The sequence below is a fragment of the Dipodomys merriami genome, unplaced genomic scaffold (assembly GCF_024711535.1).
Source record: "Dipodomys merriami isolate MVZ:Mamm:240054 unplaced genomic scaffold, mDipMer1.0.p SCAF_8, whole genome shotgun sequence".
In the NCBI taxonomy this organism is placed as follows: Eukaryota; Metazoa; Chordata; class Mammalia; order Rodentia; family Heteromyidae; genus Dipodomys; species Dipodomys merriami.
This window is the reverse complement of record NW_027206401.1, coordinates 41,872,126-41,944,214: the sequence shown is the minus strand read 5'-3', so window position 1 is coordinate 41,944,214 and position 72,089 is coordinate 41,872,126. Positions and strand designations below refer to the sequence as shown.

Sequence of the window (72,089 nt, the reverse complement as noted above, 5' to 3'; positions counted from 1 at the left end):
TTTAAAAATTAGCATATGGCCTAATTCACTTATTATTTTATTATCACAAAATGTTGTCACATAATCTCCAATAATCTCTACTGGTAAGGTAGCTTCTTAAATACACGTTTTAAAATAAGGAAATAATAAGTTTTTTGAAGTCTATCTTGTACACAAATTACATGAGAATTTCAACTTCCTGTTTGCATTTTCTGTTGTCTTCTTTTCTAATGAATCCTTCAACTCAGAACGATTGTGGAATTAGGAATTGTAGTTCCTGCTAAAACCCAAAAAGCTGGGGGTCCTCTTGGATCAAATATGTGTAACTTCATAGATTTACTATGTGTAATTAAAGATATCTCATGGTATTATTTCAAACAATACCTTCATTCCTGGGGAAACAGTTTTGCCATGCCATTTTTTGGAATAACTTTTAAATGGTAGCTTTTTTCATCATGGTATTTGTTCATTTAGAAAACAAGACAGGAGGTAAAGATGTAAATTACTGGGGCAGAAAGAGATTGTTGGCTAATTTACTCCCATCCAAGTTAGTACATATTTGTGGTCCAGGAAGCTCATCAGTAAGCCAGAAATGTGATAAGCAACTTTATGACCCATGGCCTGCTGCAGATAGCCAGAGATGACGCTATGAATCAGACTCATCTGATACTGTCGACTTGAGCCGTACTTCACTGAATGACTTGAGAAGTGAACAGAAAAGAAGGCTGACCTCCAGCCAAAAAAACATGCATGCATTTGGAGCTTTACATTTTTACTGCTCTTAAAAGCCTTCAGCAGAAAATTGTCATCGGAAGACACTTATAACGTAACACCTTTCTAGAATTTAGCACAGAATTGTATCTTTATCTTGCCTGCTTTTCTGTCTCCAGTGCTTGCTTCGTTTCTCCACTCTTACAGGCACTTGATTAATGTCTGCCAAACTGAATTAGCTACCAGGTCAGAAACTAAACTTCAAAGCTTGAGACAAATATTCTGCAGAGCCTGAAGCTGAAAGATGTTTCTCCTTTACTGTCAAAAAATCACATACTGTTCTTTCTCCCCTCTCAATACCCAAGCCTTTTCCATGTGAGGACTATGCCTTATAGCATTGTATAGAAGAGCAAAAGCTCAAGAGCAAGAATGCCTAAACTCAAATCTTATTCCTCCATTTGCTAGTTGTGTTCCCTTGGATAGTGTTACTGTATTCCAGGATTTCATCTTCAAGATAGAAAACATCCATGCCAACCTATTTGGATTGTTGTGATGAATAAATTTGTAAGTTTATTTAAAATACGAATACTGGATCTAGTATGCAATAAGCAGTCAACTAGTGTCAATTATAATGATAGACAATCAATCTGGTATTGTGTTGGCAAACAGCCCAGGCCCATGTCCATTTGCTAGGCTGTTTAGGAAGCCAAACAGATTGATGCAGTAGAGAACTCTCCATGCTCATACACTGTGAGAAAGATGCAAATCTTCATTGCATCAGAGCTTAGACAGTGTGATATACAGACAACCATCCTTAGGATCTTTGCAAAGCCTTTCTGTAAAACAAAACCCTGTCACTGCTGGGTACTGGTGGCTCACATCTATAATCCTAGGTATTCAGGAGTCTGAAATCTGAGGATTGAAATTCAAAGCCAGCCCAAGCAGGAAAGTGTGAGATTCTTATCTCCAATTAATCACAAAAAGCTGGGAGTGGGGGTGTGGCTCAAGTTGTAGAGTACCAGTCTTGAGTGAAAAGCTCAGGGACAGCTTCCCAGCTCCTAAGTTCAAGCCCCACTAATGGCACAAAACAAATGACCAACAACTAACAACACTGGCATTTATATTTGTCAGAAGAGTTAGTTTCCTTTCAATTTGGTTTCTGTTAGTGATAAATATGACCTTGATTTTTATTTCAGTAAATTAGGCAGCTTTACCAGCCTTCCCTGACTCATCACTGGCCATATTCAAGAGCACTTCATTTCATGTATTTTAAAGCATGTATTTTAATGGCTTGAAATGCTGCTATTTAGTGATTATAATTTCATAAAGGCAACCTTGGATATAATCCTGAAAGACAAATAAAATAGAAAATTTGGATATGCGTTCTAAATGCCACTCAAAATTCTACATTAGAAGTAGGACATGGTGTTGAACACTTGTAGTCCTAGCTACTTAGGAGGCAGAGAGAAGAGGTTTGTGTTCTGAGGCCACCCCAAAAAGCAAGAATTTATCTGAAAACTAAGCTAAAACAAAAGGACTAAGGTGTAGGCCAAATGTTAGAGCATTTGCCTAGCAAGTGTAAGATCCTGAGTTGAAATGCTTATGATAAAAAAAATTTCTACACTATTCTTTTTTTTATTGTGAAAATACTGTACAGAGGAGTTACAATTACATGGGCAAGATAATGAGTACATTTCTTATCAAGCATTGTAGCCTCCTCCTTTGTTTCCTCTTCCCATCCCTTCCCATCCTCCCTCCCACCCAATCCTCCCCGCCTCCCCCCTTAACACAGGCAACATCCTACCTTTGTTTCTGTTTAGAATAATCTCTTGCTCATAACAGAATGGGATTTTATGGGATTTGGGGACATCTTGCCTTTTGGCTCATCATCTATGCCTACATGGTGTCTTGAAGTCCCTCCTCCTGAGGCCTGATAAACCCCATACTGCTTCACAACAGACCATCTTGAGGATGTATTCACCAGGGTTATGAAAGCCTAATGTACAGGTTCTCTGCTTTTCCATAAATTTCTGCTCGTGAACATGTCTTTACAAAGATGTGTAAGAAGATAAGGGGAAAAAACACAATGAATGAATCATTATGTGAGGCTGTTCTTTGGTCATAATTCAAAATTTCATGTGGATTTGAAGTCAAAAATGTGAAGGAAAGATTTTACCTTACTCCACAAGAAGGAAAGACATCTTGATAACACTTCCTCTTATTAAAAAAGAAATACTAAATATAAATACATTGAGTGTTTCCATGGTTTTCATTACCACAAGACAAATGCATTTTTGTATTCCTTTCTTTAACTCTCTCTTGCTGACATGTGTCTTCCAAAAATTATACCACTATTAGTTCTGAGTTGTGAAGATTTTCCTCCCTTAGCTCTTCTCTTTACTTCAGTACAACTTCTGTTTATCTCCTGGCTTCATGTGAAAAATTATTATCCAATCAATGACCATTGCCTAATCTTTCTTCAGTGAGAAAGCAGTGAAACAGTTCTCAACATATTAGAAATATTTTCAGTAATTTCATAGAAAACATCACATTTTTGGAAAATTTAAAAACAAAATCTACTCATAAGTATTATTCTAGCAACAATTCAACATATACTTAGAAACCCACAAAGACCTAAGAAATAAAAGCCAGTATGTATTTCAATACACACTGGGCCAAATAAATTTCCCAGATTTATTTTTTAGCTTATATCAAGAATTGAGGAATTAGGTAACAAGTTCAACAAGAAAAGTACTCATTATATTACTTATGTAACTGTCACACCTCTGTACATCACCTTCACCTCTGTACACCATCCTCACAATAAAATTTAAAAAAAATTGACTGGACCCTTTTATAGCACATAGCTCTGTAGAGATAAGATATTAACAAGGATCTCAATGTTCATATCAAAGCAGGATTTAATTAAATATTTAAGTGGAAAATATAATCATAGATTTGAATTAGAAAAAGACAACAAGATAAGATAATATTATATTAATTCTGGAAGGTTGGTCAGAGATAAGAAAAGTACAAATGATGAAAAAATTCCCCATTATTTCATAATTTTCTCTGCTACAGTCAAAGTTGAGAATATTTCATTGCTTTAAAGACAATACAAATCATGCTCTAGTTCCTCACAAAGTCATATGGAATTAAATATTTAAAGCTAGTTTACAATATCCATTATGAATAATGTTTCTGAATGCCCCTCATTAATATTCTACTTCAAATAAAACATGACATGACAAAGAGAACTGGCAAAAGGCAACACAACAAAGTTTCTGAGGTTAAAAAGCAAAAATCAATCTCTCCCCCCCCTCTCAAAACAATGTAGGATTAAAAATAAGGAGGGGCTGGGATGGTGGCTCAGTGGTAGAACGCTTGCCTTGCATGCCTGAGGCCCTGGGTTCAATTCCTCAGCACCACATAAACAAAAAGAAAAAAGCCGGTAGTGGCGCAGTGGCTCAAGTGGTGGAGCGCTAGCCTTGAGCTGAAGAGCTGAGGGACAGTGCCCAGGCCCAGAGTTCAGGCCCCACAAAAAAAATAAATAAATAAATAAATAAAATATAAAAATAAGGAGAAATCCAGTTCCAGTCTTGTGCCCCAATAACATGTTTCTGAACCACTGAAAGATACAGGAAAATGTCAATGTGCAAATAACTTTATCCCTCATATATACATATATATTATAAAAAGATTCCATTTCATGGATACTATAAACTTGATTCATGAGAAGTGCTGAATAAGGAAAAAGACAGAATATAATCTGCTCCTTCTCTGAATGCCCACCAGCTCTGAATTCCTTACAGGTGAGCCTAGAATAGTTACCATATAATTATCTTATAACTTACTAATTCATGGGAAGAGCTTATCCTGGCAAGGATTGGTCCATATTCTAATAATAGTTTGGACTTTTTTTATTTTAAAAGGTAACTTTTCCCTAATGTTTTAATAGATTTTCTAAGCCACATTCCATATGTAAGCAGGTAAATACTCCTAAACTATGCTTTTGAAAATGGTTAAACCACAGGGTGCCAGTCACTCACACCTGTATCTAGCTACTTGGAACTAGCTACTTGGAAAGCTAAGCTTGGAAGATCATGACTGGAGGTCAATCCAGACATCCACAAGACTCCTTATCATTGAATAGCTGGGTCTGGTGGTTCATGCCTGTCCTTCCAGTACGAGGAGGATCAAAGTTTCAGGACAGCCTAGACAAAAAGTCCTAGACACTCCATCTCAACAGAAGCATGACATGGTGGCACATGCTTGTAACATCACGAGAATGAGAGAAAATGTAAAACGGGCAGATCTCCATCCGGGCATGGATCTGGGCAAACGTGCAACCCTATCTCCAGAAACAAAAAACGGCTAGAAGCAGGTTCCAACAGAAAGTACTAGCAACCCAGCAAGTCTGAGGCCCTGAATTTAAACTCCAGAAACAAATATATATTTAAGGTGTAACATTTTTTTCTGTATATGCAAATACCCACAGAATTCAACAATTTCATTCATTTAACATTTGCAGTAATTCCAACTGTCATTCATCTGGTGAATTCAAATGGGATTGACTTTTTAGAATTCTAGACAATAAAAAAATGATCTCCTTATTCACCAAAATCCTAATAGTAATTGTGGGTAAGTAAAGGAAGGGAAAATTGCAAGAGTGGGGGAAGGGGGTGGCATTGTCAAAAAAGAAACATACTCATTACCTGACCTATGTAACTGTAACCCCTCTGCATATCACCTTTATAATAACAAGTTTTTTAAATCCTAATAGCTGTAAGTAACTATAAACCCATCTGACTCAAAACAGTTTTATGAATCCTAAAAGTGAAAGGAATCAGAATTTTCCTCCAAAGTATTACAAAAAAAATTCCCAGCATAAATGTTACTAAATTTGTGCTAGAACGATTTAAAGAAACAAAGCAAGATTGTGGAGTCACTTTGACCCCAGATCACATGCTATTTTATGCTAGTTCCTGGGTCTCCTTTGATGACTATAGCTTCCTTGATCTGGCAGTATGACTTAGGCAAGGTAAAGAGTACATTTTATAAGAAATTCCACTGACTGTAATGCCCACTTGCATCATGGGACTATATTATCTAGCATCATCCACACACATATACCTACCTACCTACACACACACACACACACACACACACACACACACACACAGCTGAAAAGAATAAAGTTTCTTCCAAAATACCTTTCCACATTAAAATATATTTTCTAATTCTCTTCCAATTCAGTCTCCACTTCAATTTAGCATTACATATTTTTTTTAAAGTTGTTATCAAGAAATGTGAAAGAAAACCAGACACTAGTGGCTTACACCTGTAATAGTAGCTACTCAAGAGCATGAGATCTGGAAACTGCAGTTTGAAATTAGCCAGGGTAGAGAGGTCTGTGAGATTCTTTTCTCCATTTAATCAGACAAAAGCCTGAAGTGGAGGTATGACTGAGTGGCAAAGCACCACAAACCTTGAGCAAAAAAGCCAAGTGAGACTTCAAAGCTGAGTTCAAGCCCTGTCCTGCTTTAATATTTACATAACTCTCTCTCTCTCTCTCTCTCTCTCTCTCTCTCTCTCTCTCTCTCTCTCTCTCTCTCTCTCTCTCTCTGTTTCTCTCTCTCTCTCTCTCTCTCTCTCACACACACACACACACACACAAGCAAAAGAATACTTTCTATTTCTTACAACTTTCATCTATTGTGCTTACCTTGTGGTGTGTCCTATTTCCAACCAGCGCTTTAAATTTCCAGATTCCTGCAGATACTGTAGGGAAGTATTTTGGTACCTGAGTTACATAAATCTTTCACAGCAAATAAGTAAAGATAAAGATGTTCATCAAAAAGAAGAATGAGGGGCTGGGAAGGTGGCTCAGTGGTAGAGCGCTTGCCTTGCATGCATGAGGCCCTGGGTTCCATTCCCCAGCACCACATAAGCAAAAAGAAAAAAAGCCGGAAGTGGCGCTGTGGCTAAAGTGGTAGAGCGCTAGCTTTGAGCTGAAAAGCTGAGGGACAGCGCCCAGGCCCAGAGTTCAGGCCCCATGACCGGACCCCCCCCCCCAAAAAAAAAGAAGAAGAAGAAGAATGAAATAAGCCTGAAGCCAAATGAAGAATGAGACACTCTATGGACACATTATTAATTTTTATTAATAAAGGACTTTAGGCTTTTATAAAGAGCTTCTATCCCTCAGAACAAAGGAAAGCTAATGAAGTCAAGCCGATGACAGACTTTTAAATCTTGTGGGCCTCTCCTGAGGACCTAGTGCAATTTATGCAAATTCAGTACTTAGCTATTAGAAGACTGAACTATACAATTACTAAAAGATCATAACTAAGGTCATATATGTTTTCCTGAATGAAAATTCTCAAATCCTTGACAACATGCAATTTGCTCATCAAAATAACTCCATCACTAGTAATGTTAGCATTGCCTTACCAGCTTTCTAAAAATAGACTTTAAGAAATATTCTTATGCTTTTACTTACTTAACTGTGTTTTACTTAAATTCTTCTCTGGCTATACTAAAAAGAATCTTCTTCCAATTTATTTCAGCATATTGTCTTTGTTGTTTTGGCTTTTTAGTAATAGTCAAAAACACCTAACCTGTGTCTAATAAGCTTTATCCATCCTGCCTTTCACTTCTTAAGGTCCTGGCTTAAGCCTACTCAAGTCCTTTGTGCTAGTTGGATTTGTCTGTCCTTTGTTTTAAAACACAATGTGTGGACTGGGAAGGTGGCTCAGTGGTAGAGCGCTTGCCTTGCATGCCTAAGGCCCTGGGTTCGATTCCTCAGCACCACATAAGCAAAAAGAAAAAAAAAAAGCCAGAAGTGGCACTGTGGCTCAAGTGGTAGAGCGCTAGCCTTGAGCTGAAGAGCTGAGGGACAGTGCCCAGGCCCAGAGTTCAGGCCCCACGACAGGACCAACACACACACACACACACACACACACACACACAATATGTAGATTCACTATCTCATAGCATCAGTCACAAGTTGTCTTCATTTGAAATGTTTTCTCATGCTGTACTTGAGTAGTGCAAATCCTAGCCAGAATTCCAAATTGATCAAAAGTCTGATATTCTTTCTGAAACTTCCCCTCATCAATCCATCTTACAAGTATCTAGACTTTCTAGGAATTTATTTATTGCTGTTGCTAGCTAATTTGTATATATCCAATTCCCTGTACTGTTAGCTGCTTCAATATTTACATAACTCCCCCATCCATACAAAAAGGTAATAAGGATAGATATAATATTTTTAAGTATTGTTCTGTTTTTAATGACCTATCTCCCCCTGCCCAGTGGACTGCACACAGCAGGTGTTCAACAAGCTCCAACTTTATTTATATAAATTCCAAGGGCAATATAAGGGATTCATTCTAAGCACAAACACTCCTTTTCACTGCTTTGAGTGGCCAAGAAGATTCTGATCCCCTGGGTTTCATTAAAAATAGATATATGTTATTTTGTGCTGGATTGAATAAAAGAAAATAATAACACAGAAAAGAAATAACCATGACTATATCTCTCTGGCATTCCTATTCCATTATTCTTTAAATGCTTCCTTGCCTTCCAGACTGTAAACATCCAAAAGAAAGATAATTCAGAATTGCAAGGATATGTTAGTTTCTAATGAATTAAATAAATCATTAACAATATTGAGTTCTAGATTGGGTTCTAAATTATGCTTGCAACTATAAACATTCTGACATATACAAAATGGCAATACTACATTGTATCAATTTTCCCAATATCGACTGCATATTGAACAACAGACAATTTTACCAAAGGGATCTTTTTTAAAATTTAATTTTATTGTAAACATGCTGTATAGAGGGGTTACATGAGTAAGGTAATGAACACATTTCTTGTCAAGCATTGTGTGTGTGTGTGTGTGTGTGTGTGTGTGTGTGTGTGTGTGTGTGTGTGTGTGTGTGTGTGTTTCTATCTTGGGGCTTGAACTCTGTGACTGAGCACTGTCCCTAAGCTCTTCTGCTAATGGCTACCACTCTACCACTTTGAGACACAAGACCACTTCCAGTTTTTTGGTGATTAATTGGAGATGAGAGTCTCAGGGACTTTCCTGCTGGAGCTGGCTTCCAACCACAATCCTCAGATTTTGGCCTCCTGAGTAACAAGCATTACAGGTATAAACCACCAGCCCTCCTAGCTTCCAAAAGGGATTTTATTAATAGGATTTTACTAAGTCCTTTCAATTTTCTCTCTAATGTTATCCACTCTACCCTTTAATTGGTCTAGTAGATGACATAAATTTATTGTAATTCTTGATATGGTTGATGTAATTATACTTTCAAAATGTTTAAATTCTAGTGGATATTGGCCTATAACTTAATTTTGTATCTAATGTTCATTATATTACATTTTCTCAGCTAAAATTTCCTAAGAGTAGATGGATGTTTTGATCAAAATTTTCTTGGTTGACACTTTGGAAAAGCAGTATGGAGGTTCCTCAAAAGACTATACCTAGAGCTCCCCTATGACCCAGCAATCCCACTTTTGGGCATTTTACCCAAATGATCACAAACAAGGCCATACTAAAGCTACCAACACAACTATGTTTATCACAGCATTGTTTACCATAGCTAAGATATGCAAACAATCCAGATGCCCCTCAGTAGATGAATGGATCAAAAATATGTGAGATATATATATATATATATATATACGAATTCTATGCCTCCATCAGAAAGAGTGACACCTCCTCATTTGTTACAAAGTGGAAAGACTTGGAAAAAATTATATTAAATGAAGTAAGCCAGGGCCAAAGAAAGAGGTCTCATAGTTTCCTTTATCTGCAATCACTAGCATTTGTCTAGGACAAGCAGAAAAGGTCAAAAGCTATGTACATGCCACTATATAAGATGGTGCTATGTGAAATGAACCCCAAGATAGGGATACAAGTGGTTTTATCTTTCTTGCTGTTGTTTTTAATGTACTTGTAATATGCTATGTGATTTTTTTTGTTCTTTCATATCTTCTTCCCCCATGGTATAATCCCTGTTTTCACAGTATTTGATTCTGGTGCCCTGCATCTTGTATATACATTTTTCTAATTTGGGGAAGGGAAGAGAAATAACAAAATGCTGAAATAAGGATACAGGTTGATCTATTGTGACAATGAGAGGTACAAGACACTATGTTGAAAACAAACTTTACCAATTTTGGGGAGGTGGGGAGTTGTTGGGGTGGGGAGGGAAGGGATGGTAGGGGAAAAAGAAAGGAGGAGGTAACAATGCTTGATAGGAAATGTACTCATTACCTTACTCATGTAACTGTTACCTCTCTGTACAGTACCTTTACAATAAAAATATATATTAAAATTTTTAAACATAAAACTATTTTTTGGTTGACACTGAGTATATGGCACAATCCTGTAACCCCTGTATTCACAGACTGAAGCAAGAGGATCAAGAATTCAAGGTCAACCTAGGCTACACAGTGAAACTATTTTTTGTTTTTTGTTTTTTAAAAAGGGTGTTTTTGGTTGAGACAATGTGTAGGTTAGGTATATCAAAACTCAGAGTTCAGTATGATGAGGATTTGGTTTTATTTTTATTTTATTTTATTTTGTGCTCATACTGAGCTATTTAACTCAAAGATGGTATCCTACAACTTGAGCCACACCTCTACTTCTGCCTTTTTTCTGGTTAATTGGATATAAAAGTCTCACCAAATGTCCTGTCCTGGCTGGTTTCAATCCAAGAACCTCCGCTCTCTCAGCCTCCTGATTGGCTAGAATTACAGGTCTGAGTTACAAGTACCTGGCTTGAGGGTTTTGCTTTAAAGTTATAAGACACTTTAAAAATAATCCTGGCTTAATAGGCTTATAAAAGATTATTCTCTTAATTGAAGGTCACTATTTTGAATATGAATGAGTTTGTTCTTTTTAGGTGTCTGTTTTTAGTGCTAGAGATTAGACTTAAATTCTGGAGCATGTTAATAAACAATGCTTCATCACTGAGCTCTATCCCCTCCCTCCCAGACCTGAGTTTGTGTTTGATCTAAGTAGTTGCCAATATTCACAGTTATAAATTTTACACCTTAAGTCACTTAAGAGAGAGCTGTCAGATCCTCAGAATAAACCAAAGTACTTTATACTTCAATTATCTCTAAAAGGAATGTTTTTAGTGAGGGACTAAGCTAACTCCATTCTAAAAGCAAGCCATCATCTCCTGTAAAACTGACCTCAGGTTAAACTTAAGGGACAAAACAGTTATTGGAAAAACCAGTTTTTGGAAAAGTTCTCAGAAATCCCACAATCGAAACTGCAATTATACCACTAGCAACTGCCAGTTAGACAAAGGGTTGAGAAATAGGACCGCAGTTACTGGAAAATGGACAGGTTGGTCAAGTTCCGGGAAAAAAAAAAGCTGTAGGGTCATAAACAGTTAAAAAATATATTGTTGCCTGCATTCCTATGGTTAGTCTTATGTATCCCAAGCAATGATCTGCTTGCTATGTATGATTTAACCAATCCTGTAACTACTAAGTTGGAAAACCCTTACCCTTACTGGAAATGATTATGCCCCTAACCAATGTGCTTACCCCGAAATATGCCCGCGAAATGCTGACCAATTGCTGACCAATTATGTAGAAGCCTGCAAACTTTCAGCCTCCTCCTATTTGCTGGAAACACTATAAGAACCGTACTGAACCTGTGGTCGGGGCTCACAACTCTGACCTGCTGCATCGGTGACGATTGTGAGGCCAGGCTCGAGCTTGAAAATAAACGACTCTTTTGCTGTTTACATTGGTCGTGGTCTCTGAGGGTCGTTCGGGGGTCTCGAGTTCGAGTCTAAGAGATATCTTAGAGATAGATTTTATATCTGGTTCATCGACTGTATTTAGATATCTTGATCACAGCCAATTAATTTCCATTCATTCATCTATTTAGCAAATATTCTTTTTGCTGTTATTAGTGTATAGTAGGCATATAATAGGCACTAGAAATCCAAAACTGATTAAGACACATATGATCTCGCCCTAAAAATTTAACAAAGAAAGATACACATACCTATTCCATACTCCAGGGCTGTGGAAACAAAGTATTAAAAAAAATGAACATCTGAATCAGGACTTGCAGAGCTTTCCTATAACAGTGCAAAATTTATGATGTAAGATGTATGCACTTAGATACTAATGTTTCCTTTCTCTTTAGATTCTCTGCTTTTATTTATGTCCCTATCATGGTATAAGAAACAGTAGCCCTTGTCTTATTCATAAATAAAAAGCTATATTCTACAAGCATATTTCCAGTGAGCATGTTTCTGTTGATGACTTTCAGTTATCCTGTATTGGTGTTTCCTTACTCTAAGACACGAAGAGAAACAAGGAATAGATATAGACCAAAGCAGCCTGCTATCAAGGGATTAACTTGGAAGTAATCTCTTTCTTATACTTCAGAATCTGAGCCAAGCTAGGAGATTTCTACTGAGGGAGAGAGAGAGAGACAGAGACAGAGATAGACAGAGAAAAAGATAGAGAGAGACAGAGACAGAGGAGAATATATGTTTGTATATATGTATATATGTATATAGCATATATACATATATATAAAACATGATTTTTCCAGATCTTTCCATTTCTTTACAAATGATACAATATAATTCTAATAGATGAGTAAAATGCCACTGTGTATATATTCATATATATATATATATGAATGGTCATATATATGATCATATATATGGTCATATGGTCATATATGGTCATATATATGGTCATATATATATATATGACCAAATTTCTTGGCCTTGGTAATATTTGAGTCAGCTCTAAAATATATCTCATTCTAATTCTCATTGCCCTTCAAATCAAACACCACCATGATAAAATAACAAAAGGAAAGTATTGTCAACATGCAAAAATCTTGTTCTAAAAATGAAAGACAGCAGCTACATTAAATAAGGCTGAATATTGCCCAATGTTCTTTGTAAGCTCCCCCTGAGGGATACCGAACAGCAGCCCCCAAAAGAGCGGCTGCTTGCCAGAGAGCTCTTAGAGTTGCAAAGGTCTGGAATCAAATCAGCTACTATTTCCTTTGGACTCTTGACACTGCAGGTCTAATTCCCTTGTTTGTTTTTGTTTGTTCACTTGTTTTTTTTTTTTTTAAATTTTACTGTCAAGGTGACATACAGAGAGATTACAGTTACATACGTAAAGTAGTGAGTACATTACTGGTGGAACATTTTACCCTCCTCCCTCATTTTTCTCCCACTTTCCCTCCTTTGTTTTTAAAGATTCTGTTTTGTAGTCTTTGAATTTTAAAATTTTTAAGACTTTTCCTTTCCTTCTTTACTTTTTTTTTCAACTTGTTTCCGTTTTATTGTTCCAGATCTCTCATTTCTCCTTATTCTCTCTTGTATTTCAGGATTGCCTGAACTCAAGGTGCTTTTTTTTTCCTTTTCTTTTTTCTTTTCTTGTAGAAACTGCTGGGAGTGAAATAAACAAAGATCACTCATCCATACTTAATTTTCCTCACAGCAGGTGCTGTGGTACAGCAGTGGTTTTGGACAGAAACATGATAGGGCTTTTGTTGCAGCTGCCAAGCTACTTACCAGATCAATAAATGATTAGGACACCTAATGCAGTGAATAGTTCCAGTGCCATTGAAAAGATCATACAGGAGGCCTCTTAAAATTCCTACCTTCACTTGCTCTGTGGCTGACATGATTTCCATTTAACATGCGTAGTGCCTAACTAGTTTCAGAATATGCTCTTTGAATTTAAGTCTTCTCTTTTGTGTTATTTCTTTCTTTCACCTTTCTTTCTTTTGTTTCTTGACTTCTTATTTTGCTATATACATTTCATGAAATAAAAGAAGCTTTCTTTTCACAATCAGTTTAATCAGTAAAAGTAAAGAAATTCTGTAACAGTATGTTTTCTCAGTGTTGGCCTGATATGAAATCTTTAAACTATGTAATCATTCCAGCTCATTAAAGCTTTCAAAATTCTTATATGCAATCCCATTCTTAAACTTGGAACATTAAATAGAATGTTATCTTTTCCTTGATGCAAGAGTCCAGTTACTTCTTTTCTTTTGTCTACATGTGTCTTCAATTGAAATATGGATATTACAGACTCTCCATCATTCTCTGACTGAAAGAAAATCACACAGCCTCACAAAAGAAAACGTTATTTGACCTTGAATGGCTACAGAGGAGCTGTGAACACTGATCAGTTATCCCTCTACATTTTCTCCTTTGTCTTTCCTAGACTCTACACTCAGATTCTTAACTTTTAACCATGACTTAAACTTCCAGTTCAACTTCCTGTATCTTATCTACTTTACATTTCCTAGTTTATTTTAAAAAATAGAAACACAAGTCTTTTAAGTTCTTTTCTGTTCCTAACTTAGCGTTTCAGCAATAGCCTTCTTTCTTCAGGATCCAAATGGTACTTTTTCTGTAGCTTTTGCTTTTAATGGTTTCTCTTCTACTCTATTCTAGGATTGCCTTCAGTTATTCTCTGACGCTTCCATTTAAAATATTGTTTTGTAGGCTTGTTTGTGTGTTTGTGTGTGTGTGTGTGTGTGTGTGTGTGTGTGTATGTGTGTGTGTTGTTTTATTTTTTGGTTTTTGGGGGAGACAAATCCTATCTATGTAACCCAGTTTGGCCTTGAAGGTGACTACCTTCAATTTCTACTGTCAAGAGCTGGGAATGAGACTTAGCTATAATTTCTTTTTTTTTTTCATTTATGAGTGATTTCTATTATTTCATCATTATTATCTTTAAGTACTTACACAAAGGAATTTCCATTTAATAAAGCAGTTTATAAATGCAATGCATCTTGATCACTGTTACCCCTTTCAACATGCTCACCCATCCTTCCCCTATTCATACCTTCCCTCATGCTTCTTAATTGTAGGACATACATTGAATTCTTGATTACATCCTTTCCCTTTTCTCCTCTTCATTCTTCTACCCTTTACCACTTGACCCTTCTCCACCTCTTTCAAGTACCTGCTTCCTGGTGTTTATTTCATTGGATGACTTTTTCTTTCCAAGGAATTATACTATTTGAATTCTCCCTTGAATCTACCATATTTCAGTTAACTCATTCATACACACTTGCATATCACCCAATGTAGTTACTTATAACCTTATAAGATAATTCTAGCATCCATATATGAGAATATATCATCCTTTGTCCCTCTAGGCCTGACTTTGATTAGCATAATTTTTTCCAGGTCTTTCCATTTCTTTACAAATGATACAATATAATTCTAATAGGTAAATAAAATGCCATTGGGTATATATTCAGATTTTCATGGGGTATATATTCACATTTTCATGATCCATTCATCCATTGGGGGGCATCTGGGCTGATTCCATACCATAGTGAATAGTGCTACAATTAATGAACATGGTTGTTCTGGTGGCTTTACTGTATCTTGGTTTAAGAAATGCATTATTCTTGCCCAACCTACCAAAGACTCACAGTAATCTTCTCATGGCTTTGCTAGGAAAAGACCTTGATTTTTCCTAATCTGTCTTTCTACTGAGAAACTATCTCCTTGAAGCAATTGATTGTAGAGACTATATTATGCTAGCATAGGTATTACTAAATCATTTAAACCCAAGTCGTTAAGTATTTAGCAAACACTTTTATTCACAAGTAAGGTATTGGGTTATCAAACAGATTCCCATTTTTTCTGTATTTCTAAGCAATGTGAATCCCCTTATGAAATTTAAGAGGTAGTTTTATTGTAAGCAGAACATTTCAAAATCTGTGATTCAACCTCTACATTGCTGTAAGCAAAATCCTTAAGTTTTCCTCTCATAGAGATTGGAGTCCTGCCTGTCAAAGTGGCATCAGAATGACTCATTGTGTTTACAATAGTTCAGAAATACCAAGTTCTGCATAACTATGAAACAAGACATTTATATTTTAGCTAGTTTTCTATTAGAAGAGAAAAGAACACAAGTTTCCTTGCCATTTATATGAAGAATTGACTTTGAAATTATACTGCACAGTTAACCATGGAAGTGATGAAGTGGTAAAACATAATTTCCTTTTTTTTTTTTTCAGTCATGGAGCTTGAACTCTGGGTACTATCCCTCAGCTTTTCAATTCAAGGTGAGCACTCTACCACTTGAGCCACAGTGCCATTTCCACTTTTCTGAATGGTTGATTGGAGATAAGAGTCTCACGACTTTCCTGACTTTCTTTTCCAGGCTGGCTTTGAACTGTGATTCTCAGATCTCAGCCTCCTTAGTAGCTAGAATTACAGGTATGAGCCACTGATGCCTGGCCATAATTTCCATTTTTAAAAGATGGGAAACATTAAGTTCCAAAATGTAAGCAACTTGTGTAAAGTGAGTTGATAATTAAGTGTAAGTGTTGTATGTAACTAAGCTGAGAGCTTATTTTTTTTCAAAACTAACAATAAGCATCATGATTATAGATGCCAACGAGTTTTACTGATATAATTATTGTGAGATAACTTTGAGATAATTATTGTGAGATAACTATCTTTAAAATTTATGTAGATGACATTTGAAAGGAATCCAAAGACATATTAAAAGAAAGTGACAGCCGGGTGCTATGGCTCAAAGCCAGCCTGGGCAAGAAAGTCCATGAGACTTTTATCTCCAATTAACGACCAGAAAACTGGTAGTGATGCTGTGGCTCTAGTGGTAGAGCACTCAACTTTAACTGAAGAGCTTAGGGACAGTTCCCAGGCCCAAAGTTCAAGATCCATGACTGACAAAAAAAAAAAAAAGTGACTTCATAGAAAGGACAAATTTTTGAAATAACAAAATAGAAACTACAGCACAGAAAATATGGGATTGAATTGCTGGTAATGTCCATTCCCAGACCTTATCAAGAAAGTAATCAGATCAAACGTCACACTGAGAACAACTACTAAAGCTGAAAAGACATGTATTCTTTAAAACTACTTGATGCTATTTGGGGATTAGAAAGGCAAACTTGAATCTAAAAACCAGCGTCTGTGGGAGGGAATGAAAAATACAAAGGTGCTTGGCATTTGGAGATGCTTTTCCATACAGTGCCATGCTTCAGCCATTCCAAGGCCCTTAAGAAAATCAGAAGCTTAGTGTAACTTTTTATTCCCTTATAAAAATTACTGTGTATTAATTTTACTAATTAATAGGTTTCATTATGACATCGTTATACATGTGTAATATACTTTGAGCAGACTCCCTCCCTCCCCATGTTTATTCCTGTATGTCTCCACACGTCCCTGCCACTGGCTCCATTTCCAATTCAAAAGAGTCCTGCTTCAAATTTCTTGTCTTTTTTATTTTAATTTAGATTTCACATATGAGAAAAAACTTCATTATATATCTATGTCTAGCTTATTTGATCTAATTGAACTATATTTCTTATCTATCCATTTTGAACCAATTCTTGGTACCAAGGGAACAGATACCTACCCAGGAAACACTTCAAGGTAAATGAGTTTTCATTGGAGACCACAAAAATACCCTTAGAAATGAGGGTTAGTCATAAAAAGGACGTGTTTGGAGGAACTAAATAAAGCTTTGATTGAAATAAGGTAATATGGAATTTCATTTCCATCTAAAAAAATATGAATTCTCTGATGGAAGACATTATCTTTATAAATCTAAGTTTTCTCTACTACTGTATTTGAAATATGCATTATATATGAAAGAAATAGCAAGATAGCAACTAGTTGTTATCAACAACATAGCACAACTGTACAAACAAGAGCAAAAAAGATTTTAAAACAACCAGAAATGAAAGTGATTAGAAAAAAACTAATATTCTCAAAATAAATAAAAGAATTAAGGGGCTGGGAAGGTGGCTCAGTGGTAGAGCGCTTGCCTTGCATGCTTGAGGCCCTGGGTTCAATTCCTCAGCACCACATAAGCAAAAAGAAAAAAAAAAGCCATAAGTGGCACTGTGGCTCAAGTGGTAGAGTGCTAGCCTTGAGCTGAAGAGCTGAGGGACAGTGCCCAGGCTCATAGTTCAGGCCCCACGACCGGACCCCCCCCCCCAAAAAAAAACCAAATAGAAGAATTAAAAATACTGGGTGACAATCAGGTATGGTGCCACATATGTTTAATTCCATCACTCTGAAGGCTAATCAATAGGATCACAATACAGCCTAGAATATATAAGCATAGCAAGTTTTAGGCCAATGTGAACTACATAATGAGACCATATATCAAAAAAAAATTGACAGACATCTGAAACTTATAAGAAAGAATCAAAGAGAACTGTTAAGATGAAGTGCAATATCTTGAAATAAATAAGTCAATATATGTATTTACAGAAAATTAGTCACAGATGAGAAAAGTACCAGTTACCTATAATGTGGATCAGAAGAATATATCCAGAATGAAGGATAGACACACAAAAGGAAGGATAATAGAGAAAAATCACAAGATACTACATAAAGAATGCAGTGAAAATTCCAACAACTGGGTAATGAGTCCAAGAAAAGAACAAAATCAGCCCAGAAAGATAGTTGGAGAGATAATGGTTGTAGTTTTAACAAAAGGGAGTAAGGCATAGATTTTGGTAACACTAGGAATCCCAAAAAGGATAGATTTTTTTTTTGGTGGGGGAGGGGGGGGTCAGGGTTAAATGGTTAAGTACCCGTACTGGGGCTTAAACTCAGGGTTTTGTATTCAGGTTTTACTCAAGATTAGTGGAAGTGCCTCACTTTCACTCTCATTTTTGTCTTGTTTTATTATTTACAAAAATGATACACATCGGCACTAAATAGTGAAATCAATGAATGATCATGAAAAAAACTAAAATAATCAAATTGTTTGTAAGGAAGGAATGAGGACAAACTCTCCTATTATAAAAGTGTAACAAAACTCATTAACTTTCCATTGAAGCATTTAAATTCAAAGATGTTGAAATGTATTTTCTGAATATCAAAACAAGTACTGACCTTCAATGAAAATGATTATAGCATTTTTTATTACTGTACATTAGTTTACAAGAGAGGGCTTTACCTATTGTAACATTTCTATACATACATACAATATACTCATGATCAAAGTCACCCTACCATTTTCACTTCCCTCTCCCACTTCTAAAATAATTGTAAGTTTTTCATATGTTAAACTAGCTTAACCATATTCATCCTCATCGATCCTCTCCATTCTCCTTCCTTCCTCCTACTAGTACCCAATAACCCCCAACAAAGCCTATTTCACTTTCTTGTCATTCGTTTTTGTAGTGTGTATTAACTGTACCAAGATGTTTCACCATGATAATTCAGGTAATCATGAATATTCTGATATATTTTAATCAGAAAATGCTGTCCATTTATTGCTTTGTCTTTTATTTTCTGGCCCCAAACCCTTGTTGATCAAGAGCGCTCACAGATTCAATGCAAATGAATTTTGAGGAATGAAATTCAATCTGGATGTTTGTAAACAAAGAAGATGTATTGCAGTAGATCTATTGGCAGGCTAACAGATTTTGCTAATGGAAATATTAAAAGAATTATGGTTACCTTTTGGTAAAAAGTAAGTCAAAGTGATTAGGAGAGGAGATAAGGAGCTTCTGGATGTTGAAACATTCAATTTCTTGTGCCAGGTGGTATGGCTTTGTAATAAATTATTAAGATTTACACTTGTGTCAAGTACTGGTGACTTATGCTTTGCAATGCTAGCTATTCAGAGGGCTAAGATTCAGACAGTCAAAATTCAAAACTAGCCCAGACAGGAATGTCTGTGAGAATCTATCTCCAAAATAACCACTGAAAAGCAGGGCTGGAAGTGTAGCTCTGGTATGAAAGTACTAGCCAAGTAAGCAAGTCAAGTAAGCTTTGAGGCCCCAATTGCAGGCCCTGGTACCAAATAAATAAATAAATAAACCTAATAATAATAAAATACTCTAGTTTAAAAACTATCCATCCATAAATTAGCAGAGGAAATAGAAACTATTAAAAACCATTAAAAAAACCATTAAAAACTACCAAAGGAAAGAAGTGTTCAGAGATAATGGCTGAGAAAAAAGATTGATAAGCCATAAACCTGGAAACTGCTGGAAAAAAATAATTGTCCACCTAAACTTCTGTGCCGTGCCAACTTACCCATCAAAATAAGAGTGAAATGTGGACATTTGTGTTCATTCATTCACACATTTTTATTGTTGTTTTGGCAGTTCAACAATCACTGAGTATTTTCACTGTCTAAAATAGTGCTCTTGAAAGCAAATAAAGCCCTTATTCTCACAGTTTTGGAGGTCAGAGTCTGCAATAAAGCTCACGGTGCAAAAATAAGAGTGTCAGTAGAGCTGGTTTCTTCTCATGTTAAGGGAAAATATGTTCTTTGACCTCAGCTTTTAGAGACTGTTGCCATTCATTGCTGTGGGCTATCACTCCATTCTGCTTGTTTCAGTCACTGAAATCCTTTCTCTCAGACGCTGACTCTTTCCACATCCCTATTACAAGGACTCCTGTGACTACCCTGAAACCAATAATCACCAATAATTCCCCTATCTCAAATATCCTTAAGCATACCTACAAAATCTCTTTTGTGATATCAGATAATATTCATATGCTCTAAAGATTTCAGTGTGGACACATTTGGAAGACTATTAATCAGCCTATTAGAATATATATATATATATATATATATATGCATTTCTGTTGTACTTTGCTTTGGAATGAAATTGAGTAATATGATAATTATGTCCATAATGGTTGGTAATGACCGACAGTGTTTTTAAATTATTTAAACTACTTATACTCCTACCAATACTTTGAACTGCCATTCTTAGTCCTAGTTGTTCTGGGGGATTTGATTGTATACAAGAAGGAGTATAAACATTGTATTAATACTGGTCTTTGCAGAAAGATCTACTCTCAAGTCCATTTATTTTGTTTAAATTTTATTTCATTGTTAAGATGTTGTATGGAAGGTTTACAGCTACATGAGTAAGGCAGTGAGAACATTATTTGTGGATCATTGTTGCCACTTCCTTTCCCTTGTGTTGTCCCACTGTCCTTTCCCTCCCCCAGCTCCCACACTCCTATCCCCCCCTTCACCTGACTCACCACCCAATGTTGTAAACTCCGTTTCCAATATACTGTCCAGTGGGTATCCTTGTTGCAATGGGTCATCCTGTGTCCTTGTTTCAGTCTTTTGTTATTCCCCTTCTTCTCCCCAGATTGAACATATGTCTATACACGATACAGGGTACCATAATCAAGTAAAGTAACAACAGGGGATATGCCATAGAGGAAAGAACATACAAAAACTAATAAAATCACATGGTACATTTAAAACAGTAACAATAAAGACAGACCTCTTCTGTCCATATCTTGGGGTTCATTTCACTTAGCATCATGTTATATGGTCACTTTTACATGGTTTTTGAGCTTTTCAGCTCATCTGATAAGATTATCCTATATGTATACTAATGGTTGCAAATAAGGGAAACCATGGGACCTAAATTTCTTTGGGACTGGGTAACTTCACTTAATATGATTTTTCCCCAAGTCTTTCCATTTCCTAACAAATGGGGTGGTGTTGTTCTTTCTAATGGAAACATAGAATTCCATTGTATATATGTACCATATTTTCTTGATCCACTCATCTACTGAGGGGCATCTGGGTTGGTTCCATATCTTAGCTATGGTGAATAATGCTGCAATAAACATAGTTGTGCTAGTAGTTTTAGTATGTCCTTGTTTGCGATCATTTGGGTAAATATCCAGAAGTGGGTCATAGGGGAGCTCTAGGTGGAATCTTTTGAGGAACCTCCAGACTGCTTTCCAGAGTAGTTGAACAAGTTTATACTCCCACCAACAAAAAGACTCCCTTTTGGCCACATCCCCTCCAGCATCTGTTGTTATTAGATTTCTTGATTATAGTCATTCTGACTGGGGTGAAGTGGAATCTCAATGTTGTTTTGATTTGAATTTCTTTTATGGCTAGAGAAGTTGAGTATTTCTTCATGTGTCTACTGGCTATTCTTATTTCCTCTTTAGAGAAGTCTCTCTTTAAGTCTTTAGCCAACTTATTTATGCGGCAGTTGTTTCCTTGAGGATTTGTTTTTGGGTGACTTAATTTTTTGAGTTCTAAGTATATTTTAGATCTGAGGCCCTTTTCTGTTGTATAGCTAGTGAAAATCTTCTCCCAGTCTGTGGGCTTTCTATTGATCTTGCTAGCTATGTCCTTTGCCATGCAGAAGCTCTACAGTTTCATGCAATCCCATTTGTCCAACCTTTCTTTGATTTGTTGAGTTTCTAGGTCTCTATTAAGAAAATTTCAGCCTGTGCCAAGGAGACCTAGGGTTTCTGTAATGTTTTCAGGGTGTCTGTTTTTACTTTGAGGTCTTTGATCCATTTCGGGTTGATTCTGGTGCAGGGTAATTTATAAAGATCTAGCTTTAGTTTTCTACAGGTATTTAACCAGTTTTTCTAGCACCATTTACTGAAGAAACTATCTTTCTTCAATTCTGTTTTTTTTTGGCCCTCTTATCGAAGATTAGGTGGCCATAGGTTTGTGGGTTCATTTCTGGGTCTTTGGTTCTATCTATTGGTCTTCAGGTTTATTCTTGTGCCAGTACCAAGCTCTTTTGATTATTATGGCTTTGTATTATGGCTTTGAAGTCTGGTATTGTTATTCCTTCTGCACTGTTGTTTCTGCTAAGGATTAATTTTGCTATTCTGGGTCTTTTATTATTCCATATGAATTTTTGGGTTGCTTCCTCTATTTCATTGAAGAATGAGGTTGAGATATTGATGTGTATTACATTGAACTTGTAGACAGCCTTTGACAGAATTGCCATTTTCACAATGTGAACCCTCCTTATCTGGGAGCATGGGAGGTTTTTCCACTACCTTAGTTCTGCTTTAATTTTCTTTTTCAGGTTTTTAAAGTTTTCATCATGGAGATCCTTCACTTCTTTAGTTAAGTTTATTCCTAGGTATTATTTTTGTGGTGCTATTACAAAAGGAGTTGTTTTCCTGATTTCTGCTGTGTTCTTCTCATTATTGGCATAAGGAAAGCCGTTGGTTTTTGAGGGTTAATTTTGTACCCTGCTACTTTGCCAAAGTTTCGAATCAGTTCAAGTAGCTTGGGAGTGGAGTCCATGCCCTATATGAATCCCCTTTATGTTTGTATTTTGTCTGATTGTTGTGGCGAGGCATTCTATTACTAAATTGAAGAGAAGAGAGAGTAGACATCCTCATCTTGTTTCTGAGTTTAGAGGAAATGGCTTCAGCTTTTCGCCATTAAGTATAATGCTGGCTGTAGGTTTGTCATACATGGCCTTTATTGCATTGAGAAATGTTCCCTGGATTCCTAGCTTCTTCAAAGTTTTCATCATGAAGAGATGTTAGATCTTGTCAACTGCTTTTTCTGCATCTATTGAGATAATCATGTGGTTCTTTTCCTTGCTCTTGTTGATGTGTTATATTACATTAATTGATTTACATATATTGAACCAGCTTTGCATCCCTGGAATGAATCCTGTTTGAGCGTGGTGTATGATTTTTTTTGATGACTTGTTGAAATCAGTTGGCCAAAATTTGGTTGAGAACTTTTGCATCGATGTTCATCAAAGAAATGGGTCTTTAATTCTCTTTATTTGATGATTCCCTGTCTGAAGTCCATTTTAGAAGAAAGAGAAGCAAGAGAGAAAAAGTGGATGAAAGATGAAACTCAGAAGAAAGAGAATGATAAGGATCCATAATAACTTTATGACTGCTCTGGGAAGGAAATTGGTGAAGTAAAATTTAAAACCAACTATCAGGGAAACCTAAAGTTTTCTAAGGTCCTTATATTGTTCAAGAGAAGAGCAGATAAACCATCTTGGAGAAAAGAGGAAGGAAAGATTTACACTGTCACGGATGAAGAAGAGGGAAAGGGCACTTTAGCAAGGTGGCTCCTGTGCAAATAGGCAAGAATTTCTAAGTCTCATGTTGCTTTTCCTACTGAATTAGCTGCAACTAAGCTATAATTGATACAAGGTAATGTGTCAAGACTCTCAATGGTTATTATAGCTTTGCATGTTGTTCTCACAGCACTGACTCTATCCTGCCCTCTTGGGTTAGAATCCCAGGCTCAAATCGAACCTCTGCACCTTTTCATCTCCTATTTTTGTATCTATTCCAGTGTGTGTCATTGGCTGAAAGATGAATGTCTCGTATGGCAATGAGCACAGATGCGTCTCTCTCAGCTATAATGAAATACTCCAGCAAGTAATTGTTTTGTGAATGGATTTTTATAGAACGCCAACTCTTGCTGCAAAACTAATTCATCCTTCTATTAACAACAAACAATACCCAACTCTCCCCCACCTGCCAGAATAAGTATGATGACAAAAACAAGATTTTAGACAAACAGTGTATTTATCAATTTCAGAAGCAGTGTTCAATCATAACATTATTACAGATTTTTATTAGAAAAATCCATTCAATTTTAATACATTTCAATGTATCACAATTTAGAACACTGTCCTGCTACTGTATTTCAAAGAAGCAATCTCATTTTGAAAGTTGTTTCAATCTCAGGGAAAGCAATTAAAAATTTTAATGACTTATGAAACTGTGAAACAACTGAGTAACCCAGTATGTCATTTCTGAAAATGTGGTTCACTCTCTGATTCAATAATTTTGCCTAAATATATAAAGATATGAAATAAGTTTGTATTGATGTTTAAAAGTTTTAAAATGTAGTGACTTTTTTTTTACTGTATTTAAGGTTCAGACCAAACTCTAGATTATCTTCAAACAGAAAAATCAGAAAAGTTCTCAAGGGTATTATTTATAAATTGGACAGTCTCTAGTTATTCCACTACTGAATCACTGTCAGCTCCAAGATAATGTAAAATCATCTTTACTTTTCTTCACTGTGTGATAAAGGAAAAAATTCCTTCTAGATAATGAAGTTTAGTCTACCTATATCCATTTTCTGTGGCTGCTGGAAAAAAATTACTACAAACTTGGTGGCTTCAAACAACAGAAAATTTCCCCTTGTCCTTCCAGCTTCTGTTGACTCTGACGTGGCTCAGTTGAGACCACATCCACATCCACCTTCTCAATCTTCCTTCCATGACTCCTGTGGGTCTGTCTGTCTCTCCTGTATGTCATTGTTCATTTGATATGTTTAATTGAGTTTAGGCCTGACCCTGATAACCTGAAGATAAACTTTTGTTCCAAGAGCCTTAAATTTATCAAGTCTGGGGTGTAAGTCTTCGTCACCACACCCACATAGATATCTTTTGATGCTAATTTTCATCCTACCACCCCATCTCCTTATGCTGTTTATTCCGTACTTTTCTGCCACTCTCTGATTCCTTACCCTCTCCTGCCTATTTCTTTTCTCTTGTATCTTTGATTGCTCTTCTTTCTTCTCCATTATAGATTCTCCCTGTATTGGTTTCTTAGAGATACCATAACAAAGAACCACAGACTGGGTGATTTAAACAGTTGAAATTTATTTTTGTATAATGCTAACAGGTACAGCCTGAGCTTCGGGTGCTGATGAATTGAGTTTCTTCTGAGGCCTCTCTCCTTGGTTTCTAGATAGGAATCTCCCTGTGTTTGCACATGCTTTTCCATCTCTAGGTACCCGTTCTCTAACCTCTAGTTCTAAAGACACCAAGCCTATTGGATCAGGTCCACCCTAATGACATCTTTCTAACTTAATTATCTTATCTCCAAACACACTCTGAAGCTAGGAACTAGAACATCAACACACAGATCTTGAAAGGACAGAAGTCAGCCTGTAAGTCATACCATTGTTCCCACTGGTAAAAAGAAAAAAATACTTAAACCTCCCTTCTTAAGAATCAGGCCTTCAAATAACCATCTGTGCCAAATATACGTTTCACCAAGTGTCCTGTGCTTCTCCATGTTTCTCATCTCTCTAGCTATAAGGTGGAACCTTAGGCCTAATTTTGCATAATCAGTACCACATTTCCAAAGGACCAGGAAGAGGCTGTACTTTAAAAAATATTAATATCTAAAAAGAATGTAATTCCATTTTTGAATCACAGTCTCAGAATACTGGCACAAATGGAGTATCCTTTTCTCAAAAAGCAGGGGTTTTGTTTGTTTGTTTTTTACAGTAGAGCAACAAGTTTATCGAAGGCAAAAGTATTGCGTTTTGAGTACTGGTTGTTAGTACTGGAGAGTTTGATGTGGTCTTCTCAGCGGGTGGTTGTTATGGTCAGGGACTTCTCTCAGATCTCCTGACCTGGGTATCCTTCTGATTGCAGGCTTTGGGCTGATGGCTTCATGGCTTGTGTACAGGATGCCTGGCTCTCTTTGTGTGCTATCTCAGGACACAAGGATAGAAACCCAAAAGCAGCTTATAGTATATTCTCAGAAGCATTTGGTTCTCATCAATGGTCTTTCATTAATGTGAATTATAAGAGACAGATTGACAGTCAATTATGATATTCACTACAGGAAAATTATTTAGTACATCTCCAAAAATCTTTGCTTCCCCTAAGGACTCCTTTTAACCTCTTGGTCAATGATAGTCTTGTAACTGATCAATCTATTTTCTTGGGGTTTGTTTGTATTTGCTCTACATATTGATATACTTGGGATATAGGCTTTACAGTTGCAATGTAATCTCCTGAAGATAAAAAATTGAAGCCATCTTAAACATTCATAAATATACTTTTTTTCTAAGACAGGTGCTCTAAAAACATATATTAAATAAATGAGCTAATATTATAGCCTGAGTATCTGCCCCTTGGTTTTCTTTTCTGATTTGTATTTTTTTCAGGACATAACCATTTTCTAATTGTGCTTGATGAATCAATACTTTTGTTATTAGACATAGAACTACTACTGACACAGCAATCCCACTTCTGAGAGTATGCAGAAAGAAATTGAAATCAGCATCTTAATGATATGTCTGCACTCAACAATTCACTACAGCCTATATGTAACTGTAAAAATATAGCTATGGCTGGAGCATGACTCAAGTGTAAAGCACCTATGCCAGCCCAATTCAGAGTTATCTCCTGACAATTCCTAGCTTCTCAGAACACAGGCTCTCAACCTGACTTTCCTGGAAATATTCTCCATTCTGAGAGATTCTTGATATAGTTCATCAATAAGCCTTACATTTCTGATGCTACTGCCCATAGGTCTCTTTACATGATGCTGTTTCTCCGAGGTATGCCCTTCCTCTGGAATGGCAATATATTTCATAGAAAGGGCCTACTTTGATATTGTTAACTGCTGGCTGGAATAGTTTTTGAGAAGGATTCTGGAGCTGTTTCCTGGCTTAGGCAAACAATTACCATGATTGATTAGCAGTCTACTTAGAGTACCTCCTGAAAGGGAATGAATTCTGTATTGTGTATTTTCTAACTCTGCTCAAACAGGTGTAGAACAAAGCAAAAATGTCTCATCTGGGTAAACATTACACGCAACTATAACTATTATGATGTACAATGCCAGGTATCAGCAATAATGTCTCTCATAAACAGATTTATCTGACTAAAATACAAGCATGTGTTTGATGATTCAAAGAAACAAATACCTAAAAGGTAAGAATTGCTTTGAAGATTTGAAATAAGAATCTAAATATTAAAGACACTTTTTTTATCTTTCACATGAAATACCAACTACCTTTTGCTATTGTCACCATGAGAGTCTTGGTCAGATCTTTCAGGAATAGACTCTGGGAAGATGAATTGTAAGAATGTCAGGTGTTCTTGATAATTTCCACAGGGTCACTACTACTCATGTAATAAGGCATCTACTGAAAGTGTGTGTTTCTTTACAATCTATCATATTATTGATATGGCTGATAACTAATGTATGGAGGAAATTAGAAGGTAGAGAAGGTGGAGAAGGAAGGAATAGAGAAAGGAGATGATATAGGTAATAAAGAAGGAGCATATGATTGTTCTGGAGATATAAGCCAGTCTGGGGTTTTCTTGCTTAACAGGAAGCACTAGGCTGTATTTCTTTACAATGAGTCCTGTGACTATAAGCTCTACAGGAACACACTATGCCAAGCAGTAATACAAGCTGGATCTATATCCCTTTAAGTCACATTTTCTTGATGAAATAGGAGAATTTTCAGCTCCTCTGAGAATGGGACTCAAACAATGACAAGAACACTAACTTGTTCCTTTGTGGATTTGCCTTTTTGTCATTTTTTGCCTGAGAGTTAGACTGTGGAGAAATGCACAGCAAAAAGTAAAGCCTGGAGCTAATAAATCTGGCTCTGAATTCAGCATTGTGAAGGGACAGGAAAAAAACAGAAAGGACTAATATAGACTCTGTTCCCTTGGAGACAAAAGAATAGTTAGTGCTTTGGGGAAAAATATATTTACAGCATGATTTTCAAAAAGACATCGTGTTAAAATCCATCACAAATAACATTATTAGAGATTAAGTGTAGGCAGAAGCATAGAGAAAATGTTGTACTTTAAAAAGTATGTACATAGATTTGGTTTGATAGGTCAGGCTTCAAAGACTTCATACAAAATGATAAGATGATAATGAACCCGAAGTGATTATTAGTCTTTGTTTTACTAATGAAAGTTAAGGTCCCAACCAGCTCCTCAACCTCCAAGCAAACCTAAAAATATCAAAAGCTACTTCATAATGTTGTTTTGGAGTTTGAAGAAAAAAATACCAAAGAAAGTATTGTTTGATTTTAAAAGTTATTAAAAGGATAACACTGTAGGAATTACATTAAGGAAATAGAGAGGCAGGCATGGTGGATAATGCTTATAATCCCAACTAATCTGGGAAGTAGAAATCAGAGGACTGCAATTTGAGGCAGCAAAGGCAAACAGTTCATGAGACCCTCACCTCAATTAATACAAGCTGGGCACTGAGGTTAATTGTCGAAGCTATGTATGAAGGGTAACTGATAAGATACATAATAACATGGATATAATTTTCAGGGTATAATTTTCCCCCCGGTCCTGGGGTTTGAAATCTGGGCTTGGACACTGACCCTGAGCTTCTTCTTGCTCAAGGCAAGTACTCTACCACTTGAGCCACAGGACCACTTCTGGCTTTTTGAGTAGTTTATTGGAGATGAAGAGTTTCATGGAGTTTCCTGCCCAGGCTGGCTTCAAACCACAATCCTCAGATCTCAGCTTCCCGAATAGCTAGGATTACAGGTGTGAGCCACCGAGTCGTGGCTGTGGGTGTAATTTTTTTAAATAATCTCAACTAGTTAATAGAGATATTTTTTTCTCCATAAACTCCAGGGTGTAGCCCAATGACTACTGTTCACTATATCTCAAAATTATTGAAAACAAAATAATGAGTAAATGAATTGATACCTTAAAACCAAGAAGGTATAACATCAAATAATGAGTAAATGAATTGATAGCTTAAAACCAATAAGGTAAAACTTATCAAATACAATTAATTTATTCAGGTACAGAACAGACTAAACCACATTTGATAGCAATTTTGATAAATACCAGCCAGATATAGTTCATTACCAGATCTATTTAAAAGCCAAGAGTCCAATTAACAGAGGTAAAATATTTAGCCAAATTAATCTTGCTCTACCCATTCAATGTGTAAAATACTAAATTCTGTTGGACATCATTTTACAAAATTGACAATTGCTCAACTATTCTATCTTGATTTGTAACTAGGAAACTAACAGATGAGAATCTATGACTTTGTAACTTGGTAAAAGAAAACAGGAGAGACATGCTTCATATATTTGGAGAGCTGTCATAGGAAAGATACATTACGGCCATTTGGTGTCTCACCCAAGGAAAGCACCCTGAAGTGACAGAGAAAGTGATTGTGTTTAGTACAAAGAAGGAATTCCTAACAGTTAGATCTGTCCAAAATGGATGAGTCTACCTTGACAGAAAGGAATATCTTATCAGTTTAAGAGTTAAAGCAAAAACTAACTAATCTGCCAGGGACTTTGCAGAGCAATTATTTCTGTGTCAGGTAAACCATTTAGTAAGAATAAATGAAAGAGCTTTCCCTTGCCTGCTATTCTGATTCTGTGATGCCTCAGGGTTAAGGACTCCATCTTCAATGCTGTCAGAAAATCTCTTCCCATGTTTTATCTTATTCCAACACAATGCCTGATCCCCAATATCTTTATTCTAGCCCAAGTTATTTTTCTCCTCTTTCTCTTCTTCCTCCCCTCCTTCTTTTCCTTTTCATCTTCTTCCTCTTCTTTTTCCTTGCAGTGCTGCAAGGATCAACATCAGGACCTTGCACATGCTAGGCAAGTGCTCTCTACCACAAAGCCATAATCCTGACTCAATGATTACTAGAGCGTGAGGCCTGCTTGGGGTAACTAGGTGATTGAGGATATACCTTTGAAGGACATATCTTGTGCCTGACACCTTCTCCTGCTCTCTTTTTCTTTTCTGGTTTTCATGCAGTGAGCAGCCTCCTTCACCATATGCTCCTAGTGCCAGGAAATTCTGCTTTGCCTCAGGTCTAAAGCAATGGAATGAGGGACTATATACAGAAAATTCTAAAACTGTGAGCCACAATTCATCTTTCTTCCTTTAAATCCTTTTTTTGTGAGTAGTTTAGCTAATGAGCATTCCAGAAAAATTAGAGAAAAGACTTCAGATTTTACTATTTTACTCTCCTTATAGACAGTCATCATACTTGAATTTTCTAATGCTTTTATGTCATTTTTTAAAATTTGACATTTGCTATTTTATCAGTGAAAACACCAGCTACATTATAGATATTAGAAAATGTTATTAGCATTCACACTTAACATGTCTGACAGCTTCACTCTTGTGTGACACTTTCACAATAGCCAAGAATTAGATACCAATTAATTGTCTATCAACTGGTGAACAGATAAAGAATATGTGATGCATATACACAATGACGTACCATATAACCATCCCGAAAAGAAAGAAATCCCAGCATTTGCAACAATATAGATGGAGATCATTATGTTTAGTGAAATAACAAGACAGAAAGACAAGTCACACATAATCTTACTCATATGTGAGTAAGATAATAATACAGAAGTTGAGAATGATTCATAATTATCAGAAGCCAGGGAAGGATGGGGAAAGATGGGGGATAAGCTTGTCAGGATCACATCTGTAATTCTAGTAAGGAGTAGGAAGAGCTACTGTGCTATTGCATAGTATAAGAGTATCTAGAAATAATGTTACATATTTTCACCATGAATAAATAATAAATGATAGAAAAAGTAGAGACAATTAACATGATTAAATGGTATAAAATATATACACATATTCAGACATCATATAGTAAATATTATTGTGTATAATTCTTTAAGATCTTATTATTTGTTTTATTTTGTTGTCAATACTGGACTTGAACTCAGGGTCTTGCACTCATGTTCATTTTGCTTGCTCAATTGGCACTCTCCCATGCCTCCAGTCCGGCATTTTTCTGAATGATTGGCAATAGAGTCTCTTGGATTTTTCCGCACAGACTGGCTTCAAACTGCAGTCCTCCAGTTCTCAGTCTCCTTAGTAGCTAGAATTACTAGTATGAACCACCAGTGCAAGGCTGAGGTCTTTATTTTTTTAATTTTATTTTAAAGGTGATGTACAGAAGAGTTACAGTTAAATAAGTCAGGTAATGAGAGTATTTCCTTTTGAACAGTCACCTAGTCCCTCATTTTCTCTCAGCTTTTTCCCTTCCTGTCTCTCCTCTCTCCAAGTTTTCTAGTTTATTTCTAACATAGTGTCTAGTCAGTATCACTGCTGAATTGGTTCACCCTTTGTCGCACAATTTCTCTGTTTCCCTTCAGATAGACTTACATACAAGACAAAGGGTAGAGAAATCAAATGCAGCTACAAAAGGGAATAAACCAAATAAAAAAGGAATGGGAAAAAAAAAGAATGGCAAATAGTACAATAAAAAATGACTTGCTCCCATTTCTTGGAGTTCATTTTGATAAGCATCATTTTATATGGTCATATGCACCGAGTTATTTGGGTTCTTATGGTCCTCTCCTAAGAATATCCTCGTTTGGTCTCACTGTGTGAATGTTTAGAATACTGTTTGATTAATCACGTCAACGTGTAATTATTTGTCTTTTACTATCTATTGGGTTTATTTGTAGATTTATAGGCACATTCTAATTATTACAAATGAGGAAAACATAGGTCTGGTTTACTTCACTCAGTATAGTTTTTTTCCCAAATATTTCCATTTCCTTACGAAAGGGGCAACATTATTTTTTCTGACAAAAGCATAGAATACTGTTGTGTACATATTCCACATTTCCTTGATCCATTAGTCCATTGAAGGGCACCTGGGTTATCTTAGCTATGGTAAACAATGCTGCAATGAACATGGTTTTATTTTTTATTTTTGTGTCAACTAGAAACAAATTTTAAAGTCAGTTTTATAGTGTGTCACAAATAATGGATTTCATGTACCTAAAGACCCAATCAGTTATTTGCATTGTATCTCCACAACTTAGGTTTCAAGACACGGTCACAGCTATAAACAAATTTCTATACCTAATGAATTTCCCACTCCCAACATTTACACAATGTTCATTCTTCAGAGGAATTTTCCAACTTCTATAAAATGATGGCTTGGATTTTGTACTATTCTTCTCATGCACTAGATTGCTCACAGTTCCACTATATTATAAATTGGCCAACATTAAAATATCACCTACTCAAAAGCTGTTTCCCTAGTCAAAACAACTATACATATAACAGGTATCAATGTTTGCATCTGTTTACATCTGTAAACCTAAGTATTTTGAAGAATAGGAGTGTTATGGTTCAATCAGACTGGAAAGAGTAGTTCATGAGATTCCTCAAGTCACAGCTGTGTGCAGTGGAACATGCCTACTACATTGGATGCTGGGATTGGAAGAATCCTGCTCAAGCAGACCTTGAGATCCCTATTTATGGACAAAAACAGGATATGGTAGCATATGTCTATAATCATGGAAACTGTGGAAACCCTAAAATATGTGGATGGTGGTCCATCCATATACTCATAGTAGAGTGTCTAACTAGCAAGCATGAGGTCCTGAGTTCAAATTCTGGTACTGCTAACAACAACCACCAAAAGAAAAAGCACTGAATATGCAATTGGAATACATGACTATCAGGTGGAGATTAAATCACAGGAGTTCAAAGTCTAATTAAACATGTATCCGATCAAAGATCTAAATCAAAGTTCTACAATAAAATTTTCTGAGATGAAATTGTTTGTGTATACTGTCCCTACACAAGAGACACAAGCCATAAATATGACTATTAAAATGTAGCTAGTATAGAGCTGGGTGCTGATGGCTCACACCTGTAATCTTAGCTACTAAGGGGGCTAATCTCTGAGGATCATGGTTCAAAGCTAGCCTGGGCAGAAAAGCCAATGAAATTCCTATCTCCAATTAGTTACAAAAAAAAAAAAAAGCCAGAAGTGATGCTATAGCTCAAAAGTAGAATGTTAGCCTTCAGCACAGAGGCTCAGAGACAGCTCCCAGACACTGAGTTCAAACCCCAGAAGGAGTAGTAACAACAGCAAAAATAAAATAAAATATAGCTAGTATAACTGAAGCAATGCATTTTCAATTTCGTTTAATCATTAAAAAAATTAAAATTCCCATGTATCTTGAGATTACTATATTGGACAAAAGAAGTGGAGCCTCAAGAGAATATAATCCTATTAGGCCAATGTTAGTCTGTTTTGAGGAATATGTAATTTTAATAACATTAAATAGTATTCTTATTCTGCAGTATAATGCTGCACCAAGACATTTAGACTGACTTATATCAATACTTACAGAATCCTGGTACTCTGCACTACTTGTTATGCTAAATAGTAAGGAGCTCAACTATTGAGAGATGCTATAAATAAATTACAGTATCAATTTTATACTAGTAGGGATATTTAAATAAAGTACAGGCTGGGAGAAATGGCTCATGCCTGTAATCCTAGCTACTCAGGAAGCTGAGATCTGAGGATTATAATTTGAAGCCAGTCTGGACAGGAAAGTCTATAAGACAATTATATCAAATTATTTACCAAAAAGCCAAAAGTGGAGCTGTAGTTTGTGGTAGAGGGCCAGCCTTGAGTGGAATATGTAAATTCATAGCTCACTACCATCAAACACCCCCCTCGCCCCCCCCCTTGGCCCCCACACACACGAATTGTGGGGACTCTACAAGGACAAGGTGGTTGGGAACTACAAGGGAACTACAAGGCTTCAGGGGAGAATTTTATTTAAGCAGGAACATGGTGGAAGAACAGGTTATAAAAGAGGAAAAGAGAGTAAGAAAGTGACAGGCATTCTAGAAAAGCCACACAGGCCTTTTGTTTTTTTTTTGTCCTTCCTGGGGCCTGATCTCTGGTCCTGGGTGCAGGCCTCAAGCTCTTCAGCTCAAGGCTAGCACTCTACCACTTGAGCCACAGTGCCACTTCGGTGTTTTTCTGCTGTGATGGTGCTGAGAAATCGAACCCAGGGCCTCATGCATGCAAGGCAAGCACTCTTCCATTGAGCCACAAAGGTCTTTTGAAAAGGCTAGGTCTGTTACTCACAAACTCTTGCACATGTGTGTGTAGTGGGAGCAGAATGTAGGATTCATGTTAAGCAAGAGGCTTTGGTGCAAAGTAGTCACACAGTGCATGGGAAGTACTTTTTTTTAATCTATTTCATTTACTTATGATTTGTTATGGTGAGACCATGTCTGTGTTATCCAACTGTACTCTATGACATCTACTAGAGAATCAATATTTGTTTTGTGAATAAATATTTCTGCTTTATCTGATGTTTGATGCCCTTTAGAACCACATTGTCTGCCATGTTCTAAGTTATTGCATTGAATTCGAGTGCCAGGCAATATCCTTTTTAGATATAACACTCGGTGATAGGTTTTATTAGGAACTGTGATAGACAAAATAATTTGTGGCACTGGATGTGAGTTATCCAGAATAATATACATAGATGGGAAAGGAATGAAAATAACTTTTACACTTTGCCAACACTATTGGGCTTCTGACTAAAAGGAAAAATAGATTGTTCAAAAAAGCGGAGAATGAGTTTAAAGATAGAATGTTATAAGAAAGACACTCGAGAGTGAAAATTTATTTTTAGCCTGGCACATGGCTCACACTTGTAGTCCTAGCTACTCAGGAGGCTGAGATGTGAGGATCACAGTTTGAAACCAGCTCAGGTAGAGCCCTAGGGTGGAGTATGAAAGCTAGGGGACACTTCAACCCTTGGAGCAGGCACAAAGAAAAAAACAAACAACAACAACAACAAAAAGCTACTCTTCACCAATCTCACCATAGAGAATCAACACATATGTCCTGGTTGCTCCTCCACTCCCTTCTAGCCAAGCACACGTCCTGTCTGATGGAGCTAATCTCCATAAGAAAGGCTCACAGCACTTATGATCTCCAAGGGTACTGGTTTTGTGCAATGATCCCCATCAGTAGCGTGCCCCAGGCATCTCAAAAGGTACCTGGCTCTGGGTCTAAGTTTCCCTACAAGTAGTGGACGCCTTAAAGTTAGTAAAAGGATGCTCTCTGCCGGCACAATACCCTCCCCCCTCCAACCCACTCCCGCGCTCTCCAAAAAGGACAAAGGGGCATCAATTTAATTATCACTTGAGAGGAACAGGAACAATACAAAGGTATGAAATACTTCATTAACTCGATTTCCCCCCGTGTATCATTGCCATCCACACCACCAGAGGCCCTAAGGTCGACCCAGTTGGGTGACAGGCGCACGCGCGTACACACACACACGCACGCACACACACACACTCACGCGCACGCGCACACACGCATACACACTCACGCAGGCTCGCCCAGTTGGAGGGCGGGCCTGGGGCTCCTCCGGCCCCGCCCCTGCGGGAGGGGGCGCGCGCGTTTGGTCCCAGCTTCTGGGGCGTGGTCTTTTGTCCCTCTGCGCGTTCCGTCGCCCTCTCGCCTCCTGGAGGCCGGGAGCTGACGTGTTGCTGTCCCAGCGGCGATGGCGGACGCTTGGGAAGAGATCCGGCGGTTGGCGGCCGACTTCCAGCGGGCGCAGTTCGCCGAGGCCACGCAGAGGTGCCGGACCCCGCCCCCCCACTCCCTTGTGGAGTCCTAATTAGGCCCGGGGGGTTGTCCCGCGCGGAGCTGAGGCCTTTGCGCCCGGGTCTGGGCCCCCGAGCCTCTCGGCCTTCTTCAGCGGACTCGCCTGGTCCCCCAGCCCGGGCCGCTGCGGCGCCGGCCCAGACCCGAGCCCCCGGCTCCGCCGGCGCCCAGGCCCCGATCCCGCCGCCCGGCTCGAGCCCGCGGCCCGGCCGCTGCGCGGGGCCGGGCTGGAGATGGCGTCACGCCCGCTGGGTCCTGGCGACGTGGGCCCCGGCCGGCAGCTGCGGAGCGGAGAGCCCACACGCAGACAGCCCCGAACCTGCCTCCCCACCCTGCCGTCCCCCCGTGCGGAGAGCCGTGCGGAGAGGCCTGGCACCCTTCAGGAACTGCAGGCCTCTGACGGTTTCTACAAAACCAGCAAGCTGTCGGGGAATGAGTCCAGAATAACCTCTTCTGTTGAATAGTAGTGAACACACACACATATGTATCTGTTATACAGCATACATAGATATATATATAGACATGCATTTATGTGTACACACCTAAGCATCGAGTGTTTGAGGCCACTCATACAGTTCAAGTGGAGAGAAAAATTGGGTTAAACAAAAAAGAAAAGTCCGTTTTTCCCACCTAAATGATGTCTTCTCAATGTTCAATTCATATTTGAAGTCCCTAAAGCGGGTTTAGAAAAGAGGACATTTGAAAGTCTGAATGAGGGTCAGCTAAGCAGATGATTTAAGTGCACACCTGCTGATCCCCGAGCTTGCGTAAATGATTGGATCCCTAGGTTGTAGAAGGAAAGATAACACATTTGGTCGTGTAAAAGTAGCTTTCCCTGCAAACTTTTTGGAAGCCTGTTTTCATACCTTTGTGTTCGTTTTATTGAGCATCAGTATGCCAAGTATGCTCCTGAAATCTTTCTTTTCCTTTAGGTTGTCAGAGCGGAACTGCATTGAGATTGTGACTAAATTAATTGCTCAGAAACAGCTAGAAGTAGTTCACACACTTGATGGAAAGGAGTATGTCACTCCAGCCCAAATTATTAAAGAGATGAGAGATGAACTACATGTCCGAGGTGGTAAGTAATCTCAGGAGACCCTTCCCACCTCCCCCTTGTTTGTGGTCAGAAAACTCTTAAAATGGTCATAACCAAGTAAGACCTTTTTTATTGTATAGGTCACCTTTCTTCTCAGTTATTTCTATTACAAAGATTATAGGTTCTCAAAAATTTAAAGGAAGTTTTCCATGCTTTTAACACTTGTGCATAATTACAAATTAGATAACTCAGATGGGATATTATATCCATCATATTACTATCAACACCCAAAGAATAGCCTTTTTTTGATGTTTTGTTTTTAAGTTGAACAAACTACTGATTTAATTAAAGACAATTTGGTTAAAATAGACCAACTTGAAGCCCCCTATATTTTTGATATTATTGGGATTAAATTGAGCCAACATCTATCCTTTTTTGTTTTAATTTAGTTTTCAGATAGAGCCTCATATTTTTGTCTGCCACTACCTCTGCCTTCTATGTCTTCGGATTGTAGACATAGACCCCCCCCCCCCCCCCCAACCCAGCACTTTAAGCAACTCTTTATTCTAGTAACTTCTGAGTTATCCATTTAACCTTGGTGTTTATTTTGTTTTCTTTATCTTATACGTAATTCTAATAATATAGGAGCTGCATTTTGGAATATTTTGCTGACAGAAACCTACCTACTTCTAACTTTCAAACAATTGAAAAAAAATCATCTTTTTTTTTTTGAGACTCTTTTTTTTTTTTTTTTTTTTTTCCGGGTCCGGTTGTGGGGCCTGAACTCTGTGCCTGGGCGGCTCTTAGCTCAAGGCTAGCACTCTATCACTTGAGCCACAGCGCCACTTCCGGCTTTTTTCTTTTTGCTTATGTGGTGCTGAGGAATCAAACCCAGGGCCTCATGCATGCAAGGCAAGCGCTCTACCACTGAGCCAACTTCCCAGCCCAAAAAAAATCATCTTTAATTTAGTTGTCATTATGTCTTTGGCCTTAGTAGCTGAATTCTATGTTGTAAAGTAAATTTAATAGTCTCCATAGATATAGCCAACTTGTACATCACTTGGTTTTCATAATTGTTCTGATGTGATGAAAATAACTCTTGAGTTACTACTGCCTGTAGATTCAGCCTTAATGACCTACTCAACAAATGGTATATATGTGTGTGTGTATGTTGACCTAAATTATTGCCATTTGTGGACTTGAACTGATCAGCAGTTAATTCTGTTAAAGTTTGCACTGTTTACCTGCTCCTTACTTACATGTACTTTAAAATTAATTTCTTTTCTTTAAAGGTCGAGTAAACATTGTTGATCTACAACAGGTAAATTTTAAATTTATAAAATTTTGTTTTGGTTTCTCATTTTTTTTAGTACTATGAATTTGTTCGGTGCCTTTCAAAATATCCACAAATTAAGAAAGCTACTTACCAGGATTAGATTCAAGGATCATGGTTTGAAGCCAGTCTTAGGAGGAAAGGCCATGAGTCTCTTATCTCAAATTAACCACCAAAAAGCATGAAGTGTAGCTGTGGCTCAAGTGGTAGAGCATTAGTCTTGAACACAAAACTCAGAGACAAACCCAGGCCCTGAGTTCAAGCCCCAAGACCAGCTCACAGACAGACACACAGACACATATTCACTAATATTAGTATGATATTTTATGTAATATTTTATACAGTATATGTAATCATGGTAGAAAAATTACTAATGTTTCAGTCTATCACTTTAGTAAGTAGAAGTTATAAATAAAAATTAGAAAATATTCTCAAAAAGTATAAATGCACTTGTATTTGTCAAGTATACTTTATTTAATAAGCTCAAAAATCTTGTCTGAATTGTTATCTGTTATATAAAAATATAGTTTCCTGCTTAATAAAAATTTTCCTGGCCAGTAAAAAATGTAATTTTTGTAAGTAAAAAGTAAGTAAGTAATAAGTCTCTATCTTTTCTTTGATGAAGACTTTTAATAATTGCAAATAAATTCAAAATTTACCTAAGATTAAGGAGTTTCTTAAGAAGTATTATTTTAAGAAGTATTATCTTATACAACATCACAGAATTACTAGTAATATAATTTTTGTTTATTTTCCAGGTAATTAATGTGGATCTGACTCATATTGAGAATAGAATTAGTGACATTATTAAATCAGAAAAGCATGTCCAGCTAGTATTGGGACAACTGATAGATGAGTAAGTATAATTAAAGAGCCTTTCTTTTCTTTCTTTCAAATACTCTAGGCTAACAGTGGCTAATTAGATGTTGAATTTAGAGCTTATAGAGTCCTTCCTTTTCATTACAATAATCATTCCACTTAAAAAGTACTAATTATGTGAACAAACTCATAAGTAAATTTTGAATTTTTTCTATGAAAGTAATACAAAGTATAACTTGTTTTTTTCTGTGTTAACATTGCAAGCAGATTTTTTCCAAAAACACTTTTTAAAAATGACTAAAATGTCCACTAATAGGAAATATGATCGCACAATTTACAACTTAGTTGCAATGATGAGGAAAAAAGTAAGTTTAGAATATGAGCAATGAATGATGTATATATACCTATACTCTAGTCCCTATTTTGAGGACAGACTCTATTTCAAGAGAAATTAAATGTAAAAGATGGAGAATATAGAGGAAAAGCATTAGTTCTCATTTTTTTCCTATTTTCTTTTTTATATATTAGAAACTATTTGGATCGATTAGCAGAAGAAGTAAATGATAAACTGCAAGAAAGTGGTCAAGTAACCATATCGGAATTGTGTAAAACCTATGACCTTCCTGGAAGTTTCCTGACACAGGTACTATTTCTTAATAGTATAATATGTTTTTATTTTAAACAATTATTTTAAAGGATATTGAGGGGAAAAAAAAGCACATTCTCATCAATTGGTATATTGCAAGTATCCTACTTGATATGCTGCAGCAGTATACTGTATAGGTGTATTTTCTATTTGTTGATGGCTCTGAGGAGACATTTAAAATGATTACATTCTTCATGAGCTGCATGACATCCTAAAAACAAGAAATTAAGTTTTAGAACTCTTGATCCAATGGCATATATACCATAAGCATATAGATTTAATACTTCTCATATCAGCTGCGCAGAATCTTTAACCAAGATATCTATAATTTTAACCTCCCAGTTATATTTCTCTAATATTAATTTCCCAGTTATATTTTAGCAAATAACTGCTGAAGATTATAACACAGAGGGGTTACCACTATCATCTGTGGGCGAAGGTTAAGGACTCCTTGTAGTACACAAGGTTGCTTTATTAGCAAAAGATTTTTCTATCTATGATGTCAATAGTGACATTATCTTTTGATGTCCTCTTTTTTCCTTCTCCAAATTCTCACTATTATATGTAGAAAAACCAAGGAATCTCACATGTTGTCTTAAATTACATATCTGTGTTAATGCTCAAATAAGGTATCTTGAATTACAGCATAACAATGTTTCCTGAAAACAGAGGCATATCCTTAGTATTTTTTTCCTGTTTTTAAAATAGTTAGACATTTTAGAATCATAAAAGTCTGTCTGATAGAGTAGATGCTTAGTAGGGTTTGCTGCTTAACAGATCTTAATTTGATTCTAGTCTGTTCATTTCTTCTTTATTTGATACTAAGAAGAATATTTCATCTGCCATGTGCTTCAACGCACTTATCTGTGCTTTTTCATAGGCTTTATTTAGTGAGAAATAGTGAAATTCTGGTACAATTGAGACATTCAATAAATACTGTTTTTGTTTGGTATGTACTGAATCAAATGAACAGAAGAATCTCATTTTACATATAAATCACTTTAAGAAATCCAACTTATAAAACTTATCAGACCATAATGATATGAAATAAATTTGCAGTACTGATTTACTCACCTATACTAAGAGAATGAGCTATCCTAAAACAGCATGTATATTAGAGATGTATTTTTCATAGCATTTTAGAAATCTAAGTTCTATTTTACATGAGCAAATATATGCTTGCCATAGAAAATCAAACCATGTGTTTCCTAAAAACATTTTAAAACTATCAGGCTGTTGCAGGTCACCAGTGGATCACACATATAATCTTAGCTACTCAGAGGGCTTAGATCTGAGCATGGAGGTTCAAAGCCAGCCTGGGTAGGAAAGCCCATGAGACTCTTGTCTCCAATTAACCATAAAAAAGCCTGAAGTGGAGCTGTGACTCAAGTTGTAGAGTTCTAGCCTTGAGCAAAAGAAGCTCAGGGACAGTACCCAGGCCTACATTACAAGCCCCGGGGCCAGCAAAAGCAACAACAATGACCAAAAAGAAAAAGAAAATCAGGCTCAGTTCCAAATGATTTCTTATAAAGCTATGCCCTGAATACATTTTTGTGTTTTTTGGAATATACAGCTATGTACTATTTTTTAGTTCTATTTTTTTCTCAACATTACAAACAAATATTCACAAAGGTCATTAAGTTGTTTAAAAACATTTTTCCATGTTATTTGTCCATGTAAACCTAATTCATTTTGAGATGTGAAATGTGTTCAGACTTATATCACATGTACCTGACCCCAGATATTGTATAGCTGTAGAGAAACACTTTTGAAAGTAGTTTACCAAGAAACCATATTATCTTCCAGTTCAAATCTGGACAAAGATAACTTGCTCATATTTGTGTCAGAGAAAATCATTTTTAAATCTTATGCTTCCCTAAGTTACAAAATCTTGAAATACTACTTATTACTCTCTGTTAGTGTTGGAAACTCTAGATAGGGTTTTCTCTGATACTCATGTATATGCCTTGGCTGTCTATTCTTGGGAAACTGCTGTATCTTCAAAACTGGTTAGTCAATCATTTTCATTTTACATTAGAGATGCACTTCATTACCAAGAGCTATTAGGATACTTAAGCATTTTTCTTATAAACATTTTGACTAAGTTGTTGGCTTTTCTGTGAAATAATGAAATTTCCAAGATCCTGAACTTTTATTATAGGTTATATATTTTTGATTTATGTTTATGAAATCTCCCAGTCACATGATTATGCATCAGCATGAATTGGATCATACAAATTGATATGATTGATTTTGATCTTTAAAATATTTATCTGTATCCTTAGGCTTTAACTCAGCGAATTGGCAAAATTATCAATGGGCATATTGATCTTGATAACAGAGGAGTCATTTTTACGGAAGCCTTTGTATCTCGCCATAAAGCACGTATCCGAGGACTGTTCAGTGCTATTACCCGGTGAGATGCCTTGAAACAATAGAGACTTGTTTTAATATTTTTTTTAACCCTAGCAGCTGGATCTTTCTTGTTTAAACAAAATCTCATTGAGGACCCCAGTTTATTAGAAAAGGAGCTTCTGTGAATGGGAATGGGGATATCAATTCCTTGAATGCACCCTATTTTCAACCTTTACCATCCTCATGACCCTTGAAATGCTTTCTACAGATCTAGTTTAAAAACTGCTGTCCACATCACTATATTAAGGTCACCCTGGATTCATGAAAAGACCATGCAGTTTACAAAGTTAGAACAATTTGGGCTCATAGCTCTGTCACATAATAACCATGTAAGCATATACCTAACTTACTTGGACATAACGTGAGGACAGATGATTTTTAAGATCCATCCTTACCAAGTAAGAGTCTATAATGCTGAGGATCAATCATGTTCCTTCCAAATGTTATGTAGCATAGATTCAGAACCTACATTCTCTGTTATCTCCTCTCCTGTGACATCACTGTCATTTCACTACTTTGTGACCCACCAAAAATGTCCAGCTCTCATTTTAAAAGGAATTGTGAATGCTATATTCCACATTCCACTCTATCTACTACTGACATAGTTCATTTTCTTTTAGTGAGCCTTCTTAAGATGAAGATCTACATTTACTGTCTCAGTGATCTGTTACTTCTCATCCCACCTATCTGGCTTCAACCACGTCAATAACAATAACGTAGTTATCTTTAAATCTAGTGGTTATTTCTATTTTTATTTTGCTTTTCAGCAGTTTAACTCCAGCCATGATTTTCACATGGCACCAAAAGTGATATTTTTGTTATTTTATAAATTAGCAGACATTTATTACATAACAAAGCACTAGAGGTTAAAAAGACTACAATATTAGGAGGAAGAGCTTATAAACTATATAAATTTTCTCCTTTCTTATTTTTAAATAATCTGACACATAAGTTGTTAGATAATTTCTTTAAGTTTCTTTTAAGAAACACTTTGTCAGGACATATTTAGGTAAATGGAATGTAAAGCATACAAAATAAAATATGAGAAAGTTGTAATAATTACTGTACAAAGAACAAATATGTGCAGACTTCACAGAGTACTTGAACTGATTTAGTTGGTTTATGAGTTTTAGATAATTTTGCTAACATTTTTGGGTAAAACAGTTTGATAAGATAAAAATTATTGGGCTGGGAAGTTGGCTCAGTGGTAGAACGCTTGCCTTGCATGCCTGAGGCCCTGGGTTCGATTCCTCAGCACCACATAAGCAAAAAGAAAAAAACCGGAAGTGGTGCTGTGGCTCAAGTGGTAGAGCGCTAGCCTTGAGCTGAAGAGCTGAGGGACAGTGCTCAGGCCTAGAGTTCAGGCCCCACAACTGGACCAAAAATAAAAATAAAAATAAAAAAAATAAAGATAAAAATTATTTCACACAAGAAATGAACCCCAAGATAAGTATTCAAAATTTTTTACTTTCTTGCAATTGTTTCTAACATATTTATAAGATGATTTCTTTGTTGCTTTGTATTTCCCTCCCCCACGGTATAACCCCTGCTTTCACTGTATTTGATGTTGGTATAATTTGTAGAGGGGAAGGGAAAAAACAAATCGTTTAAATAGGGATACAGGTGGACCCATTGCAACAATGAGATGTACAAGTCGTTATGTCAAAAAACGAACTTTATAACTTTGGCCGGGGGAGGTAGAGTGGAGGTGTGGGGGGTGGTGGGGTAGATGGGAAGGGATGGGAAGGGGAAACAAAGGAGGAGGCAACAATGCTTGATAAGAAATGTACTCATTACCTTGCCCATGAATTTTAACCCCTCTATACGGTATTTTCACAATAAAAAATTATTTCACACAAATAATAATTCACACAAATATTTAATAATTTAATATTAAATATTAAACAATATTCACAAATAAAAAATAATTTAATTGAAAATCTCCAAACACAGGATTTTAAAATATTGAGTTCATTTTCAGAAACTATTTCAGCCTTCCCAAGTTTGTTGCAGGAGAATTAAAGCTTAGAATTACGTTAAAAAATCTTTCAGTTACAAGCAAACAATGAAAACTTAGAATAACGTTAACTAGATAATAAGCATACTGGCTTAAACTGAATAGGAATAAAACATACTTGAAAATTACAGTTATTATAGATGGAATACACTCATGGGAAATCTACCCAGTAGAAATAAAAATGTGTTCAAGGCTGAGGATATGGCTCAGTATATAACAGCCCTGCTTTGAATGCAGAAACCTTAGGACAGTCCTTAGCACATCTCAAAGCACACACACATATACACATACAAATATGCCCTCACAAAGACATTAATACAAGTATTAGAGACAATCTAAATATGTATCAATTGGTGGATACATAAGCAACATCTCTGTCTATGTAAAGAAATGTTGTCTAATAATAAAAAAGATTAAATTGTTGATAAATGCTTGGTCATAGATCACCATGCAAAACATGCTAAGGGAAAGAAAGTGAAAGGAGATGCCTTCTTGACTTCATTTATATTCAGTGTTTAATGGGGCAAATTATTTTAGAGACAGAAAACATTATTATGTAAATCATTATTATGTAAATAATTAACTCATGTCAAGGAACATTTTGGGTAATGGGAATATTCTAAAACTGGATTACACAAGTCTCTGAACTTCATTAGACTGAAACTACTGAATTATACACTTAAAATGAATGGACTTTATTACAAGTAAATTTTATCCCTATTAAAGTGGTTTAGAGAAAGAAATATGTAGTCATTACAGAAAATGCTGACAAAAAGCATTTGAAATGGATCCTTTTTAATCATCTACCTTATTCTAGGAAAATACCATTCCAAATTCTTATGAATGTACATATTATCTCATTTTTCTTCAAAAATGGAATCTGTAACACTCATCTGAATATTTCCAAATGAGGAAAAGATCAACTGCACCGTAAGAGGAGAATGAAAAACATACATTCAGCCTTCCAAATCCAGGTTCTGCATCCATGGATTCAACTGTGTAGTAAAAATAATCAGGAAAAAATTGCATCCATAATAAACATATAGAGTTTATTTCTTCATTATTGACTGAGCAATACAGCATAACAACTGTTTATAAATATTATACTAGGAATTGTTAATCATCTAGGATGATTTAATGTATGCAGGTTATAGGAAAATACTACACCACTTTAAATAAGAGACTTAAGTATTCACAGGTTTTACTGTGAATGAAGGGCTATTCTAAAACCAGCTTCTCATCTATGTGTATGGATGACTATATATAGGAGAAGGCAAGGCACAGGCTAGAAATCAGAAGTGAATATTTTTTAAATGATAATATAAATCTATCCTGGGTTGCAAGAATAGTTTGATTTCCCTAGCATTTCATTAGGGAAATTCCAATGAAGGATTTAAAATGCGGTAAAAACTTTTTTATCATTTAAAACCATGGTTTTCATGAACCTTGTTTTTTAGTTGTATGAATCAATTTCAATTCTTGCTCTCTTCCTTCCTTCTGTCCTTCTTCCCTCTTTTCTATTACTTTCCATACAGGCCCACAGCAGTGAATCCTTTGATTTCAAAATATGGATTTCAAGAGCAGCTTCTTTACTGTGAGTTTTGTTCAAATATGTGTCACTCAGACTAAGGGGTAGTTTAGTTGTAGAGTGCTTGCTCAGCATGCATATGCACAATTTACTGATTTTCATTTCTCAATCCTAAAAAACAAAATGGGGGGAGAGTGGTGCTTTCTTTTCACTTAGTCTTAAGAGTCTGTAGTATAGATTGGTTGGACTTACTGCTTTGAGCCCTTACTGCACATTGCAGGAATACATATTCAAGACTAAAACTATTTGTTTCAGGAGCCAGGGAGCAAAGGAATGGAAAGAGCTTTGAGGTCACCCAGTCCACATAACCTAAAGACCTCCTATTAGGCCCCCCGAAGACCCCCTACTAAGCCTTTAATACATAGAAGGGACATCCAGCATCCAAACTGTAGCACTGCTTGATAGGCTAGTAATGCAAAATGTAATTAATTTATGTTTTCTCCTGTTATATTCTTGAATCTTAATATCCCTAATGTATTTTCTGTTTCAGAATATTTCTTTATAACAGTGGTCATATGTGTATCTATCTTGTATACTACCAAACATTAACTGTTAGCTACCTCCAGAGGGATAGGTTGAGAAGAAAAGCAATTTATAAATAAAATGAAAAAATATGAATATGTATATATGTATCTATGTGTGTGCGTGTATATACATGTATATACACGCACACACATGTTGGGCATACACATAGTGAGATGTAAAATTGTGGGATTAAAGATTTCTGGCTGTTCTGTTTTTGTTTTAAGCCGTGCTCGAAGAGCTTGTTACTAGTGGCCGATTACGAGGCACTGTGGTTGGTGGGAGACAGGACAAAGCTGTGTTCGTCCCTGATATCTACTCCAGAACACAGAGTACTTGGGTGGATTCCTTCTTCAGGCAGAATGGCTATTTAGGTAACTATTTTTAATTTAAGAGTATAGTGTCTTTTATTACTAAAACATTCTTAGAAAGTATTATACTAACCTTACTTTCCTTCTGTTGGCCAGGTTACACTTATTCCTCTTAACTTAAAGATATAATCACATTGTAGTCTTCTGTGGGTCTTAGATATGAATTTAATTCCAGAGTCACCTCACCAACTATAACGTAAAATTGCCAAAAACTGGTATTGTTTATCAATAACCTTTCTGTTATATAAAAATGATAAAGTACAAGTATTTTAACGTATAAGATTATGTTCCCTATATATTTTATGAAATTGCCCAGTTTTCAATTACTTCCTCTTCAAAATATTTTGACTGTCAACTTATCAATGTTCATTTTTATCAGTTGTCTTTTACTTCTGAAACATTGAGGTTATTTCAAATTGTGTTTCTGAGGTTCTAACCATCATTTGTATACAGCAGATTGACTAAATTTAGTCATTAAAATATCCACTTAGTTTGATCAACTTTATAATTATATAGCAGATTACTTTCTCAGTAAGAAACCTGTATACTTGCTCTACTTATGTTTTCTTCATCTCTTGGGATATACTGTTTCTTTTCTTCAAGCTAAGATCTATTAAAACATTGTTGTAGCTCATTCTTTTAAAGTATGGTTATTTGGGGTGAAGGTGGTAGTGAAGAATGTAGATATCTTCATTTACAATATTGTCTGTACATTTGAGAATTTTTTATGCTAAAACTTTTCTAGTTAAAAGACTAGAGAATTATTTTGTTCTAAATTTTTAACATTTTAAAAAGAAATAGCAATATTTTAACTAATAACAAAATTAATTTTACTTTGTTTCTTAAATCATTACCTTCTCTTACCCCTATTTCTGCTTTGATTGCTCTATAGTCTCATGTTTTTCTTTAGCCCTTAGAGAGTGACACAGCTGGTATTCAGAAAGTATCAATTTTTCTAACAAAGACTTGTAATGAAAAAGGTTTGAGAAGATAACCGGAGAATGAGCTATGATACAGCTCTATGTTTTATTCCTAAAATAATCTAGAATGCAGTACCTTTAAGATCAAAGCATAGATTTTGTTAAAACTTAACTTATGTTTAAGGTTTCTAAAAAATGAGAGTGGTTGACAGTTCTTTGTGATGTATTTCTAGAATTTGATGCTCTGTCCAGACTTGGAATCCCAGATGCTGTAAATTATATAAAGAAAAGGTATAAGACTACACAGCTCTTGTTTTTAAAGGCAGCTTGTGTTGGTCAAGGACTTGTGGATCAGGTGGAAGCATCAGTAGAAGAAGCCATCAGCTCTGGAACCTGGGTTGATATATCAGTATGTTTTATCTATTTATTTAAACCAGTAACACATAAGATTTTGCTAATATGTAGCCATTTGGAAAGCTAGGGTATGCAAAGGTAATCTTGGCTTTAGAGGTAATTTCCAGCAGTCATTGTTAAAGCATTAACATTAGTTATTTTACATATAAAGTTATTCTAGCTTTTGAAGTAATCTTTTTCTTGTGTATTATCAATATCTATAGTTTTGTTCATCTCAAAACAAATAAGAAAACAATGTAAAACACACATCAATCCTGATACTGACATTGATGAGACTTACTTAAGCATTTAGAACTCTGCTGGTGTTGAATATGCTGTAGCATTTGTTTATCCCTTATCTAGTAATCTCTGTTAACATATTAACATAAGCTGCTTTGACACTGATAGTGTTTTACTTCAGTGTTCAGTGTAGACCTGCCCTCTATTATATAAAAAAGACAAGGATAAGTAAAAAATAAAAGTGTAAGTAAAGATAAACAGAGAACTAATCTACTAATTTCTAGTCAGGGCTTTAATTTAGTCTTCATAAAGCAGAATGTTCCTTGTTTGTGGTACAAAGACCTTAAGTTTTTCTCTTGTTATTTGTTTGAATTTTGTAGTTTAATAGATATATGTAACAAATTTCAAGTACTTAGTATGTGTCAGTCACCATTCTCTTTGTTGGATAAAATGTTTCTTGGGAGAGACATTTGGAGGAGACATAGTTATACAGAATGATAATACAAAGGCAATAGAAAATGCTTACAAGAAATGTATTTTGCAGGAGAGTTTTCAGGCCTTACTGGGGGATTGTTTGTGCGTTTGTGAAAGAGAGCTTTTGGTGTCATGTTGGACAGTTTGTAATGACTTACATGTAGGGAAATTAGATAGGAAATAGGTTATAGTTCCCAAGCTCAGCATGATAGTGAAATCTGAAATAGAGTTTGGAAAATCATCAAATTAATTATGGTTATGAAAACCACATGAGAGCATACTAATATGCTTACATGAGTGTGCATATTTATATACATACATTCTTAAATCATTTGCATATTTTATATGTATGGCAAGTAATATGTATTAAATGACCTTTTCATTTCATTTTTATTTTGTTTATAATTCTAGCCCCTGCTTCCCAGTTCTATATCAGTGGAAGATGCTTCAATGTTGCTTCAGCAGGTGATGAGACTATTCAGCAAACAGTCTTCAGCTACAGTCTTTAGTGACACTGTTGTAGTCAGTGAAAAGTTTATAACTGACTGTTTAGATCGGTTCAGTGAACTTATGCACCAGAAAGCTGAAAAGGTATTCCAGATTTTTTTTCCTACACCAATCTTAACAAAATTTTTACGTTAAAGTCATCTGATGTCTTTTGAAAAATGGCATAAGCAGTTTACCCTTTGTCTACACTTTGTATGAAATCTCATTTTCCTTCAATCATTCTTATTTACTTTCTTTCACACATGTTCATTTTTCCATTTTTCCTTTACATTTTTATCAGAACATATGTTAGAACTTACAGACCTTTTAAGTTAAAATAACATAAATGAAATTTTATACTTTTCTTTTTTCTAAAATCGAGTTTTCAACTCATGGCCTCATGCTTACTGGGCAGGTATGCTACTAGGTTGAGCTGTGCCACAGCTGTTTGTGCATTATGGGTTTTTTTTTTTGGTTTTTTTGCTTTGTTTATTTTTTTTTTTCAGTCATGGAGCTTGAACTCTAGATTTGGGCACTGTCCCTCAGCTCTTCAGCTCTAGGCAGTGCTCTACCACTTGAGCCTCAGCACCACTTCTGGTTTTCTGGTGGTTTATTGGAGGTAAGAGTCTCAAGAACTTTCCTGCCTGGGCTGCCTTTGAACCGCGAATCTCAGATCTCAACCTCTTGAGCAGCTAGGATTACGGGTGTGAGCCACCAATACCTGGCACTTAGTTGTTTTTTACATAGCAGCTCTTACTTTTGCCAAAGGCTGGATTTAAGCCTTCCTTGATCTTCCTAACCATGCCCATCTTACCAAGTAACAGGGATTATAAGCATGCACAGCTTTGCCCAGCTTAAACTATATACTTAAGTCACCTGAGGATATTGATCCAACTTTAAAATACTGAAATACTGAAATGAGCATAGCAGTATCTGTATAATTTCTTTCATGCATTGAGTAGCTCAAGAAAATCATTAGGCTTTTACATAGCATAAGGTATATGTATGTACACACAAGTATTATTTAGTAAATCTAGCAGAGCATTTTTTTTTCTAGTTTGGGTATATAAATAGAAGAACTTACTGAGGAAAGAAATTCTGTTGCTATCAAAATTTACTTTCATTAATGATAGTAGGACACGTCTCAATATCAGTATTCTACTGCTTGAGAAAAGGCAATTCACACCAAGCCTGGGCTGCATACTAAGATTCTGTCTCAAAAAAAAAAAATTAATTATAGCACAATTGCTGTAAAAATATTTGAAGGAGAAATAATGCCAGATTTGTCTTTGTTTTCATTCATATTTCTGGTTAACAGCATCATCTCTTCATAGAACCTGGCTTTACGCAGGCTTATTAAATAATGTGTATTTAGGTTCACACATTTTAAGTTATATAATCGTATGCAAATGAGCTTTTCCTGGTAAATAGAAAAAGATAAATAATTTTATAGATTTGATGAGTAAATCTTAGTTTAAGCATGTTTATTCTTTATGACTTTGGACAAGCAGATCTCCACTCTCCTTATCTTCAAAGAAAAGATGATGATATTCTCTCTAAAGATGATAAATACAAATAAAGGGATATATATATATATATATATATATATATATACACCTATATATAAAATATCTGATACATTAGCTACCAGTCTTATTAAACTGTCAACATTCTAAGCATTTTTCTCATGAAAATATGCTTTTGTTACAGGAATTATAGAACCTTTTGTTATGAAAAAGCCAATCTTTGAACCTGAAAATAGTTCATGTTGTTAATACAAACTCAAAAAAAAAATAAGGGAATTAATCCAGCCCAGCCCTGGTGGTTCATACCTGTAATCTTAGCTACTCAGGAGGCTGAGATACGAAGATCGCAATTTGAAGCCAACCCCAGGCAGAAAAAGCCCTGAGAATTTTTTTGTCGGTCATATGTTGGGTGCTGTCCCTGAGCTCTTCAGCTCAAGGCGAACACTCTACCATTTGAGCCACAGTGCCATTTGCAGTTTTCTGGTGGTTAATTGGAGCTAAGTCTCACAGACTTAACTCCCCAGGCAGGCTTTGAATTGCATTCCTCTGATCTTACCCTCCTGAGTAGCTAGGATTACAAGCATGAGCCACCTCCATGACCCTGAGACTCTTACCTCCAGCTAACTACCTGAAAACCAGAAGTAGAACTAGCCTTGAACAAAAAAGCTCAAGTAAGAAGCCCAAGCCCTGAGTTCAAGCCCCAAGACCCTCCCACCCTAAAAAGAGGAAGAAAGAATTCAAAGGAAAAATAGACTTACCGGGTAGCACTGGTCTTAGGAGGTCTTAAAAAAACAAGGGACAAAAGGCTCTGCAGGTAATAGTTAAAAAGGATTACATCTGATGTTTTATTGTTTTCAGAGATTATACTTTCTAACCTAGTATTAGGTACAAAAAGCTAACTTTTTTTATCAAGATGAAACAGATTTAGAGTAGTAAACAAAGCTTTAGATTTCGTAACTAAGACGCAAAGGAAAAACATTAGAATGTGATTATGCAAACAACTTTTATGGTTTTTATGGTTTTTAGAAAGTTACATATTTTACATATTTTTACATATTACATATTTTTCCTACCTAAAATGCATGTTTATTTCAGGAAATGAAAAATAATCCTGTGCATTTAATCACTGAAGAAGATCTGAAACAATTCTCCATTTTAGAAAATGTTAATACAAATAAGAAGGATAAAAAGGATGAGCGCAGGAGGAAAGCAACAGGTAATTATTTGTTGCTTATTAAAAAGATTTAAAGGAAGTTTTTATTTGGTGTGAATTTTGTATTAAGCCTTATTTAGAAGCTTGTCCTTGTGTTTTTGACCTTTGAGAACTAATGACAAACCTTTTGATAATAAGTTGTTTTGATTATGGAAAATGGAGGTGTTGGGGCTAATATATTATGGTTACTTTCTTGAGAAAACCTAATCTCATGATTTTTTACTGTTTTCTGGGAGGTGGAGGCTCTCAAACATGCAAAAGGCATGGCCTCTTTACTAGAACATACCACGAATGTTCGCTTCAAGGCCTCTGCAGTAGTTGTTCTCTCCCTGTGATGTCTTCTCCCACTCTCCCAAATATCATTAGCTGGTTATTTAGAACTTGGCTTTTAAAGTCATTTCTCAGAGCCTCCCTAAGCCATCAGAAAAGTATTCAGACTTGCTCTAGGTCAGTCATCTTACTAATTTTTTTTATCACTAATCACTGCAGTGTATTTTGGTTAGGAACCATGTCGGTCTCATTTTTTTGTTATATACCTGTTACCTAGAGCACCATTTGATAATTTTTGTGTATGTGAATGTTTACTGAATTAGTGATTTCCCCAATGAGCTATTATTTTTATAAGTCACTGAAAATTATTCTCGGTAGCACTTTTATACTGGAAATTTGTACTTGAGAGATACGTGTTTTTCATACTGTTTTATGTAGGAAGAAGTTGTAATGCTATGTCAAGAATAAAAATTGATATATACAGTTTTTATTAACAGCTACAGACACATTGAACTTTTACTATAAAGACTTTATTTTTCTCATGGAATTCACTATTTCTTTGAGATAGTTTCATTCCTTCTTCAAACTCTTTTCTTGCAAAATCTTACAATGGTATTTTCAAATTTTTCTCAGTTCTTCCAGGAAATGATAGCATATTAGTCCCCAAAATTCTAGCAGTGCTTACGACTATGTATATTTTATCATATATTTTCTTATCATTATCATCTATCACATTTATTTATTATGTGAGTTGATGATATAGTTAAAATATACCTTACTTACTTGGTGATGTGTCAGCATAATTATAATCTGTTCTGTTTCTTTCCAAATGTTATGGGTCATGTGGTATTTTATTCTCAGTGAAAGTGCTGTTGTCTGGCAAGTTCAGCTATAGCACCTGGAATCATGTCAAGAGTGAATGTCTTTTCATAAGAAACATTACTAAATGTTAAAAGCACATTCACTTTAAATATTCAAAAATAGTATTTTTTTCCATTATAAAAGCAAAGGGTAGGTAGATTCCACAATACGATGAAATCTGAGGGAATTCTATACAGAAGTTAGAAAAAGATTTTCAGCTTATTAAAATAACTTCAATTTACTGAAAAATCTTTTTTTTTTTTTTTTGGTCAGTCGTGAGGCTTGAACTCTGGGCTTGGGCGTTGTCCCTGTACTCTTCAGCTCAAGGCGAGTGAGTGCTCTAACGCTTGAGCCATAGCGCCACTTCTGGTTTTCTAGTGGTTTATTAGAGATAAGAGTCTCATGGACTTTCCTGCCTGGGCTGGCTTTGAACCGCAACCCTCAGATCTCAGCTTCGTTGGTAGCTAGGATTACAGGCGTGAAACACCGGCACCCGGCCGAAAAAATCTTTATGAAGGAAAATAGTTTCAATATTTTTCAGTGTTTATAACCCATTTAAAGGTAAATATTCTCTCTCATGGAATTATTATCTTCAATGTAAATAATAGAGAATACCTCAGTAAAATTTTATAACTTTTAGTGTTTGAATTTGTTTCATAATTTACGGGGCTTTTGGTCGTTAGTTAACAAGTAAGGTAATTGTTAATGATTTTCTTCTATAGAAGTGATTAATATTCATGGTCAATATTTGTAGAATGTTATTATCTTTAAAGCACTGGTGTATTCCCAGAATGTAAAATTGTGATATGCTTCTTGGCTTCAAGAAATTCATGATCAGGTTGATTTGTGGGTGAGTCAGGATGTCTCCTGTGAACATGGACAGTAATCTTTATGCTAATTACCTAAAAATCAAGTCGAATTGTGACATTATACTAGAGGAAAATCTAGGATGTAGTAACAGATCAGCAAATGAAGGGATATATCTTTTGAGGAGATAAAAGGTGAGATGATGGATTTGGCTAAGAAAAGATCGTACACAGCTATAGAAATAAGATGACATTGGAAAGAGATTGTATTTAAAGCAAGCAGGCTTTCTCAGGATTTTGTTTAAAGAGATTTCTTGTTATTTATTTATTTTAATAAAGAAACTCCAGGCTTTAAAAAGAGTAAAAGATTTCTTGTTTTGCTTTTTATTTTTCTGCTTAAAGTTAAGTGTAGCAGTATAGAGTCATCATTTTCTAAATGACTAACTAATGTCATTCCTACCAGAGGGTAGTGGAAGTGTGAGAGGAGGTGGTGGGAGCAATGCCCGAGAATACAAAATTAAAAAAAGCAAGAAGAAAGGAAGAAAAGATGATGACAGTGATGATGAGTCTCAGTCATCTCACACTGGTTTGTAGCTTTCCTTTCCTTTCCTTTATTTCTATATGACTTTTAAAGTATTTTCATTAAAATGTATATTGTTAAGTATGTGCTTATACACATTTTCAGTAGGTACAAATTTCAGTCACCACAGTTAGGTTAAATAAAAACCCATCAACAGTTCAAATTTCAGTTGTTCTTGGATATCCACTGTGATAATTGCATAAAGCATAAACTTATTGCTAATTCTTCTGGCCACAAATCGCCATGTGAAAATGACAGGTGACTATTACTACCCATGAAAGTCAGGTCAACTCATTTTAAGGAAATAATCACTACTGATCACCAGTTGTTATTCATTGTCAAATAACAAGGAAACGAATATAGTTGAGTTCCTCTGTCTTCCTGTATTAAACCCATTTGACATTTTACAAAAACTGGATAATTCGAACAGGAAATTTGAGTGATAGAATAAGTGGTTAATGGTGAGATTGCTGACACTGCAGTCATTCAGGAGACCAGCATCACACTCAGAGGAATGGAGCTAACATGCACTTGTGGACAGATGTGAGGAAGGGATGGTAACTGAGAGGATAGAGTTTATAGACCTGATATAGGAAAAAAAAAAAAAACAACCCTAGAAACAAAAATAAAAAACCCTTCACATTAAATAAATCTCTTGAGTGAAAGGCCAAAGGATAAAGAAAAGAAAAGCTAGGGCTGGGAAGGTGGTTCAGGGGTAGAGTGCTTGACTCGCATGCATGAGGCCCTGGGTTTGATTCCTCAGCGCCACATAAGCAGAAAAGGCTGGAAGTGGCGCTGTGGCTCAAGTGGTAGAGCACTAGCCTTGAGCTGAAGAGCTGAGGGACAGCACCTAAGCCCAGAGTTCAGGCCCCATGACCCCCCCCCCAAAAAAAAGCTAATCAGAGTTTTATATATATATTTAATTTTTACAATAAAGCATAACTAGTTGGTTGCTTATATTTAGAGGGATAGAATTGACTAATCCAGTGCATCTTTTCTAGATTTGCTATTGTTTAGAAATGTTGAATCTGAAAGAGACATTGTAGTTTGTTTTTCTAAATAAATTTGGTTTTTATTTTTGTTTAAAAATGTTAACAAAACTATGATATTGCTCTCTTTATCAAAAAAAATAAAAAACAACACCAAATGATCATAATATAAGATTTATAGTTCTTTTCTTCCACAGAGTTTATTACATAGGAGTTATACCTAGGAGATGAAAATGTCAAATGATGTGACTGGTGTTAATACACAGTGATTTGCAATATAGCATGGTTACTTAAGCTTGTCTTTAAAATGTCCTAAGAAAAGTTGAAATGTCTACTGTATTTGATATGCATAAAACAGTGTTATTTAAAGGAAAATTTCTTTGTAAAAACTACTTGCTCTAGTTAGCTTTACTACAGTTAGTGATGAGATGGTCCCATATGTATTTTAATATTTTCTTTTGCATATTTATATAATATATACCCTTTGTGTGTATGTTTGTGTGTGTGTGTGTGTGTGTGTGTGTGTGTGTGTGTGTATATATATATATATATATATAAATAAATGAGTTTTCCTATTTCCTAGATGTATTCAGGATATAGGTGTAAAGACACATTTTTACCAAGAATTTTCCAGTATCTGTGGTTCTAAATGAGGCATGAGATTTGTGTGTGTGTGTGTGTGTGTGTGTGTGTGTGTGTGTGTGTGTGTGCATAGATTATTGAGGAGCTATGAAAGTAGTAAAAACATTCTACCTAAAAAGTACTTTGAGTCCTTTGAAAAAGGCTGTCTTGTAATCTCTGAAATGGATGCTGAAATTGGGTTTTTGGCTAAAATATAGAGTCAATTCAGTGTGAAAGATTACTAAAAGGAAATATAATTTAATAACAAGTAAAAAGCATACATGAAGCAAACAGTGAAAGCAAACTATTTAGTTTGAACATTAGGATTAGAAAAACAGATCTCAGAAAAGAAGGATAGTACTTGGATGTCTACTCTAAAGCTTTGATTTCTTCTGCTTAATTCTTCATTTATACTGAAAGGTGATTTTAAGCTACTTATTTCTACTGCTATTTCACTTGTAGAATGGAAATAATTGCTTATTTAGAAAACAAAACTTTATAATTTTTAATGGGAATATTGTTGGCTTCTTTGTCTACAACCTATACTCAGTAGGTAGGCATAATATTTCCACTGCTAACAGTTTCCACTATTTTAGCTGCATCCCATATTTCCTTGCAATAGAAATAATTTTGTAAAAACAAAAATAAATTATGGTTCTAAAATTATTAACTTTACTTTTTTCATTGGTGCCTCCTAAAAGGATAAATTTTAGCTTAAAAATTCTATTAGAGTTTTGGACCTTTTAATACATAATCACTTTTATGATGAAAGAAATTCTACTTGGTCTCCATTGTCTAGCAAAGACAGATTGTCCTGTTCTAAAAGATACTTTATTTAACATGATTGTTTAAAACCCAAGCTATTTTGTATCATGCAAATGAAACAAAGGGAAAATTTTGCTTTCTATTGGTCAGATGCACTTGTAGAAAAGAGAATGATCATTTAAAAGAAATTTAATTACATTTATTTTTTAGCTATTGTTATTTGACATTAGCAATATGACAGTTTATGATAGATAATGAATAAACTACCATTTTATTTCATATGACAATACCTTAATGACTCAGGTTTTTTATGTGTCCCTTTCTCCCCTCACACTGCCTTGTCTGTAATAGGAAAGAAGAAGCCAGAGATTACTTTTATGTTCCAGGATGAGATTGAAGATCATCTGAGAATACATGTACAAGATGCATCTGAGGAGTTTATTTCTGAACTTGCTGAATACTTAATAAAGCAAGTAGAAAACATTGTTCTCCCTTTCGGATAGAATTTCAGTGGTTATTAAGTACATACATTTTAGATATTTTTGTTTTCAAAGCTTTGATGTTAATCACAATGTCTTTGACTTTATTGCCTAGAGAGGCAATTTAGTTCAGCATTGTATAAGTATTTTGGCCAAAGTAGTATGGAAATTAACAACTGAGAACCATTGGAATGTTTGCTGCCATTGCTCCATTGTAAATCTTGGTTGGGGAGACAAATACCAGGACTAATCATTGACTGTCTCTTGATAGCATAAAAATCATATTCAAAAACAAGTAAAGATTATTTTCTATCTTATTTTGATAGAAAATAACGTTAACTTTTAGGAAGCACATAAGTAAAAATCAACCTTAAAAGGAGTAAGTTTATCTGGGTGTAAGGGCTTACCACTCTTGGCTACTCAAGAAGCAAAGGAGGACTGGGGCATTGTGGCTCTAAACGACTCTACGCAAAAAGTTCCTTAAGTTTTAGTTCCTGAGAATGGGTCAGGGACTTATATTCCACTATTCTACAAATTAGCTTTAAAAGGCTGTGTTCATACGTAGAGTTTTATTGATGTTCTTGACATTTTCAGTGCAATATCTTTGAGTACTTTAAGAAAAATAATCCATTTGAGTTATAATTCCTAGAGTCAGAAACAAATTTTTCATGAACTCTTCTCCAAATTAATTTTATTTGCTTGCAAAATAGATACCATTTCTAAGGCCTTATTTCATTAGAAGCAAAATTTCTCATCTACATCATATATCTAGTACATTTTAATTAACTGCATTTATCTTGTACACAGACCTCTTAATAAAGCATATCTCGAGGTGGTACGTTCAGTGTTCATGTCTTCAACTTCTGCTTCTGGAGCTGGCAGAAAACGCACAATCAAAGACTTACAAGAAGAGGTTTCAAACCTATACAATAATATTAGATTGTTTGAAAAAGGGATGAAGTATTTTGCAGGTACACTTAATACTGTTTTGTTATAGGTTCTTGTATTTATAGAAGGAAATTAGTCTTAACAACTTACCTTCCTTTCCAGATGACACTCAATCTGCTCTTTCCAAGCACTTGCTGAAGACAGTGTGTACTGACATCACTAACCTCATTTTCAACTTCTTAGCCTCAGATTTGATGATGGCAGTGGATGATCCTGCAACCATTACAAGTGAAGTATGTTCTGATTTTCCTGCCACTGGATTGTTTTGAGTCAGCACATTTTATTTTCTCTTGCTTGAAATAGTTTTAAAGGAAAAAGGAATATAAGAAAGAGTTCTTTTTCAGTATTAGGGTTTGAAATCAGGGCATTGTGCTTGGTAGGCAGGGCTTTTACCCCTTGAGCCAAGCAAAAAGATTTTAGTTCAAGTACAGCAAAATGTATGTATAGTTGTCCACAGGAATGGTAATAAGACCAATACACTAAGAATAAAGATGCTTAATTATTTTCTAAGAAACAGGTTTCTCTTCCTCATCCTTCTTGGTCCACTTAAGATTAAAAAGTAGGGAAAATAAGGAAGGTGAAAGTATCTTCATACATACGACTTTATAGCAGTGACTTTAAACTGAGTGAAACTACAGTTTTACTTATAGCCTCTGGCATTGGGGTTTCAGGACATAAAGGTGACGTGTTGTTTTTTGGATGATGTTTAATTTTATATAATTTTATAAGGACCAGAACAGGGGCATAGTGACTCCCTTGTACTCCTACAATGCACTGGCCCTCTTCGCGTTCAGCTTGAGCAATACGTCCACATATATATGAAAACATCTATATTTCCTTCTTTTTTGCCAATATCTACTGTAAGAAATAGACGCAGTTTGTCCCATGCTCTTAAAGGCTGCAGGCTACCTTAAAGGATTGGTGTGAAGTGGGATGAAGAGGCGCTATGTTGCCCCCGTCTTCCCAGATACAATATAGCCTAGGGTCTTGTTAAGGAGCCATTTCAGCAGGCCATTTCCCAAACCTTTGCACCAGAAGGAACTATCTGACTGATCAAGAATGCCAGAAGACATCACAAGGCACACAGACTTGGAGAAAGGTCTGAAAGCCTCCTCATGTCATAGCATAACAAGCAAGTTATCATGGAACAAGATCTCAGGTCCATCCTACAAGCATCCCTGAGTTCTGTGAGTAAGGCTCTTCGCAGCTTACACTACCTCAAGAAAATTACTTTTTTCCCACCCTAGTGAAAAGAGAGGAAATGCCTGTTACCCCCATATTCTACTTCCCACAAAGCCAGTGACATTGTTTCTAGTCTTCCTCTTCAATTGCTGGAGCAGGTAGTGAAAGTAGGACTGTTTTAGCCTTTTTACCTAACTCTTGGCTGGCTTTCTGATTTTGGACTGCAAGTAGAATCTTTTCATTCCCAGTTTGAGATCTAATAACCAAAAACGATAAATCCGTAGTAGTAAATATATGGTGTTTGTTTGAGTTTGTACTTGTAATTTATCAAAAACAATTGTTTTCTTTATAGGTAAGAAAAAAAATTTTAAGTAAATTGTCAGAAGAAACCAAAGTAGCTCTCACAAAACTCCACAACTCTCTTAATGAAAAAGTAAGTTGATTCTCCTTAGTTATCATAGCTAGACCTTTATATTATGATGATCTTTAAGTAGATTTTTACCAGAATAATTACTAAAACATATTCTGTTCCCAGCAACTTTCAAAGGTAAAAGAAGAGAAACAGCTGGATGCATTTTACCATTTTTTGTCCTAAATCACAATTTCTAATTTAATACCAAAATGACCTTTTCAAACCGTATTAAAGGTATAAAACTATACAACAGTATTAGATATCTATATTTCTTTAAGTACTTATATAAAAATATCAATTATGATAAATATCTTTCTAGAGCATAGAAGAGTTTCTGTCTTGTTTGGATTCTGCAGCAGAAGCTTGTGATATTATGGTAAAAAAAGGAGACAAAAAAAGAGAAAGGTAACATTGATTAATCTGTTAATAATATTCATATATAAGACATTTCTTGAAATTTGAATATGACCATCTAAAACTGTCAAGGAAGAGTATATTTAAGTGTCTTTAGATCTTCAAGTGTATATAATTAGATATTCCTCTTTGACCCTCTTGATAACGTAGCAGAGTTTTTTAATTCCATAGTTGATTTAAGCCTGGAACTTTTTATTGGCTCTGGGGCCTTCCTTATAAGAAAGCTTATTTAAATCAGCATAGTTCTGTTTAATACCTAGCAACTTAAAACAAAAAATCATACTTTGAAAATATATGAATATAGCTCTATAGAATTTTCTATAATTTTTTTATCATATTAGTCTATCCATGTGGAGCTGTATATGTATATATTTTTATGTAGTATATTTATATATAGCATATAAATATATATTTCTATAAATATTAATGAATAGCATATAACATTTATATATAAATAGGTAAATATATATAAAGAATTTCTTAAAATCTTATTATGGAAGTAGATCATTAAACTCAGCAAACTATAAAAGGAAATAAAAGAATTCAAAAGGAAAGAATTGAATTTTGTGAGGAGATTTTAAATTGTCTATGTGTATGTGTTTTGTTTTATTTTAGGCAAATACTATTCCAGCATCGACAAGCACTGGCTGAACAGCTAAAAGTCACAGAAGACCCTGCTCTTACTTTGCACCTCACATCAGTCCTGTTATTTCAGTTCTCAACCCACAGCATGCTCCATGCACCTGGAAGATGTGTTCCACAGATCATTGCTTTTCTTAATCATAGGATTCCAGAGGTATTACATTTTCAGTGCATTTGAAATTTTCAAAGCTTTTCAACTTTAAATATGTTGAGTGGGTATATATGAATCATTGTCAGCACTCAGATACCAAACATTAACCACTATCTCTTTACTTTCAAGAATGTAAACAGTGACCTTGGACATTGATTTTTCATGTTTAGCATGGCTCTTAAGAATCTTTTAAAATCCATGGAAATACTTTCAAAAAAAGACAAGAATGTCTTCTTTTCTATTTCAGCTTCTCTCATTTTAGCATATTCTTCAAAGACCAGTTCAGATGTCATACCCTGTACAAATTCTTCTCAGAAACCCAACTCCTCACTTAAATGTTATGTGGCTTTTTTTGAACCTCCCTGTCACTTTGTTTTGCTTGATAAAACTTAGATTCGTCACTTTATGAAGTGATCTGCATAGATGTTTCCCCCAATCTATCAACTACTTGATATGAGGGACCTTGTTAGATTCAGCTTTCAACATACCTGGCCATTGTTTTATAAAGATGAGGTCTTCAATATGCATTGGTCAGAAAACTTTACATTATCTATCCCATAGAACCTTGAATTCTGTTCACTAATGACTTTTCCTCTCCTTTTTCTTCCTAGGACCAGCATACTCTTTTGGTAAAGTATCAAAGTTTGGTTGTAAAGCAGTTAATCAGCCAAAATAAGAAGACTGGGCAGGGAGATGATCCCTCAAATGATGAGTTAGACAAAGAACAGCAGGATGTCGCCAATACTACTCGTAAAGAGCTTCAAGAACTTTCTTTATCCATTAAGGACCTTGTTCTGAAACCCAGGAAATCATCTGTGACAGAAGAGTAGTCATCTTCTGTCTGTTATTAGTGAGCAAACTCCCTATGGTTAAAGTTGAATGATCACAAACAATAGACATGGCCCCTACTCCTCTGTCAGCCCTTTGCTACATGGAATTCAAATAAAATAGTGGTGATGTATTAAATGTCAACCTTACAAAAGATGTGAATTTGTACAATTAGATTCTCTCTGAAAGTTTTTCTCTTCATATAAATTCTGTGTGTAATATTTTTTCATACAAAATTATTTTTGCATAGTTCTAACACTATTATATTTTTCAGGCTTATTTTCTTCCAGATACTAAGTAACGAATAAAGTTTTGTATTTTTCATCTCTAGGAAAAATACTTCTCATTTGCTGTTTGATTTTAGGTAACATTCCTATACTTTCATACATCTATGGAGAAACAATGTGATCATGTTTTTTAAAATAAGAAAAACTGTTTTTGGTGTTAGAAGTAAGACTGAGTTGGAGAATGCTTTGAATAAATGCTCAAGTAAGCAAAACATCATTTTTATTATGAAGCCATGACTTTTTTTTTTTTTTTTGTCACATAGATGGGGCTTTCACATGAACTTTTCAAGGGCCACTGGGGTGCTTTCACTGGTGAAAACCCAGAAGGGCCCCTGCCCTGCCTGCCCTTGAAAACAAGCTGCTGCTAACAACAGTGGCAGGAAAGACTGTAGTAGGTATAAGTCACTCCTGACATCACACTCACTACCGGTGTAGTGCATAGTTTCCTATTAACCCAGTTTACATATCTAAAGTTGTTTCAGGAGCTATTCTTAACATTTAATACATTATAAGAACCTGTAAAATAGAACGTTGCTTTCCCCAGTGATAATCCATAAATGCATTTTAATCATTAGAAGCTTTTTTTCCAAAAATAAAAGCTCTTAATAAAAAATAGATAATCATAACTGACACTTGGGGTCATGCCTATAATCCTAGCTACTCAGGAGGTTGAGATCTGAGGATCACAGTTTGAAGCCAGCCTGAAAGGAAAGTTGGTGAGACCATTATCTCCAAATAACCACCAAAAAGACAGAAGTAGAGCTGTGACTAGTAGAATGTTAACCTTGAGCTAAAACTGCTAAGGCACAGCACCCAGGTCCTTAGTTCAAGCCCTAGGACTGGCACATCAAAAAATAGGTATTCTTATTTTCTAACAATTATTTGTTTAACTAAGATAGTTTTTTGGAGTGATCATTTCAGCCACATGAATTTAAAGCAACAGTTTTATTACTTATGAAAATAGATTATTTTAAATATAATAGCAAATTAAATGTTAAATGTAAAAAGTATTTTATATAATTCCTTATATGACATATAAAACTTTATACTTAAAAATTTTGCATGCAAAGATCATGCTACCTCTTTTGCATTTCAGACAGTTTTAATCCTGTAATTGCTGACTAAACATTCTTATTACGGTTGGTAGAACTATGTTAAAAATATTTTGACTAATTTTGTATATTTTCATATGAACAAAGGAAGACAAAACAGCAAGTACTTTATGTCTGAAGACTCTAATTTAGTTTTATTTATTTCACTTCCAAAATATTAAACACCTTTTTATTCAGACTTTTTATTCAGATGTTAAGAACCTTATCATTTATGTTTCAGCAGATACCAAAGTAATCATGTTTCTGTCAAACTAGATAACAAATAGAAGGTACAGATACTGATTTAATTTGTGAGTATAATACAGCAAACCATTGAAAAAATAAAAAGTATTTTGTCTAAATTTGTGTTAATTCATATTTTTCCAAAGTAAATAGTTTTTTGTAAATATTATACAGTTGATTTTGTATGTAAAGATCTAATTTCATTCATATAGTGAAAGTTGTTCAATATTTACTGAAACCTTAATGTTCAGGTTAAGTATATTATTTAAAATAAAATTGCTTCTATTGAATAGTACTTTAAAGACTTATTAATATCAAAACTAGTTGATGGATATCATTGTGTAATATAGTTGAATTCTCATTTTGAATATTATTAAATGATTGTATTTTATAAATAATTCCAGTTATCTTTCATTACTTGAGTTTGCCCATCATTATCTTAGTCATTTCTCAATTAGCCAGATATCAGTAAATATGCAGCTATATTCTCATATCTGTTAATTCATATTATTGCAGTTATTATAGAGTTGTTGGAACATGTGGCCAGATCCATCTTCTGATATTTTTAATCTATAGACCCATATTCATTTGGAGAGTCAAAGGAAGCCACCCCAGTTCTGACCATCTGAAAGATCCAGTGACTACTAGAGTTTAAGTTGTTTGACCTAAATGTAGAACGATCTTGAATGTATTAGGGAAATGCTCTTCCCATACTAGAAAGCATCAGTGGATTCAATAGTGATCTGGAGATTGCTGCAGACTACACATTGAGAAAGAGCAACTGACTGCATTTTCAGAGATGCCATTTAACCCAGACCCACATGGGATCATCTCTGTCAAAAACTAATTTGTAGCTGGGTGCCTATGACTCATACCTATAATTATGACCACGGATCTGAGGATTGTGGTTTGAAGCCAGCCTGGGTAGGAAAGTTTGTGAGACTTTTATCTCCAATTAATACCACAAGCTGGAAATAAAGCAGTGATTCCAGTGATAAAGAGCTAGCATTGGGCCAAAAATTCTCAGGGATAATCCAAAGCCCAGTGCAAGCACAAACAAAACAATTTATGTGTTTGTGAATTGGTTGGAAGTAGAGGGTGGAAGCTTTGCTTCCTTTTATTAAAACCAGGGTACGTGGAAGCTGACTTCATATATACAAGAGGGGCACCTGTGGTATGTACTTATGATCCTCACTGTTCAGGAAGCTAAGAATAGGAGGATTACAGTTCAAGGCCTGCCTGGGTAAATCTCATCTTAATGAGTTGACACAGTGGAGTTTATCTGTCATCCCATCCACAAAGGGAAGCTTAGATAGGCAGATCACAGTCTAGGCTAGCATATTAAAAAGTGAGATCCTATCTTGAAACTAACAAAAGCAAAAAAAAAAAAAAAAAAGGTTGAAGTCATGTTTCAAACGTCAAGAATGCACAACATCCTGATTTCAAACCCCAGTACTACCTATAAGTAAATTAAGACCAAATGTGCATCTACATATATAATTCCTCTGGGTTGTACATTTTTGTATGTGTGTGCTGGTACTGAGGCTTGAACTTAGGCCTTGCACTCTGGCTTGACATTTTTACTCAAGGCTGGCATTCTACCACTTGAATTGTACTGCACTTGTAGATTTTTGCTGGTTGATTGGAGGGGGGGGAATGGGCCAGACTGGCTTCCAACAACAATCCTCAGATCTCATCCTCATGAATAGCTTGAATTACACATGATAGATACTGATGTGTGGCAAGGATGTACATTTTTCATACAAATCCAGAAATATTAATAAGTGTCTTAAAAAGTTAAATAAATTAAAGAATAGCAGGACTCCAAATTCTTAAAATCTAATAGGCATTCAGAAAACAAGTTTATTCTAGGTACATCACAAAAAGAAAATAACTAAGCACAATGAATACAACATAGTTAACATTCCTACTGTTGTTTTACTTGCTTTACCACACTTGTTCTTAATTGCATTCATTAAATTTAGTAAGACAAGCATGGTTCTTGTTTTGAAGAAAAGGAAAAGGGTAGAATTTTGGTAGGTTGGAAGAAAGATTTGTCTTCAACAACTTCCTGGATCTTTTGTGACATCTGAATATTAAATACTAATGTAAAAAAATTTTTAAGTTATCTCTTAGTTTTAAGCAGGATGGCAAGAATCAACATTTACAGTGTTTTGACAAAAGTAAGCAGAGGGTGCTGTAGGAGAAGAAATGACATTCAGACAGTCATGCACAGCTGGAAGGCTGCATAACTCTGGAACTGAATCTTAGAAGAAATACTAGTATTGTCCTCAAAGCAATGGAAGAAGAGAAGAAATATTTCTCTCTTTTTTTGAGGGACAGAAATGGTATTATGACATAGACATGAATAATGAGACATTTGGGGAGCACTAGGAAATGAGAAACATGACAAGTAGCCTGGGAGGTGTAATGCAGGTAAAGTGGAGATCAGAGGAGTATCATGAAATGCCTTATGCACTACCAGTATCCTGCAAACATGCAGACCCTTTGAAAGATTAAATCCACCACAGAAATAAGATGGTTGCGTTTACTTTTTAGAGAGAGCATTGCTCTTTCTATTTGATAATTTATCAAATTCCATTAAGTTGGACATAGTATTGGTGAAATCAATTGTTGTCTTTTCTGAGAAGTAAAACCAAACTAAAAATAGTATATAAACCTTCCCCCCCCCCGTTTCAGTAAAAGGGGAACAAGGAGAAGGCACTTGCACAAAAAGGAAACTATCTTGACTGCAATACTTTTGATGAGTCAAAGAAAAAAGTCCATTATGTGACTAGTCAAGCTGAAACAAACATCAATTTGTCTTTGACATGTCTTGCTATTTGGACGTAAAAGCACCTTGTCAGCTTGTTTACCTGAAGAACCTATAGTTTTTAACCTAACTCATTACATACATGTAAATTGGAAAAGTGCTTGAAGGCATGTTAGGCTAGAAAATAGAGTTGTTTAAATTGTACTTAATATATGCAAATGAATGTAGAGTGGATGTGCTACGTTTTTCTTCTTTCCCTGCTTAAATCTAAGTCTTCATGATTCATGTTCTATAAATGTTCTACATAACTTTTGGCATCAAAAAATAGAAAAAGAGCACTATTTGTTATAATATTTCATTATACTGAAATTATTTTGTAATTATTTGATTCAGAAAATTAGTGTTATAAGGGAAAATAAGGATTCAGAACAAACCCAACATATGCCACCTTGACATTTAAGAACACAGAAGAGGATTTGTTTGGGGGATTTTTAATTATTTGAGTTCTAACTAAATTTTAGATATGAGACCGTCTGTTTATGGCTAGTGAAGATCTTCTCCCAGTCCTTTCTATTGATCTTGCTAGCTAGGTCCTTGATCATGCAGAAGACCTGCAATTCAATGCAATCCCATTTGCCCAACCTTTCTTTGATTTGCTGTGTTTCTACATCTTCATTAAGAAATTTTCGGCCTGTGCCAAGGAGCCCTAGAGTTTCTGCTGTTCCTTCCTCAAAGAAACAACCACTCCATTAATAAGTGGGCTAAAGATTTAAAGAGAGACTTCTCTAAAGAGGAAATAAGAATGGCCAATAGACACTGGGCCTCAGTGGCTCACAACTGTAATCCTAGCTACTCAAGAGGCTGAGATCTCAGGATGGCAGTTCAAAGCCAGCCCAGTCAGGAAAGTCTGTGAGACTCTTAGCTCCAATAAACCACCAAAAAAACTGGAAGAGGAGCTGTGGCTCACGTGGTAGAGTGCTTGCCTTGAGCTGAAATGCACAGGGACAACACCCAGGCCCAGAGTTCAAGCCCCATGACCAAAAAAAAAAAAAAAGGAATGGCCAATAGACACATGAAGAAATACTCAACATTTCTGGCCCTAAAAGGAATGCAAATCAAAACAACATTGACATTCCACCTCCCCCCAGTTAGAATGGCTATAATCAAGAAATCTAATAACAGATGCTGGAGGGGATGTGGCCAAAAAGGAACCCTACTGCACTGTTGGTGGGAATGTAAACTTATTCAACCACTCTGGAAAGCAGTATGAAGGTTCCTCAAAGAGTTCCCCTATGACCCAGCAATCCCCATTCTGGGCACTTAACATCTCTTTATGTATAATTTTATCATTATTATGTTTTATGCTTTTGACTTCTTTGTCATTCATTCTTCCTAGTTTAGTTCTTACTTGATTTTTCTCTGTGCATTTCACTTGAAGTTTCAGGAATGGGAACAACAGAATGGTGAGACAAAGGACAAGGGGGGAACCAATGCAACAGTGACACACACAAGACAATATGTTGGAGATGATCTGTACAACTTGGGGGATGGGGAGTGGAAGGAGGAAAAGTAGGAGAAAAATGAGGGAAGGGGTAACAAGTTTGACAAGAAATGTACTTATTACTTTACTTATGTAACTCTAACCCCCCTGTACATCACCTTGACAATAAAAAATTATGAAGTTAAAAAGAGAAGAAAACAAGACGCACAGGTCTCTCTGACCTCTTATTTCTTCCTTTTTCCTTGAAGCAAGTTACAAGATCTTCATTCAAGAGTTAACATCTCTATACCTGAAGACAAATAACATTCTTAAGTTTCTTCTAGCTTATTAAAATCGGATCATGTCTACCAGAAGTGGATCCCAGCTCTTTAATCTTAACTCATAACTGTCTACTCTTCATGAAACCTAAGCACACAACAGAAGCACACATGATTACCTGCCTGAGTCTTCATTTCTGATGACTCCCATGTGATGTAAAGCTTATATAAAGCTCTTTTTTGTTGTTGTTGTTGAAATATTTCTTGTCCTTTATAACTATGCACAGTGAGGTTTTGAGTTCTCAATTATATTGTATAATTGAAACCATATATGTACATACATAAACATTTACACAAACACAAATATTTTTTTTCTTTTTAAAAATTTTTTATTATTTTTTATTTTTTTTTGTGAAAATACCATACAGAGGGGTTACAATTACATGGGCAAGATAATGAGTACATTTCTTATTTTATTTATTTATTTATTTTATATTTTATTTTATTTTATTTGAGAACATACTGTACAGAGGGGTTACAATTACATGGGCAGGGTAATGCATACATTTCTTACCAAGCATTGCAGCCTCCTCCTTTGTTTACCCTTCACCTCCCTTCCCAGCCTCCCCCCTCCCCCTCACCCAATCATACCCCCCTCCCCCCCCACCGACATTGTAAAGCTGGTTTTGACATGACATGTTGTACTTCTCATTGTTGCAACAGGTCCACCTGAATCCTTAAACGACTTGTTTGTCCCCATCTCCTCCACATGTTATACTGACATCAAATATAGTGAAAGCAGGGGTTACACTGTGGGGGAGGGACATACAAAGCAACAAAGAAATCATCTTATAAATGCGTTAGAAACACATGCATGAAAGAAACGAAAACATTAAAATACATATTTAATGAGTACATTTCTTATCAAGCATTGTTGCCTCCTCCTTTGTTTCCCCTTCCCATCCCTTCCCAGCTCCCCCCCCCCGCCCTGCACCTCTCCCCCCTAACCCCCCCTCCCCCGCCAAAGTTGCAAAGTTCGTTTTTTGACATAACGACTTGTACATCTCATTGTTGCAATGGGTCCACTGTATCCTTATTTAAACAATTTGTTTTTTCCCTCCCCTCCACAAAGTATACCAACATCAAATACAGTGAAAACAGGTTATATCGTGGGGGAGGGACATACAAAGCAGCAAAGAAATCATCTTATAAATGGCAAACACAAATATTTTCTTACGTAGTTAATACATACATGAAATTCTAAAAACATATACAAAGATTTGGGCTATGGCTACCTTACTGCAAATTATTTTATATTTCCTTCATACATTTTTCTACAAGTAGCATGTTAACTCAGCAGATGTATATACACACATACGTATATGTGTATATATGTATACACATATATTCAACATATATATACACATATGTGTGTATATATAGATGTGTATGTACATACGTTCCAGTCCTGAGGCTTAAATTCAAGGCCTGAGTGTTGTCCCAGAGCTTTTTTGCTCAAGGCTATTGCTCTACCACTTGAACTACAGTTCCACTTCCAGCTTTTTGGTGCTTAATTGAAGATAAGAGTCTCACTGAAATTCCTGCCTGGGCTAGCTTCAAATCATGATTCTCTGTTCTCAGCCTCCTGAGGAGGCTAGGATTACAGGATTGCAAATATGAACCACTGGTGCCCAGCATATATATAATTGAAAAAGTGATGAGCTGGGGGTTACAGTTACATAGTTAAGGCAATAAGTATATTTGTGTTTAATCATTGCTACTCCATCCGTCTTTATCTCCCACTTACCCTTTCCTATCCCCCCCAAAGTTGTAATGTTCATATCCAATATAGTGTCAAGTGAGTATCAATGTTGCTGTGGTTCATCCATTGTTCTGCTGTTTCTGTGATTCCCTTTCCCTTTCACATTTTGCATTGTCTATTATGCAAAACACAAGGTACAAAAAAAAAACTAAGAGAAATGAAGAATGGAAAACAATAGAGAAAAAAGAACGAAATATATACAGAGTCTAATGAGAACCTCTTGTTTCCATAAGTTGGAATTCATGTTAATATGCTTCATTATATATAGTCCTTTGCACTAAGCACTTGAGTTACTGAGATTTCCTGTTAAGAATATCACATACATATTCTAGTTCTTATAAATGAGGGAGATCATGTGACCTGCTTTTCTTTGGGTCTGGCTTACTTTAAATCCCTACATATCACCCTGAACCAGAATCAACTCCAAATGGATCAAAGACCTCCAGGTAAAAGCAGATACCTTGAAAATATTACAAGCAGAAATAGGAGAAGTACTAGGAATCATTGGCACAGGTTGAAACTTTCTTAATAAATATCCAGAAACACAACAAATCAAAGAAAAGTTGAACAAATGGAATTGCATGAAACTGCAGAGTTTCTGCATGGCAAAGCTAATAAGATCAATAGAAAGCCCACAGATTGGGAGATCTTCACCACCCATTCAACAGACAAGGGTCTCATATCTACAATATACCAACAGCTCAAGAAATTAAATCCCCCAAGACAAACCTCCCAAACAACCACCCCACTAAAAAGTGGGCTAAAAACTTTAAGAGAGACTTCTCTGAAGAGAAAATATGAATGACCAAGAAACACTAAAGAATTGCTCAACATCTCTGGCTATAAAAGAAATGCAAATCAAAACAACATTGGGATTCCACCTTACATCAGTTAGCATGGCCATAATCAAGAAACCTAACAACAGATGCTGGTGGGGATGTGACCAAAGTGGGAGTTCCTCAAAAGACTCCACAAAGAGCTCCCCTGTGACCCAGCAATCCTACTTCTGGGCATTTACCCAAATGATCACTAACAAGGCCACACTAAACCCACCAGTGTAGTGATATTCATCACAATATTATTTCCCATAGCCAAGATATGGAACCAACCCAAATGCCCCTCAGTTGATGAATGGATCAAGAAAACATAGTACATATACACAATAGAATTCTATGCTTCCATCAGAAAGAATAACATTGTTCCCTTCATAAGGAAATGGAAAGACTTGGAACATATATATATATATATATATATATGTATATATACATATATACATGTATATATATGTATACACACACATACATACACACACACACACACACACACACATATATATATATATATATATATATATATATATATTTGTCAGTTGTGGGGCTTGAACTCTGGGCCTAGGTGCTGTCTCTGAACTCTTCAGCTTAAGGCAAGCACTCTACCACTTTAGCCACAGCACCACTTCCAGTTTTCTGAGTGCTTTACTGGAGATAAGAGTCTTATGGACTTTCCTGCCTGGGCTGACTTTGAACTGCCATCCTCATATCTCAGCCTCCTGAGCAGCTGGGATTACAAGTGTGAGCTACCAGCACCTGGCTACAAATATATTTTTAAATAAATATTTTTCTATGCAATGATGTAAAGAAAGTATAGAAAGGAACTGGACTGAGTGAGAGACAAATTGTTTTATGAATGATAAAAATAACTTGTGTAAGAAATGTGAAGACTGGAATATAAAAAGGCTGAAAAGTCTGAGAGGTGTCATGTCACAGAGAAGAACCCACCGAAAATAGGCAAGGTTGAGGCTGATGGAGAACAAATGAGGGAAGGAAAGAGCATAAGATGTCATTTCCATGACTACACCAAACCCAGAAAGAAATAGGAAACTAAGGTGTAGGGGAAAAAATAAAGGTTTATTTAATGGGACTGACCCTACACAAAGATTCTAACAGGCAATAGGATAGATGGCTAGAATCTAGGAGAATGATGTCATCTGAGACTACAGATTGGGAGTCTCATAATTGTAAATTGGTTTGATAAGAACAGAAATGCTCTGAACAGAAGTGCAGATCTAAGGGAGAGAAGGGAGAAAATAGTTTGATGAGACTGAGAATGCTAACAGCAGGCAAGGAATTAGAAGAGTGTAACTTACTGAAACTAAAGGGGGCAAATACTAGTATGAGATAAGGGTGTCTAAAGATGAGAAATTTCCTGTACAACTGAAGACTGCACTGTTGGTTAATTAAGATCTATGATCTCAGGGTTTTGTTTTGTTGGTTTTCTTTTTGGTGAGTGGTTCAGTAGAAGACTAAGTTACACTAGACTGAGTAGGTTAGAGGAGTTTCTGAAGTGGAGTCACTGGGTATAGATCGACTTCTCAAAAAGCACAAATAAACCTTGAGGCCAATGGCCGCATCACTAGATGGGGGATGGAGATACTTTTAAATCTCCAAAACTCTTGTCTGC

The 72,089-nt window shown here is 35.7% G+C and overlaps 1 protein-coding gene across 1 annotated transcript; it reads left to right on the top strand.

The window, feature by feature from the left end:
• Nucleotides 1–35,576: 35,576 nt before the first annotated feature.
• Ufl1 (UFM1 specific ligase 1) lies at nt 35,577–63,507 on the top strand. Its single transcript, XM_070010750.1, has 19 exons — nt 35,577–35,681; nt 36,641–36,786; nt 38,037–38,065; nt 38,836–38,933; nt 39,425–39,539; nt 41,828–41,958; nt 45,510–45,568; nt 46,312–46,458; nt 47,609–47,784; nt 48,894–49,073; nt 51,590–51,710; nt 54,108–54,230; nt 56,951–57,068; nt 57,886–58,049; nt 58,129–58,259; nt 59,561–59,641; nt 59,940–60,025; nt 60,650–60,830; nt 61,439–63,507. Exons 1-19 carry the CDS (start codon nt 35,605–35,607, stop codon nt 61,655–61,657), a joined length of 2,382 nt encoding a protein of 793 aa, XP_069866851.1. The 5' UTR covers nt 35,577–35,604; the 3' UTR covers nt 61,658–63,507.
• The last annotated feature ends 8,582 nt before the right edge of the window (nt 63,508–72,089 follow it).

What these genes read in the sequence shown, in the direction of transcription:
- Ufl1 (XM_070010750.1), top strand. Translation starts at nt 35,605, where the DNA reads ATGGCGGACGCTTGGGAAGAGATCCGGCGGTTGGCGGCCGACTTCCAG. An exon ending in CTGGAAGTTTCCTGACACAG is followed by an intron (nt 39,540 to 41,827) that starts GTACTATTTCTT and finishes CTGTATCCTTAG; the next exon opens with GCTTTAACTCAGCGAATTGG. An exon ending in GCGCAGGAGGAAAGCAACAG is followed by an intron (nt 51,711 to 54,107) that starts GTAATTATTTGT and finishes CATTCCTACCAG; the next exon opens with AGGGTAGTGGAAGTGTGAGA.